At 55.2% G+C, this 57,838-nt stretch overlaps 1 protein-coding gene across 4 annotated transcripts; it reads left to right on the forward strand.

Moving 5' to 3' along the window:
* The first annotated feature begins 6,448 nt into the window (after positions 1-6,448).
* LOC111149387 (carnitine palmitoyltransferase 1A) lies at positions 6,449-56,145 on the forward strand. Of its 4 annotated transcripts, none has more exons than XM_022506406.1 (19): positions 6,449-6,523; positions 21,623-21,776; positions 24,338-24,477; positions 27,766-27,937; positions 29,439-29,540; positions 32,014-32,151; positions 32,532-32,609; positions 33,293-33,400; positions 34,139-34,226; positions 36,875-37,070; positions 38,610-38,798; positions 39,482-39,587; positions 43,157-43,273; positions 44,686-44,850; positions 50,736-50,870; positions 51,386-51,538; positions 52,200-52,313; positions 52,564-52,656; positions 53,860-56,145. In XM_022506406.1, the coding sequence occupies exons 2-19, from the start codon at positions 21,636-21,638 to the stop codon at positions 53,944-53,946; spliced, it is 2,322 nt and encodes a 773-aa protein (XP_022362114.1). In that variant the 5' UTR covers positions 6,449-6,523; positions 21,623-21,635; the 3' UTR covers positions 53,947-56,145. The 4 variants fall into 4 exon arrangements, with proteins under 4 accessions (XP_022362114.1, XP_022362116.1, XP_022362117.1 ...); XM_022506408.1 differs by having other exon boundaries at positions 53,702-53,927; XM_022506409.1 differs by having other exon boundaries at positions 6,485-6,523; positions 27,769-27,937.
* The last annotated feature ends 1,693 nt before the right edge of the window (positions 56,146-57,838 follow it).

Here is a 57,838-nt window from a genome sequence, read left to right on the forward strand (position 1 = left end):
CAATGAAATCATAATTTGGGGGAATACTTTTTTTTTCCCTACCGACAGAAATTCTTTGCATTTCTGTTGGACAAAAGTCCACTGGTTAACATATAACTTCTTAGAGTCCAGGGCCCAGTCAAGATACGCTACCCCAGTTACATAATGAGCCCATGAAGGAACCGTCAAGTATCCTTTTGCTTTATTTCTGAGTTTCAGATGATTTTTTATCACCCGTCTGAGCCGGGCATTTATCAATGGGCTTGGGAAGGTCGAAGACTGAAATTATTTCCCACTGCTTGCGTGCGTGCATTTTTCTGGGGAAAGGTTTGCAGCTGTGAGCAGATGTTCATTAGGAACCCTCCCCACAGAGCATAAAAGCCATTGACGCAAGATGCTGGGGAAGGGAATTTGCTTCTTGACACCAAAGTCTTCAGCCAGTGCTCCCAATCGGATGCTCAGACAGCTGTTAACAGGTGCTGTGGGATGCTCACCGCTTTGGCACCCTTGAGATCCCGGTGTCCAGGCTGGCCCGGCTCCAGCTGGGGGCTCGAAGAGCCGCTGACTCCCAGGAGTGCCCTCTGAGCTGTCACCTGCTGTGTGCCCAGCATGCTTCTGGTCACACCTAGAAGCTCAGATCCCAGTCCCACCAGCGCATACTCTCCAGGCAGGCTGGGCTAGCGGGGACCTCGGAGATGACTGGAAGCTAAGTCACAGTGGTGGCCCTATTCTGACCTTTATAAAATGGCTTCAGGAGGTTCCATTTATTTGAAGAGGTTTCATTTATTTGAACCTTAAAGAGGTTTCATTTATTTGAAATGAAACTGTGTGGTTCAAAAGGCCCAATTTTTTTTTTTTTTTTTTTTCCCATGTTTGCTTTGGCAATGCGTCAGGTGTTGGCAATCTGGACTTTGCAATAAACATCTGTGGAAAGCATGGCCGGACCTCAGGTTGACGGCGAGCTCTGGCTGGCGATCGTATCTGCATTTCTGATTAATAAACCAGGAAATGAGTTATTTATTGGTCACATTTTACTGCTTATAAACAAAGGCTTTTAAAACAGAGGCTCCACGGAGGGAAACTAATATTCATGGCTAACTCGTTCATGGCACCTACCAAGTCCTGGGGACGCTAAAGCCCTTCTCCCATCAGTTACTCGTGTCATTTTCACTAAGACTCTCCAAGGAGAGTAATCAATACTCTCCCCATTTTACAGATGAGGACACAGAGAGCTTAAGATCACTCAGCCAGGCGAGCAGCGGAGTCAGTGTTTGAACCCAGGCCATGTCTGGTTCTGGACTTCACACCCCTAAGCCACTAGAATTACTGCTTCTCCAAGCAGTAGTGAGAGGGTGTGTGTTAGGGCCCGAGTGCCATGTCCTCGTGTGGGTGAGGGAACTGACACCCAGACCCAGGCTGGTGGCCAGACGTGCCCACTCCCGGACCCCCGCTCTTCTTTACTGTGATGACTCCCCAGGAAGGCAAACTTTGGCCGGCCTTCCTTGTGACCCCGACAGGCCCATCAGGGCACTGGCTCCTTCCAGGTGCAGAGGGAACAGGATACAGTCCTGGCCTTGGAGGGGAGGCATAGGCAGCCGGACCAGGAGGAAGAGTGGGGAAGGAGGCAAGGGACTGGGGTGTGCAGGCCTTCTTTGCCACTCCGGCCCACAGCTTTGCCACCTCCTAGGCTCTGGATGCTGTCTCTGGTGCTCTCCCCACTGCTCCCCTGCACCAGCAAAAGGCTGGCAGCCAGCCTCTCCTCCACTCCCCTCTAACGCTGCCATCTCCCTGGGTGATCCAACTTTGTCAGTCCTCTTCATTTCATGACCCCGGGATAGCTTCACCCTTGCCACCAAGGGTCAGTGCCCCATCAACCTTGAAAGCTTTTTAAATTTTTTATGTTTAAAAAAGATTTTATTTATTTATTTGAGAAAGAGAGAGTGAGAGGGAGAGAGAGAGCACGAGCAGGGGTGGGGAAGTCCAGAGGGAGAGAGAGAAGAGGCTCCGCACCGAGCAGGAAGCCCCATGTGGGACTCGATCTCAGGACCCCAGGATCATGACCTGAGCCAAAGGCAGATGCTTAACCAACTGAGCCACCCAGGCGCCCTGAGATTTTTTATTTTTTTTTTAAGATTTTATTTATTTATTTGACAGAGAGAGAGAGAGATCACAAGTAGGCAGAGAGGCAGGCAGAGAGAGAGGGGGAAGCAGGCTCCCTGCTGAGCAGAGAGCCCGATATGGGGCTCAATCCCAGGACCCTGAGACCATGACCTGAACTGAAGACAGAGGCTTAACCCACTGAGCCATCCAGGTGCCCTGAGATTTTTAATTTTTAAAATTGAGGCCTAACACACAGATAGCAGGGAGGATCACGTGCTTAGGCATATGGAGCCTTGGCATTTCCCATTACCCTGCTGAGGCCCCCTGTGAGCTCCTTCCTGGGTCTCTCAGTCAGGACCCATCACACGGCAGTTAGGAGGCCCCCCTTGTTATAGGAATCATCCAGCACGTAAATGTCGTGTGTGCGTTTGGCTTGTTTTCCAACAGCCTGGGATCTGTAGGATCGGTCCCCTAGGGCTGTGAGTGGCTTTCTCTTTTTTCTTGCCACTTATTATCCCGCTCTATGGAGAAACTGCAAAGGATTTATCCATTCAATGTGGATGGCCATTGGGGTTGTTTCTGGATTTTTGTCCCTTCGAGCGAATCTTCTGTAAACATTCCTGTATCGGGGTCTTCGCACAGACATAAGGCTCTCATTTCTTCCCAGGGGATACTCAGGGACAGGATTACTGGGTCATAGGGCAAGCCTATTGAATTAAGAGTACCCTTTGGCTGTTGCTAGGAGTTCCTATCGCTGGCACATGGTCGAGCTACCTTGGCCCAGTTTGCTTGCATCTGCGTGACCTCATTCTGTTCTCATCAAACCCCAGTGATGCTGGCTGAGCAAATATTGCCGCCACCGGACACGGGACCGCGGCTATTTGCCTCCGCACCTACAGCAGCTCAAGGTTCAAGTTCAGAGGGGTTCAAAGCTCTGGAGAGGAGCGAGAAGCACAGAACTCTGAGATTACAAAATTGTTTCCTATGGGAAGCAAGAGCTGAGTTCCAGAAGGTCTTACATGCTTTGAAATCAGAATCTGCTGGAAGCTGCCAGCAAGTGACAGAGGCTGGCAGGAGAGTGGGACTCAGCTGTGCCCTTGGCAGCCCAAGAGGGCCTTACAAGTTCTGTATTGGAATTGTTCTGCTATTTTAGTTTGGACAATAGCATTGAGGGTATATTTTGTGTGTGGGGGGGGTTATGTTTTTTTTAAAAGAAACCTTTAACTTTTAGACATCTTTACTCAAGAATGTGAGGACAGGGGCGCCTGGGTGGCTCAGTGGGTTAGGCCTCTGCCTTTGGCTCAGGTCATGATCTCTGGGTCCTGGGATCGCGTCGGGCTCTCTGCTCAGCAGGGAGCCTGCTTCCCCCTCTCTCTCTGCCTGCCTCTTGGCCTACTTGTGATCTCTCTCTCTCTTTCTGTCAAATAAATAAATAAATAATCTTTAAAAAAAAAAAAAGAAAGTTAAAAAAAATCGCAAGGACAGAACAGTAGGATTTCTGGATTTGCTTTAAAGAAATCCAGAGGCAGTGGCCGGGGTAGAATCAAACAAGTTTGATCCTCACTTGGTAATTGTTGAACCTGTTTTGTTCAAGTATCCAAGACTGCATGATACTGATCTCATTAATTTTTATATGCTTGCTTTTTTCCATAAAAGGACATTTATAGAGTTTTTTAAAAAGCAGGAGATTTCTTAATGATAATGAAGACAGTAGGTGCATTTATTTATTTTTTTTTTAGATTTTATTTATTTGTTTGAGAGAGAGTGAGTGAGAGAGAGCACACAAGGAGGGAGAGGCAGAGGGAGAGGGAGAAGTGGACTCCCTGCTGAGCAGGGAGCCCTGTGTAGGGCTCCATGCCCAATCGGGGGATCATGACCTGAGCTGAAGGCAGACATTGAACTGGCTGAGCCCCCCAGGCGCCCCGACAGTAGGTGCATTAAAAAAAAAAAAAAAAAAAAAAGGTTCCCTATCTCCAGGCTAGGCAGCTGCTACACTATGTTCCATTCAAACTGGGGAAGAATCGAAACAAACAAACAAACAAACAAACAGAAACGGAGCTTGAGAAAGATTACTCCAGTTTCTGAGGCCAACTCTGGGATATTTTTGGCCCAAAGGGAACACAGGATCCGACAGGCCTGGAGCTCCCCAGAGGCCTAGTTCCTGGGGTTTTTATTAATAGCCGCTGCTAAGCCGCCCTGGAGAGCTGCGGCCGGGGGAGCAGAGCCTGGGCAGGCGAATGAAGCTTCTAGGCTCCGGCTGGAAGTGCTTGCTGCTGGCGGGCGGGGGTGGGCTCTCCAGGTGATCCGGCGACCCGGTGGCCCCCAGGACCGCGGTCCCGCCCTTGTCCCTGCCTCACCCGGCCTGCAGGTGGCACGGAGGCGGCGCGCAGGGAGGGGTGCACAGTCAAGGCGGCAGAGCCCTGGGAAACTACAGCGCGCGGGACTAATCCCAGAGGGGAGCACGGCGAGACTCCAGTGAGGAAGAAAGTGACCTTGGGCCGGGACCTGCGGGCTGATGGCTGGGGTTCCGGGGAAAGGAGGGAAGGGCATCTGAGGTGAGGGTGAGAGTCCAAGGCACAAGCCAGGAAGGCCTCCGTGTTATGATCGCGGAGCGGATGACGCAGGTGCCGGCTGCCGTGCGCTCTGAGCAGGTGGGCCCTGGCCCAGTCCACCTGCTTTCTTGGGCGGTGAAACCTGGAGAGGAGGGGAGGCCTGGGACCGCTGGGGGTGGGGGGTGGGGAACAGACCCAAGCCCGCAGCGGCAGGAAATCTTCAATTTCTAACTTCAAAGAAATGCAAATTAAAATAAGGAGCGTTATCTCCCGCCCTCTCCTTGAAGATGGGCAGAGATGGAAAGAACTGATAGTGACGGTCAGCGCTGACGAACTCCCGGAGACGGCTGCATTCCCACGCCTGGGTGGGAGTAGATGTTAGTTAGTAAGCTTTTCTGAGGGTGGCTCAGCAAGGGACACCAGTATGTCACCCAAATGTCACCGGAGCCTGCTCTCTGACTTGGCTGGTTCGCCTCTAGGGACCTACAGAGAGAAAGCAGAGCTCAGAGGGGCATGGCGACAATCCGGTGCTGCTTTATTTATACCTGCAATGGTGAAAAGGGGGTTTAAGCGTCCAAGAGGAAACCATTTCTGTCTCCACAGGGAATTTTGTGCACGACATAAGCCAAGTGAAAACAAGAGTGTTACAAACAGCACCTATCCTGAGACTTCATTTAAAACAGCCCCAAGAGCATGCACCAATAGTTAACGGTGGCCGTGGCAGTGAGGGGGGCGGGAACAAGAAAGAACTTTCATTTTCTCTTCTAAACCTTTCAGTGGTAGCCACCAAATAATGCAGACCGAAAGATGAAGGCAAGCATGGGTTTTTAATAGCCAGAAGGAGTCACTGACCTTTAGGAGAGCCGGGTCTCTGTTCCTAAAACTGGTGCATTTATGGAGCACCTGCTGTATGCAGGACCACCAGCTAGAGCCTGGGAACATTTCAGACAAATAGAGGGAAGGGGGCGTGAGGTTAGAGGGGAAACACTGCCGGGTCTTCTCTGAGCCCATGTGGCGGGTGCCCCCGGCCTAGACTCCTGGGATCTGCCAGTGAGCAGTGTACACTCCTGGCCCCTCTCCTGAGTTCAGTGTCGTATACAAGGGTCTCTCGGTCATTCTGTCCCCACCTTCAAGCATGTCTTTCCCCAGCAGGTAGAATGCTCCAGGCGCCTGAATAATTAATCTACCAAATCTTATCAAAGCCCTGGAGGGAGGTATTTTTCTCCCAGTTAGATAAGGAGGAAGCCCGGAACCGTCCCTGGAATTCGCAGTGGCGTGTTGGCTCTGCCGGCCACGCGGCCTCGGGATCGCCTCAGCGGTCACTCCGGGGATCGGGTCCGATTTGGGGCGTGGGCTCTGGAGTCAGACCTGGCCCCAAAGTCGGATCCATTTTCTTAGCTTTGTGGTCGTGCGCTAGCGCGCGCTGGGATCAGCTATTTATAGGGGGTGCTTTGAGGATTACAGGTGGCAATGGCTATGAAGGGCTAGCCTGATCCAGACACCGTGCTGAGCGCTTTTATGGGCTTGGCCCACATGAGTTAGCCCATTTTTCAGATGAGAAAACGGAGTCTCCAGGGTGAGGAATCTCGCCCGGGGCCCCGTATTGGCTGGGGGCGGAGGTGGCTTGCTCCTCGGCAGCCTCAGTTTCCTCACCCGACAGGCTCCCCTAGGAGCCGCGGAGGCCCCGCCCGGGTCCCGCCCCCCGCCCGCCCAGCGCCCGGAGTCTCAGCCCCGCCCGCACCGCGGCCCCGCCCGCTCCAGCCAATCGGCGGCGACCGGCGTCGGGTGCACTCCGCCTCGCCCGCGGCCCTCCAGTCCCCGGCTCTCGCGCGCAGCGCTCTCAGTCCGCTGCAGCCTCCGCCGCCGGCGCCGCGCCTCCGCTCGCTGACTTGGTAAGGCTGGGCCCGGGCTGCGCGCGCGGGGAGGGCGGGCGAGCGGGCGCGGGCCTGCGGGCTGCGGCGGGCTCCCGGATGGGGCGGCCGGGGACTGCCAGGGCCCGGACCCAGGCGGGAGCGGGGGCAGCGGGCCGCGCGGCGCGGAGAGGGAACCCCTAGCATACCCACCCCCCCCGGACGGCTGGGTTCGTCAGGAGCCCGAAATGGGAGCGCGGCAGGAACTCCCCACCTTCCGCCGTGGATTGGGTCGGGGGGGTGGGGTGGGTCCTCCCGGGAGCCGATCTGCTCGCGGGCCTCCAGTGCGGGTCTGGTGCGGCAGCGGGACGGATGCTCAGCTCTCCGGACTTGGCAGGATGCGCCAAGTTCGGGACTCCCACTCCCCAGGAGTGGATTGGGTCTGGGGTACGTCCAAGGGTCGGTCGGCCCGCCCTCCGGTACAGTGCAGGAGCTGGAGGGATGCTTGGGTCTCTGGATTTGGCAGGATGCCTTCGGCCTGGGGCCACTAGGGACGCCGGCTCCCTTTTCCTCTCATCCCACCCCTCTCTTAGGAATGGATTGTGGCTGGGGGTCCGTCCGAGGGTCGCTGAGGCTGCAGGGGGGATGCTCGGCCTCCCAGACTTGGCGGGGCGCCACCAACCCCCTTTCGATCCCTCCGCATCCCTTCCCCCTTTGGGGGTGGATGGGGTCTGGGGGGCCGTGCTGGGGTCGCGGACTGGTCCCAAGCGGGAGCTAGAGGGGCTCTCGAGCCTCGGGACTCCGCGGTGCGCCGTCCATCCACTTCCCCGGGGCTGCCCCCGCATTGCAGCCGTCGGGACACGCCCTTGATGCGGGGCTCCCGGCGCGGTCCGAGAGCCCGCCGGGAACGAGGTAGGGGCGCCCGGCCGGGGTCCCCGCTTGCGAGCGCCCCCCCACCTCCGTCCCCTGGTGCGGCGCTGGGTGCGGGGCAGGGGGGGCGCGGACAGTCAGCCCAAGGTCGCGCCGGGCCCCCCGAGCCGCCGCGCGGGGCTGGGGGAGGGGCGTCACGTGACCAGGCCTGGGCTCCCTCTCTGCCCGCGAGCCCGGACGGCGCGGTCAGGGCGCCGGAGCGACCCGGGCTCCCCGGCTTCGACGGACGCAGCCCCTAGCCTCCGCTCCCTCCGCGAGCCTACGGCCGGGCCACTTCCTTTCGTTTTGCTGGGAAAGGCCGTGGGTCAGCGTCTTTGTGATGTAAATTGGTGGCTGGCGTTCGTTCCGCTGCGGGAACGCAGGTGGGGGCCGGCCTTCTTCCTTCCACGCGAGCCGACCCCGAGGAATCGGCCGGGTTCCGTACGGAACAGCCTCGGCACTCCGGACTCAGCACCAGGCTCTCGGTCCCTCTCGTGCTCCCTGTGTTGGAAAAATATTTTAAGGGCAGATTGTTGTGGGAAACTGGTAACTTTGTAAGTTACCGGACAAAATGAAAATCCGTTTAACCTTTTGAGACGTGTATTGTGTTACACCACTTTCGGGCACCGGCGTCCGGTTTCTGGTCATTCCAGATATTCAGGCGCGTTTCTTCTCTTCCGAACCTCCAACCAAGTGACTAAAACATGGCCGAGCTCCCCGGTCTTTTTGTGCCAGCAAGCATCACACCCCCTTCCCGGAGCACTGAAGGTGACTTCGGGGAACCGTGGCGTACGGAGGGGGACGGTAATGCAGATCGTGAGGCGAGGCAGTGCCCGGTTGTAAGCCTTGTGGGGCCATCATGTCTCATACGAGCTGGATGCAGCCCTCAGATCGCGGGTTTTGGGGGGTTGTGCCTCCGCGCGCCTCGGGGCTCCTCTTCGCCCAGAAACGACCGGTTTCCTTCCGGTGATGCACGGTTGGACCTGACCTTGCGCGCTGAACTCCACCTGTTGGAAACCCAGAAAAGGGCCATCTTTGGGCGTGTACACACTTTGGATCAGAGTGGCAGAACTGGCATCACGCACAGGCCGAAATAACCTTTCGAGTTTGTACTGAAAACAAGTGGCCCAACCCAGAGGTCAAGGGAATAAACCTGGCGTCCCTGCTGCTGCCGCCCTTGGCCCGACCCTGGACCCGTGGTAAACTGGCGGTCAAGCCTAGGCCTCCAGGGAGCCCCCGGGGAGGGCCCGCGCTTATGCAACCCCGGCCCCTCGTGCCCATTCATAGAAACACTGTTAATGTTGCCTTGGGCTTCCCTGCGAGTCCCTTCCGGACACGCTTGGGGCGCGCGGGGGCGCGGTGCCGCGGTGCCTCCGTGGGACGGCATCGGGCGCGCTCAGCCCTTCCCTGTCCCCAGGGTTGGCCACGCGGGGCTCGGCCTTCCCACGGAGAGGCGCTGCGTGTCGCCGGGGGAGGAGGCTGGCAGCGCCGGCGATGCGCGCCAGCTCGCTCCGGAAGGTCTCTCCGAGCCGGGCGGGTGGAACAGGATCTGAGCGCCGGGGACGCGCCAGGCCGGGGGCGGGGCTCGCGGTAACCTTTCCCCTACTTTTCGCAGCCGTCACGTGACGCCCGCGGTGGGGGCGGGGCGGGGCGCGCCCGCCGCAGCTGCCGGCGGAGTCCTGGAGGACGCGTTCCAGGCGAGCAGTTAAAGACGCAGCCCGAGCTCCGGGGGCGGTGGGGAGGTGGGAGGCGGAAACGCGCGCGCGCGGCGGCCGGGGGCTGCTTCTGCACTTTGATCCGGCCAGTGTTTCCTTTGTTGGAAAGCGTTCGTCGTTCTGCGTGGCTGGGGCTCCGGGCCGGAGTTGGGCTGCTGGTGGAAGCCTGACTTTGCTTCCGGAGGGACTCGTGCTTTCAGAGGTTCAAAGAAAATCGGCCTGGTCAGGCTGTGTTTCAGAGTCTCGGTCTTCTCCTTTAGCGAGGCCCCTCTTTTCCGAATGGCTCGAGCCTCTCCCGGGCTTCTGCTGCGGAGACTTTGCTGTTTTACAGAGAAGTAATACAAGCCCGGGTCCGAAGTGACGTCAAGGCGCAGAGCTGGCCTCCCCGCCCTGTCCCCCGCTCCCGAAACTACCCCACCGCCCTGACAGCCCTTTTGATGCCTGTAGAAGGACTCTAGGCTGTACAGGGCGGGTTGTTTGTTTGTTTTTTAAAGTCTGTTAATTAACGCAGGTGAGAGTATGTTCTGTTGATTTCTGACACTCTGTTGCCTCTTCTGAACTTTACCTTTTACCCCGTGCAAATACTGGGAGGACTTTGGGTTCCCAGCAGACCCTGGGCCGAAGCCAACTGACCTTTTCGTGTGAAAGTGATTCGGACCCTCAGTTCTCCGGAATGTCCACCTTTACTTTAATGTTGTCTGGGTTGTTTTTCTGTTGAGGAATGTTTTTGGAAGTTAATCATTGAAAGAAATGTTGCTGCTGCAATAGGCCCGGCTCTCCTGGTGTTTGCACGTGGGGGGCTGGGACGTAGGGTGGCCGCTGCTCTCCCTGGGAGAGACGATCCAGTGTTGTCCGACACCAGGTTACTTAGGTAAAAAAGAGGACTCCACACTCCCAGGGTGGGGGTCCACCCACCCGTCCCAGGAACCCGAGTGTCACCCTTGATTCTTTCTGACTGCCCCTAAGTCCCACCTGTTACCTTTGCTTCCCATGTGGCTCTTAAACTCACCTTTGTCCTCATTCCTGTGAGCCAAAGTGGGTATTCAGATTTTATCTAATGGAAGAAGGTGTGAGACCCTTTCTCGGAGGGATTGCTGCAGCGGTGGGGTTCTTTGGGCCGTGCAAGGGAAGCGAGGAACAGAGGAAGGAAGCCTTTGGGTTCTTCTACTCGGGACCCTTGCTCTACGGTGTTACCGTGGCTGGGGGCTTCTTGGCAGAGGCCTGAAAGCTCGCTACTTCCTACATCAAGGGACCAGTGACCCCCTCCCCCCACCAGTGTACTGGCTTCCTCTGGGGTTCAGGGTTCTTGATCTCCAGCACACACACCTCTGTTCTGTTAGGATGCCCTGGTGGGAAATCAGTCCCATGAGGACCGGGGATGTCCAGTTTCTGAGGAGTCAAGCTAGGGGTTAATTCCTTTAATATAGAAGTTCCTCCCACCTGCTCCCACTGACCCACTAAAAAGCAACACATGCTTATATTAAAAGCAAACACAGAATTGTCTTTAAGAAATTGTCTTAGGCTAGAACCCAAACTCTACTTTTTATGAAAGACTTCCTCATTTATGAGATAATGCATCCGTCTCTAATTTTTCTAAATGTCAGCTCCTCTACTGCCCTTAAAAAGATTTAACATGAAGAGTTTTGGTTTCTTTCTGCTTTTTCAAAAGTGCCCTGTTGCATCATGGGAGGTACAATAAGGTATCCTGGAGATGAACCAGGAGCACTGCTACAAGCCGAATGCCAAAGTTAGATGCTCCGGGACGTATCAGATCCGGAGGGCGTGGGGGGAACCAGGAGAGTGAGCGGGTGCGGGGGCGGGGTGTTTGGTGGAAAGGAGGAGGCAGATCCCCACGGAAACCCACGTTCCTGGAGCATGGGACCGCCTTTGGGAAGGTACAGTGTGTTCCTGCCTTAAAGGCCTCATGTGGTGTTGGGCCCATCACTTTGTGAGGGCAGACATTCTGCATGCTTTATGTGTCAGGAAACAGTCTTACAATAAGGTGAGGACATTTGCTCAAGGTCTCTCTCTCTCATACACACACAGGCCTGAGTAAGTGGCAGAGCTGGAATTCAAATCTAGATCTGCGTTCTCCCAAGCATGTGCTCCATCCCTCTAACAGGCTTCCTCCCCAGACCCCGGTGCAGGCCAAGCCCTCACCACCCCCCCACCCCACCCTGGCCCTCGAGCCGGCTGGATGTGACATTGAATCAGCCATGTGTGTTTCTCGGTTTTCAGTTCCTCATCTGTCCAGTGGTGCCTCTGAACCCTGTCATTCTGTCTCACAGGAGGGAAGATCCGGTAAGAGAGGCTTCAAGCGTGCAAAATGGGCGTGGGTTCTAGCAAATAATACCGTGGCCCCAGGCAGGTTTTATGGATCCGACTGAGCCGGGCAGTCCCTGGACTGGACCTGGGGCTTGACAAGTTCAGCTGCACTTCTGGGTGCAGAGGTGAAGGGCACACATGGGACATCCACCCTGCCCCTGGTTTTAGGAACATTTGTGGGAATGATGTCCTGGTGTGAGTTGCGGTTCAGGGGTCTCTCCTGGCCATGGGACGACGGCCACCGGTGTGGCTGGAGGCAGGTGTTTCTGGGTATGTACCTGGAGAAAAATATCTGAACATGTAGTGCAGGTAATGGGCCTGCCAAGACGTCCTGTGTGTTCTTTATAAAAATGTACCCTTGGCGGGGCTCCTGGGTGGCTCGGTCGGTTGAGCATCTACCTTTGTCTCAGGTCCTGATCTCAGGGTCCTAGGATCGAACCACATCGGGGCTCCACGGGGAGTCTGCTTTTCCTTTTCCTCTGCCCCCCCATCTGTGTTTTCTCTCTCTCTCTCTCAAATAAATAAAATGTTTTTAAAAAATGTGACCTCCAGTGACATTTCATGAATGCTATGTTCTGGCTCAGCTCCTGTTCCTCGGTATTTATCTGATCAGCCCTGATTTACTGAAGTGGGGCAATAGCATGTGAAAATTTGAACTTGCTGGGGGTGCCTGGGCGGCTCAGAGGGTTAAGCCTCTGCTTTTGGCTCAGGTCATGATCCCAGGGTCTTGGGATCGAGTCCCGCATCGGGCTCTCTGCTCTGCGGGGAGCCTGCTTCCTCCTCTCTCTCTGCCTGCCTCTCTGCCTACTTGTGATCTCTGCCTAACAAATTAAAAAAAAAAAAAAGAAAGAAAATTTGAACTTGCTGTATTTTTATAGTAGCTCAGTGGGCAGAAGCTGCGTTTTACCTGGAGCTGTAAAACGGAGTATAATGAATCAGAATTCCCTCTAGAACCTGCCTCGACTCAGCATATTTGCCCCATAAACGTGGATGGTGTGTTATGATAGAGTTCACTGTAATACATGAACTGTATGCCCAGTTAATTAATGCCAATATTGAATGCTCTGTCACAAATTTAAGAGACAGCATTTCACAGGCACCTGGTGGCTCAGTCATTAAGCGTTTGCCTTTACCTCAGGTCATGATCCCAGGGACCTGGGATCGAGCCCCTGTATCGGGCTCCCTGCTCAGCGGGAAGCCTGCTTCTCCCTCTCCCACTCCCCCTGCTTGTGTTCTCTCTCAAATAAATAAGCAAAATCTTAAAAATAGAGAGAGAGACAGCATTTCCTTAACGACCGTTCCTGTACCTTTCTTGTACATGCCTTCCCAGAGACGTCAAGTGAGTTTTGAGTCTCACATTCTTGGTTCTAAGATGCATCCGTCGGGTTAGGGAAATGACGTGTATCTGTATAGCACTTACTGAGAAAACACAAGAGCACAGTTACGGAGAATCCCGTGTGGACATGGCTCAGGGCATGTATGTGCCCGCATATAGGTGGAGAGGGCCTCTTTTTGTGTATCTTTCCGTTAGTGCTAATTTGTGCCTGTACCTAACTTCTCACCCTGTGAACACGGTAGCAGGAATGCTGAATACCGAAGGAGCAAGAAGGAACCTGAGCAAGGTCATGAGCCCTGCTCCACATGCAGGTCTGGGGAGACCCCTGGGCTCTGCGATAAGCTTCTAGAACCTTCCAGATATTTCCCTTGAAGTGCCGTGGGGAACGACACTGAGGTTGGCCTGGGTGCCACCTCGGTAGCCCTACTTGGCAGGAACGTTAACCATCCTGGAGGCAGAAGCAGCTTTGTACAGCTGAGCAGAACCCTCCCAGGCTCCGGTTGCTGGACTGCGGAAGACTAGGGCGCCGAGGACAACGGCTCTGTCCTCCAGGAAGGTCCAGGCTGCAGGCTCCGCCCGCGGTGTCTCCTCCCGAGAGTTTTTCCGGGGGCGGTGGCCTCAGTGTCCTCCCGCCCCAGCTTCCTCCCTGCTTGAGGATCCAGGCTCTGCTCCTGGAGACCCTGCCTGGTGTTGATGCTGTGCTAAGCCGTTGCTTCCTGTGGGGAACCTTTCCTCAGAGCAGTCCCAGCGCCAGCTGCCGACTGCTAAAGGAGATGGGCCGCTCTTCCCCGGATTCTGGTAGCAGGCAGGGCCTGCTCCCGTGTGCGAGTAAATTGTGCAATTCTCGTGGCGAGGCTGGTGCCTGTGAATAATTTTAGCATTGGCACCCGTCGTGTTTGTAGTTACTGTAGTTTTATTGCTGACTGCAATCACATCGTGTCGGTTACAAGAGAGTGACCTAATTTTGTGTTTGTGTAGCTTTCGGACTCTTGCGTGGAATTTTTATCGGAGTCCCTACCATTGAACTCGGCGGGTTGAGCACATGGGGTTTGGAGCTGGACGCGGGTCCGATCCCCAGCTCGGTGGCTTGCCGGCTGTGACCTTGGGCGGGTGTCTTGACACCCTCACGCTGGTCCGCTCCTTGGTAAACAAGTGCGCATTTCCTGGCTTCTAGTGGGAGTGACATGGGTCACTTGGGTGAGATGCCTGTCACCTTGTCCAGCCTGTGCCAAACAGTTTGGTAGGAGGAATATATTTTTACCTTCATTGTTGAAAGCACAGAACACCACCTGTGTGCCGTTATCTGTCCATCCGCCTACCTACCTTCCTCTCTGCTTATCTGTTAGTTTTAAGGCTGGGTTGAAAGACCTGGGACGGCCTGTAATTACATATTTCGGTTGTGTGTCACATGCGGGTTTTATTGTTTGTTTATTATGGGGGTGAGTTTCCCCAGGCCTGTTCTAGAAGCTGGCTAAGCATCATGCCGACCTTTCACCCCATTCCTTAGCCGGCTGCCTGTTGCAGGATCCGAGGGGTGGGGGTGGCGCTGGGCCAGTCTTCTCCTGGAGGGGCAGGGGACCCGGCTCAGGGATGGCTGGTGTTACGACTGGCGGGCCGCTGACCTTGTCCGCAAAGAGTTATGGTGAAAAGGAGTTGTTTGAGGAGGAGGATGGAAGGACAAAGCAGGCTTCTCTGGAAAACAGACCAATTTATTGGCCAAAGATTCAGTGAGTGGCATTGGTCAGAGTTCTCAAAATTCATCTTACTGAAATGGAACAAGGTGGTGTAATGTCGCCCCTTCCAGATCGTTCACACGGCATTTGGTGTTGGAGACTGACTGTCCGTGCTCCTCACTGGATTCAGGGTGGAAGAAGGCGTTGTGTCCTGGAAACGCCCCCCACTTCCGTTGGGAGATTAAATGAAAATGGATTGAAAGTCATCTGCCAGCCAGGGCCGGGAGAATCGCCCGATGAAGCTGGTGGAAATCTGCTCTCTGGGCACATGGGCTCCAACGGGAGGGGAGTTTGAAGCTAGGTGTGAAGCCGGGGGATGGGAATGGAAAAAGAGCAGAAGGCATCCCTGCCCTGGGTTGGAGTTAGCAGGCCCCTTGGTCATGGTCAGGGCGGGGGAGGGGGTGGGGTGTGGGGCTGGCCCAAAGAGGGGGAATGGGCTTGGGAAGCCGTAGGAACAGCCACGTAATAGACCAGCCGTGTGAATTCATGAAGCTTGCGATAAATAGGTCGTTGCTCTGAACCAGAGCGCCTTGTGCTGGATCTTGGTGTCTGTCCGAGAGAGGATTAGGGTAAGGTGCTTAAACCTTCTGGGGACCTTAGGGAACCTCTCCCCTGTAGTGGCCTTCGTGACTCCTAGAGTCGCAAGATCACAGGTCGCTGTGCTCAACCCGGGGGTGGGTCGCCCAGGGGTGTTGCCGGCAAGGAGGTCTGTGGAAGCTCCCTTCGGCTGGGACTCCAGGTGGGCATGCAGCACCTGACGCGGCCCGAGGGGATGTCTGAAAGGCCCCTGAAAATCAGCAGGTCCACAGCCTGCCAGACCATGCAGACGGGTTTTCTGTCTTCTTCCCCGCATCCTGGCTGCTGGCGGTTGCTGCCTCAACCGGCCACTTCCAGTTTACCCCTCAGCGTGACTGGCAGGTGCAGAGTAAGCGCGTGGCCTTCCATCCAGAACAGTCCCCCAGCGGCCTTCCCGCGTCCCAGCAGCCAGCCTGCGCTCCCGGAACGTGCTTCTGCCGGCAGTCTGTTCCCTCCCACTCAGATTTCTTGTCCGAAAGCCTCTGGTGCATCGATAGTTGCTCCTCGGTGATGATTCGAGGGAAGAAATGAGTGACCGAAAGGGGGGTTAAGCTCCCCTTGCAAATGTTTTCTTTGCCACCTCTGCCTCCCCCTTGTCTTCTCTGCTTCTCTTACCCACGTTCTCTTCAGCCGTCTGAGAACTCGGGGCGCAGGTGGCTCCCAGTGGGCATGCCGTGTAGACTTGGTCCCCGGAGAAGCCGCTTCTGTCCGCTCAGGTAGCTGGGGGCTCTGCAGGGGTGGGGTGGTGCGGGGACAACGTACCTTTCCGGATGACCGGGTTCTGCTGCTCACACCCAGCACGGGGGAGAGGCGTGGAGCGAGGACATTCCAGCCTGTGTGTGTCCGGGCCTGGCAGCTGGTGGTGGTGTCACAGCAGGGGAAGCCGCGTGGGTGTGAAGCACGATGGGATTCATCTGTGGTCCATTCGCTTTGGTGTCATTGGAGACGCGCGTGAAACGCAAAGCCGTGTGTGCCGGTGGAGGTCTGGCGGGGGGCTGACTCCTGGGTGCAGAGGGGCTGGAAGAGGAGCCGGTGACTCCTGCTCGGAATCCTGAGAATCCCGGCGTGGGGGGCGTGGCCGGAGCCGAGAAACTATGAGACTCTACGTGTCGGGTCACCTTATCCAGGAGGAAGAGGACAGGGAGGGAGGTCAGTGCCCGGAGACTAACAGTTCAGCTGTGCCCCGCAGGTGGGACATGGCCGAGCCCCCTGACAGCCCCAGGAGGCCGGGAGGGGGTGCTGCCTGCTCGCCAGGGTCCCCCCAGGGCGCTGCTGTGCCGTGGCCTTCGCTGTGTCCTGGAAGGTTGAAAGGTTACAGAGAAGAGGCCGTCCCGGGTAAGAGGCCTGCATCCAGACGCAGGCCCGGCCTGCCAGCTGGCCCAGGGCCCTTCCTCTCCCTCCTCAGGGCGCTGGGTTTCCCACCTGCGCTGGCAGAATGACAGGACAGCGAGGTCTGGCCCGGGACTCCACCCGGGAACGGAGAGCTGGAGACCAGGCAGCGTCCAGGCCACGTGGCCTGTCCACAGCTGCTGTTCTGTACTTAGCTGTGTGCGCAACCGTCTAAGGATTTAGAACTTGTAGGACAGAAAACAGCCCTGCTCTCTAGTACAGTAAGGTTCCCTGGGGCTCTTTTGAGGTCCTCCTCATTCCTGGTTGTCTGGCATGAATGAATGGCTTCCCTCCCTCCCCCCACGCAGGTGGCTTCTCTCCTCCCCCAGCCTTTGCGAGGTCAGCCTGTGGGCAGACGGTCACTGTGTCTTCATCAGTTCCTCTGGCTGGCCTTTTGGGGAGACTCAGAGGTGGGGGAGGTGGCCCAGGCGGCAGGCTTCACCCACACCCACCTGGGTGAAAGGGGAGGGCGTGCCCCGCATCCGGGGCTGAGGGCGCCCGTGCCGCCAGGGTGCGGTAGGTCAGGGGTGCTGTGATCTGACAGAGAGGCTCTGCGGTTGCTTCTCTGGGTGTCGTTGGGCGGGTCGGGTAGACGCTCCTGTGTTGCGGATGCTGGGGAATGCAAGGGCAGGCTAGTGCGTAGGCAGCGGCCCTGGAAACGGACCCTCCCCTGATTTCCCTTGGTCTCCGGGCGTGGAGCCTGGGGCCTCCCCTTGCTCTGTGGGGGCTGGCTTGTGGCTTGTGGGGCTCGCCGGGGGCAGATATGCCCAGAAAGGCAGCCACTGCCGAGCCCTGGAAGGGTCTGGAAGCTTTGGAAGTGAGTCTCCAAGTGTCGGACGGAGCACTGAGCTACAGCGGACAGCTGTTTTATTTTGTTCAACATATTTTAAGAAATGATTATGAGGGGGCACCTGGGTGGCTCAGTGGGTTAAGCCTCTGCCTTCGGCTCAGGTCATGATCTCAGGGTCCTGGGATCGAGCCCCGCATCGGGCTCTCTGCTCAGCAGGGAGCCTGCTTCCCCCGCCGTTCTCTGCCTGCCTCTCTGCCTGCTTGTGATCTCTCTGTCAAATGAATAAACAAAAATGTTAAAAAGAAATGATTATGAGAGGATCACAAACCTACAGAGAAAAAGAGACCAGCATAACACACAACCCCCCCCCCCCATATGGCCACTGCCCCACTTCACCAGTTCCCACGCGTGGCCAGTCCGTCCCTCCGTCCCTGCACACCCAGGGGTTTGGAAGCAGACCCTGCACGCGACGAAGGATGAAATTGTGTTGATACGTATTTCGGTGTGCATCGCTAAAAGATGGCGGCTCTTTTATTAAACATTTTATTTACTTATTTGAGAGAGACTGAGTGAGCAGACAGAGCGAGTGAGTGAGAGAGAGCACAAGCAGGGGGCGGGCAGAGAGAGAGGGAGAAGCAGACTCCCGCTGAGCAGGGAGCCCAACACGGGGCTCGATCCCAGGACCCTGGGGTCATGACCTGAGCTGAAGACAAGATGCCCAACCGACTGAGCCACCCAGCTGTCCCTTTATGTGCAGGTCTTTTAACAAATAGCCACCATATCCTACACCCCCTAAAAATATTTAACGTCTTCCTCGGATGTCGCGAGCTGACGGTGGCTGGGAGCAGTGAGTCCTCACTGGGTGGGACACCAGCGGCCCCGCCCACCTGCATTATATATTTGAGGAGAGAAGGTTTAGGTGAGTTACTGTTGAATAGACAATACTTCAGTTTCAGGAGGCGGCTTTCTTTTTTAGTAACAGCTCTTATGGTGATGCGACTTACGGGCCATCCGACGCCCGGCTGAAGTGCACGCGTGCATGGCCGTGAGTCTGTTCCCAGACGGGCACCCAGCACCGTGGTCGGGTTTCTTTCGAACATTTTCATCACCCCAGGAAGAAGCCATCCCTCCCCTCAGCCATCTGCCCCTCGCGGTGCCCGCCCCTTCGCCCCGTGGGTCCCAGCCCCCCTGTTCTGGACACTCCGCGTACATGGACGTGTGCAGCAGGTGGCCTGTCCGTACTAGAAGGTTCTCGAGGCTCTAGTCGCCTGTGACATGCTTCGTTCCTTAGTTACAGTCAAAGCACACTCTGTTGCTCTGTCCGGTGGATCGATAAGTTTTATCGGCTGCTCGTCAGGGGAAGGACGTTTGGGCTGTCTCTGTGTTTTGGCTACTGTGCGTCATGGCATCTCACGGACCTCCGAGTGCGGGATTTTGAGCGGACACGTGTTGGGCAGCCGGGAGTGGAAGCGCGGGGCTGTGTGCTAACAGAACCTTTTGAGAAACTGCCAGACTGGTCTCCAGCGCGGCCAGCCCATCGCACATCCCCACCCATGGTGCGTGGGGGTTCCGGGTTCTCCGCGGCCTCTCCAGCACCTGTTACCCTCGGTCTCGTGGGTTCTGGCCGTCCTGGTGGGCGGGTGGTGGCATTTGGCCTTGGTTTTGATTTGCATTTCTCCAACGGCTACAGGAGGGGGCATCATAAGCATAGATTGTTTCTTTCTTTCTTTTTTTTTTTTTTTTAAGTAGGCTCCATGCCCAGCACGGAGCCTGGCGTGGGGCGTGAAGGCGTGACCCTGAGATTAAGACCCCAGCTGAGATCAAGAGTCAGATGCTTAACCGGCTGAGCCATCCAGTTTCCCCTGTAACCGTTAAACGTGGGCTGTGGATGCTGGGAAAGGGGGTGGGATTTTCCCTCTGCTAGATTAGCAGGGGGAGTTTTTCAAACCTTTGTTGGCCAGTTCACGAATGACCGCCATGGCTCTAAGCGGGGGCTGGCGCAGGGCAGCGGCTTGCCTACCGCAGAACTAGAGGAAGATTTTCCATTCAGGACTCTTATCTTTGGTTTTTACTGTGAACCAATCCAAATGAGCAAATCCTTAGTAAAGTCAGGGTTCTGACAAGGCCACTGACTCCCGGAAGGAGCTACACATCCCCCTGCCTGCCCGCGGTCCCCAGCAGAGCGCAGATCCGCCAGCGAGCACCGGACCCATGCTTTCGGATCAAATCGCTACAGACGCTCTGTTTAAGTTCTCTCTACTGCCGTTAATAATCCCTTGTGTCCATATAAAGCCCTTGAAAGATCTTACAGATCACCGAAAGGGTGGCCAGTCTGTAACTTCGCTCTGCTTCCCGCTCGGCAGAATCATCCCTGTGATGCCCAGCTCCCGCGGCACGTGGAGAGGGGTCCAGGGTGGACCTTGAGGCTCTGGCAGGATCCTCGAGCCACTTGGGTAGCTTTTTGAGGAAAGGATTCAGAGCTGTTGGGGTGCCCCCTTCCACATCCTGAACTATCTGCAGGAGGCATTTGCTTGGAGGTCTTGCTGCTTTCAGGCTCCGGATCCGTTTCCGCGACGCTGGCTGGGCTACAGCGGCGGGCCCCGTGTCTGCTGAGTCACACCTGGGTCACCGGGGACACGCTGCGGGTCCCGTTCAGCTGAGGTTTTATTCCCAGCGGATTGCAGTTTGGCTGACTTGCTCCTTCCCCTCGTAATGACCAAAGTGGATTCACACTGCCCGGGGCTGCCCACCCCAGCCTCTCCTTCTGCCCCCAACGACGTCATATGTGGTGGGTCCACACGCCACTTCTCCCCTCCCACCCCCCACCTGTCCTCCCCACACAGGGACTCTTCTGTGTCGGGGAGGGGCGCCCCTGAGCGGACGGTTCAAGCCAGAAGCCCCAGGGTGACGCTGAAGCCTGTCTGGGGTGGCTTGTCCTCCCCGTCCCCACTCATGCCACTCTGGGTCACCGTCTCCTGGAGGACTGGCGGCCTCTGCTTCTTACTGTCTTGCTTCCCTGCCCTGCCACCAGCCATGCTGCCGCCAGAGAGCTCTTCTCTTCTTAAAGATTTATCTATTTGAGAGAGAGAGAGGGAATGAGCACGGGCAGGAGGGGCAGAGGGAAAGGGAGAGAGAGAATCCAAGCAGCCTCCCCACTGAGCACGGAGCCCGGTGTGGAGCCTGATCTCACAACCCCGCCATCAAGAGTGGGACGCTTCACCGACGGGGCCACCCAGGTGCCCCCAGAGTGGTCTTCATGAGTGCAGAAACAGTAACTTAAAGCCCTTGGACGTTTCTCCTTTACCTTTGCTGTAAAACCCAGCAGCCTCCCCTGGCTGCCTCTGAGCCTTCCTTCCAACACAGCTGCCTGCCCTTGACCTGCCCTTGACCTCTACTAGAGTCCTGTTCTACCTCTGGGCCGGACAGTTTAGGAAGAGACGGCTCGGTCCCACGGCTCCAAAAGGTGGCAGAGGGGCCGGCTTCGCGGGAGGGAGGCCATGAGGTGCTCGGGAGTTCCCAAGGAGGAAGACGGGAGCCAGGAGGAGGGGAGCGGGGATAGACCCGGCTCTGAAGCTGTTGAAAGGAAACGCGTTTCTAGTCATTGGGGCGGGACAGGTAGCCCAAGCGGGCCTGCTTGCAGGGGGTAAATGCCCCCTAGTTAAGGTTCCACCCCTTGGGTTGTTGACTCAAGTCAGTCACAGCCTCCGAGGAGGAAGAGGAGGAGGAAGGAGACTTGGCTCCGTCTGTAGGCGCCCATGAACACCTATTCCTGAAGATTCCGTGTGTCTCCTTTCCATGGGGTCTTGTGGCGCCTGAGATGGTTTCCAGAGAGCCCCACATGCACCCCAGAGTCCAGTGCTCCTGCCTGGAGATAAGGGGTTCAGGGCCATCGAGGACTCATCTGGGGACCCTCCAGGTTTCTTCTGTGCCAGCCTCCAGGCGGCTGGTGGGTGGGGATAAGATTGGCAGGCGGTGAAATGGCCACCGACTTCCAGCGTCAGCTTGGTGTGGCCGGGGCTGCTGGCCTGGAGGGATGGTTCGGTAGGATGGCTGGGGCTGGGGATAGGGGTTTGCGTGGACCTGGGGCCTGGAGCCCTGTGGTGGTGGTGGGGGTTCCACTCCTGGACTCTGCTGGCCACCCCCAGCCTCCCAGCAGAGGCGACAGTGGGCTGTGCAGTGCTGGATGGAAGGGGGAGGGGGCGGCGGGGCCTGTTGTACCGGAACTGGGTCTGTGAGTGGAACATTAAGTTTGGGAAACGGCTGGGAAAGACTTCATGCGGAATGAACCCCAGGTCCGGGTGAGGGGTTTTCTAATGTCTGGTGATATGCCGGCCCCGTCACACTCTCTCCCTCTCCTCCTCCTCCCAGGACGTTGCCGAAGATGGCAGAAGCCCACCAAGCCGTGGCCTTCCAGTTCACGGTCACCCCGGACGGGATTGACCTGCGGCTGAGCCATGAAGCCCTCAAGCAGATCTATCTGTCCGGACTGCATTCCTGGAAGAAGAAGTTCATCAGGTTCAAGGTGGGCCAGCCCTTGTCTCAGTCTGTGCGGGGCTCACGGGGGCAGGCGCTGGCGCGGCGGGCGTGTTTCTGAGAGCCGGTCCGCGGTCGATACTCCCACGGCACTTAGGACACACTTCCGCTTACATACCCGCGGCCCGAGTTCTGGAAGAAGTGCTGTAAGGCGGGCTGGGGACGCCAGCACGCTCTGGGGGTGAGTGGGGCTCAGAGAGGGCGAGTGACCTGCTCAGAGAAGCAGAGGAAGGACTAGAACCCACGTCTCTGAGTCCAGAACTCTTGAGGCCTTCCAGAAAGAGGACGGTCTCCCAGCCGGGCGCAGGCGGGGACCTTATCTAACAGGTGCCTTGCTGATAGCACTGCTGGATGGCGAAATCCCGGCGTCCATCCAAGCAGAGGCAACTTCCCCTGTTCTCAGTTCTGTTTCCCTGAAAGACTGGAAAGGTATTCACGGTTTTTAATCAGGCACGAGTCTCGTTTTTTCACTTGTTCATCCTTGAATTGACTTCGAAAATCGCAGAAGGAGGAAAAGGTGTGTTCGGAAGGAATTCAGGTGGAGAGAGAGTTCAGCGTTACCTGCCCGGGGAATGAGGAAAACTGCAAACTGCATTTGTTTGCAGTTTCCTCGTGGCTGTGAGGAGGAGCCAGAATAGGTGGGAACAGTGAGTCAGAGAAGGGGGACGGCCCGGGCAACCAGCCAGGCTGGACAGGCGCTGCCCGCACAGCAGGTGGCCCCCACGGCGGCCCCGGAGGTGGAGGAGTCGCCACCTACAGGAGGAAGCCCGCATTGCCACCTGACCTTGCCCAGAGCAAATCCTTTTTACCCTCCGATCCCGGAAAAGGGAGACTTGGGTGTAGAGCTGTGGCATCAGTCCCTGTAAGCCACTGGAAATGCTCGTTTAAAGATGTTGTTGTGGGGTGCCTGGGTGGCTCAGTGGGTTAAGCCTCTGTCTTGGGCTCAGGTCATGATCCCAGGGTCCTGGGATCGAGCCATGCATTGGGCTCTCTGCTCAGCAGGGAACCTGCTTCCCTTCCTCTCTCTGCCTGCCTCTCTGCCTACTTGTGATCTCTGTCTGTCGAATAAATAAATAAAATCTTTTAAAAAGATTTTTTTTTTTTTAAATCTACACTCTTAGCAACTTTCCTTTAAAAAGAAAAAAATCCGTTGGTGGGCTGAGGGGGCAAGACCAGTAGGCTGGAAGAGAGAAGATAAACGGTTCACAGCCACGCCTGACCGCGTGGTTACAGAGCACGGCTTGGCTCGTAGCTTAGAGCGGCTGCAGGGGGAGGCTGGGGTGAGCGGGAGACCTTTTATCTGGGCCCTTCCTGCCTCCACTTTAATGTAACGTCACATAGTAGGTGTATGTGTCTATCAGAGAACACCAGGACAACCCCTACTTTTTAGAAGATGTCTTTCTTACACTTCTAGACAATAGGAAATCCAGGGGAATGACATGTGAGGGTGCACGTAGCTCCTAAAAGAATTCAGATAAGCTTTGAGAGTTTTTAAGTCCATTGTCTTGATCAAATTGATCACTTGTTAAGATGGCTTTAGTAAGATATATTTTGGGGGGCGCCTGAGTGGCTCAGCCGATTAAGCGACTGCCTTTGGCTCAGATCATGGTCCTGGAGTCCTAGGATCGAGTCCCTCATTGGGTTCCCTGCTCAGCATCCTTGCTTCTGATCCTCTGACCCTCCCCCTTCTCATGCTCTCTCTCTCTCAAATAAATAAAAATATTTTTTAAGAAAGGAGTTTTTTTTAATTAGAAGTTTTAAAACACAGAAATAAAGAGAATAAGGAGCCACAAGGCTCACCTGGGTTCCAGAATTTTGTTTCCTATCCGCCTTCTGCTCTTGCCACTTTGTGGTTTTTAGGGTTGGGAAGTAGGGGGGTTTGGCTGAGGGATCGTACAGCAAATTCTTTTTTTTTTTTTTTTTTTTTTTTTTTTTAAGATTTTAAGGCAGAGAGAGAGGGGGAAGCAGGCTCCCCGCTGAGCAGAGAGCCCAATGAGATGCGGGGCTCAATCCCAGGACCCTGACATCATGACCTGAGCTGAAGGCAGAAGCTTAACCCACTGAGGCATCCAAGCACCCCCATACAGCAAATTCTTAATGTGGAGAGAGGTCTCCTGAAAATACTTGGGGGTTGAGAAGCCTCTTAATTCAGGAGTGGCAGGAGGGGTAGTTTTGGGGCTGGGGGTCTTGGGGCATCCCAAGTGTAGCAGACTGGGGAGAGGATTTCATGGTTGGCTTAGTGACATCCGTAACTCAAAGGTGTCATGAATTAGTCTGAGTGGAGCTCAGGAATCAATGTTAAACTCATGCCTCGGGTGATTCAAAGGTCCTGGGGTCACTCTCAGGGTATCTGCTTCAGGGAGGGATTTGGCTCAGAAGGAGAAGAAGAGAAGGGACTGGAGGCTATGGGGAAGACTTTCTACAGTGATCACTTAGCCACCATGAGCTACAAAGGCCTCCCACCCACTGCCATCATCCCACTGCCCCCCTCGCCAGGGCCCGAGGACTTAGTGGGTGGGACAGTACTCATGGTCCATGTTCTCTTTCTAGAATGGCATCATCACTGGTGTGTACCCAGCGAGCCCCTCCAGTTGGCTTATTGTGGTGGTGGGTGTGATGTCAACCATGTATGCCAAGATCGACCCCTCGCTGGGGATAATTGCAAAAATCAATCGGACCCTGGACACGACGTAAGTACTCTTTTCAAATCTTCAATTGTCTAGGAAGTTAGTGATTTTTGGTGCTGATATTTTTATGTCTTTTCAAATATAAGGACCGTTACTGTGCTGATTCCATTTAAAGCTTGCTTGGCTGTTCTCCTGTAGGCTTTCTTCTGTGTATAAGGCCCTCAGGGAGTTTGGGGTCCCTCTTGGCCCTTTCTCCGAAGATAGCCTTGGTCCTGGGTTGCTCCGGGACGTCGTGTCAGGGCCCAAGGTTGTGGTCAGTGCACTTTGCCTGGCTGGGGAGTCCTCAAAAGGAATTTCTGCTCTAGGAGCTGGTCCTGGACATGGCCAGCTCTTTGCACTGGTGTCTGTGACCCTGAGAACTGACTGCTCTGGGGGGACCTCAGCCCCTTAGCTCCCTGTCACGGTAGCTCAGAACCCCAGTGGGAACCCCCACGCTCCTGAGTATTTCCCGTCCAGCTGAGCTGCTTGTGGCCTCCACACTGCCTTGAGAGCACTGGCTTGTGCCTTTAGAAGTGTCCACAAGTCCTCGAATAAAAATTCCATCATTGCAGGGGAAGCGTGTCTGGGCTGGACCCCTGCCAGATTCCCTGCTCTGCCTGGAGGTCAGGGAGGCCGAGGCAGGGACCCCGACAATCCCTGACACTCCGGGGAAACTGCTCCTCCTGTCCTTGTGACCCTCGCAGATAGCTGGGCGGCCGTGCGTTGGGTCGTGGTGTTTCTGCGTGCTTTTCAGACTCTGGTGCGTCTAACACAGTTTTAATTTACTCTCCACTGTGGGCTCTTAGCCCTGGATTATGCTTAGAAGTATTGGCTATTTAAAGCCCTTTATAATCTGGGTCTTTATACGATTTGTTTCTTTGTCCCTCTAAACCAACTGCGGTGAACTGGGCCATGCCTGGCCCAAATTTAGAAAGACCAGGTTAGGGGTCAGCGTCTTCCCAGGCTCGAGGGTCATTCTGGAACCGTCTCTCCGGAGAGCACCTTCCGACTATCCCAGGTGGCTGTTTTCACAAATGCAGACGTACTTGGCTGGGTTTGCTCTGCGTCTGTCCAGGCTCTGCAGCCTCAGAAGGAACGTGTTCTTTAAAAGAAAGCTTTTTTTTTTTTTTTTTGCTAATGCTGTTCATTGACGTGCCTGTGTGTCTATTACAAAAAAAGTCACAACACGAGATTTGACAAGTAAGTTCTGGAGCAAAAGTATTTTACTTTGAAGACCATTTGTTTCAGTGTTACTTAACTATCGGAAGGTATTAACTTGGTGGTTTGTAAATATGGGAGGTATCTCTAGGTTATGTCTGTTGGTCATTTTCATAATTTGAAGCACACCAAAATAATTTTTAAAAATGAGCCATAATTGACATACCACGTTATATTAGTTTTAGGCGTATAACATAATGATCTGGTAGATACACGGAGCTCACACTGATTACCACAAATAATTAAGTGATGTCACCACATGTAGGTGCAGATTTGTTTTTCTTGCAATAAGAACTTTTAGGATCTCCTCTCCTAGCAGTTTTAAAAATACACTATGGTATTACTAACTATAGTTACCATGATCCCTAAACCTTTTTTTTTTTTTTTTTTGGTCTTTTAATGGGAAGTTTATACCCTTTTTATTCCTCAAGATTTTATGTTTTCAGTAATCTCCACACCCACCATGGGGCTCGAACTCACAGCCCTGAGATCAAGTGTCATGCACCCTCCAAACGGAGCCAGCTGGGCGGGCCTGGAAGTTTGTGCCTTTGGACCACCTGCTCCCCGTTTTGCCCATCCCCCGCCTTCTGGATCTAGGAATTTAGATTTTTGTTTCAGATTTAACATATAAGTGAGATCCTACGGGATCTGTCTGTCTCTGTCGGACTTACTTCACTTGGCGTAATGCCCTCGAGGTCCACGGTTGTCCCAAATTCAGGATTTCCTTCCTTTTTACGGCTGAATAACTTCCATCCCATGTACATGGCGCACTTTTGTCCATGCGCCCGTCAGTGAGCACGTAGGTGGTTTTCATGTCTCGGCTGTTGTGGACGTTGCCAGATGGACTTGGGGATGCGGGTGTGTTTTCAAGAGACTGATTTCCTGGGGCACCTGGGTGGCTCAGTGGGTTAAAGCCTCTGCCTTCGGCTGGGGTCATGATCTCAGGGTCCTGGGATGGAGCCCCGCATCGGGCTCTCTGCTCAGCGGGGAGCCTGCTTCCCCCGACTCCTGCCTGCCTCTCTGCCTACTTGTGATCTCTCTCTGTCAAATAAATAAACAAATAAATCTTTCAAAAAAAGAGAGAGAGGGAGAGACTGATTTCCGATAAATACTCGAAAGTAGAGTTGCTGGATCATAGGGCAGTTCTGTTTTTAGGTTTTTTGAGGAAGCTCTATCTTGTTCTCCACGGTGGCTGCCCCAATGGTGCCCGAAGGTTCCCTATTTTCTGTGTCCTTGCCAACGTTTGGTGTTTAACTCCCTTTTATTTTATAACTAGCTTGTGGTTTCCAAAACAACTGGAATGAAAAACAAGACCACAGAGCTTTTGTACGGTCCCATCTTTCCCATACAGTGTGTCTCTTTCCTTAGCAAGTGAGGAATTGTCTCTCTTGAAGTTTATTACTTACATGACCGTTTTATGGTTGGTGTCCGACTCTCGATTTCAGCTCAGGTTGTGATCTCGGGGTCCTGGGATCGAGCCCCAAATGGGGCTCTGCGTTGAGCTGGGGGGTCTGCTTGAGATTCTCTCTCTCCCTCTCCCCCAACCCCTGCTCATGCTCTCTCTCTCAATAAATCAATAAAATCTTTAAAAAAAATAAATGGTCATTTTGTAGCATCAGTTTCTTTCCTGCCTGGATCCAAACCAGGCTCTTTTGGGAAGTAGCCACACCAGTTTCCCCAAGTGACCTGAGTGTCTGTGAGTCCTGGCCATATCCGAAGTGATGCTGGAGGAAGGAGGGGGCAGGAAGGGAACGGCCCAGAAGTGCGGTGGGCGCCCAGCTAAGGCGGTTTGCCGGTGGACCCGGGCCGTGGGTTTCACTGTGGACAGCCCACCACCTCACACGTCCCCTGTCCCCGTCCCCAGACCCTGGAAGCAGTTGCGCGTTTCCCCCCCGAGGGCGCAGGAGGCTTGGTTTGTCCCGAGGACAGGAGAGCGGTGCCTGAGCCTTTGAGAGCCGGGTTGGCGCTCAGGGGATGTGGCATCCTGTCTCGGACTCGGGGTCCACGGTCCGCCTCGTGTGGAGGGAAGGCCGCTCCGGCTGGCGGCATGTGGTGTCCCCACTAATGTGTGCTCAGCTCGTGTCGTCTCCCCAGCAGCTGCATGTCCAGCCAGACGAAGAGCGTGGTCAGCGGCCTCCTCTTCGGCACGGGCCTGTGGGTGACCCTCATCGTCACCATGCGCTACTCCCTCAAGGTGCTGCTGTCCTACCACGGCTGGATGTTTGCCCAGCATGGCAAGATGAGCCGGGCTACCAAGATCTGGATGGTAAGGGGCCCCCGCTGCGCTCGTGGCACCCAGCCACTGTGGATGGTTTCTGAGCACTTTCTTGGGGTACGCCTGGTACGCGCCAGGCTGCCCAGCTGGTAGCGGCGTGCACAGCTGGTTGGGCCTGGAGGTCAGTACGCACATGTGGAACCACGGCCGTTATCGGCGCTGCACACTTAGCTCCCCCCGCTCCCCCCGAGCTCCCTCGTGTCCCACCCTGCCTTTCCTTTGCGGTGAGAGCTTGTAAGTCAGATGTGCCATCTCAGCGGAGGCTTAAGTGTGCCAAGGCAGCCCCGTGCCCCCAACAGCCGCCACCCCCTCACCACCGTATTCGCCCTTCTGGGTCTGGCGCGCCTCACTCAGCACCGGCTCTTATGCGGGTGGCTTTTACTTTGAAGGGAGGATCCTCGGGGACGTTTCTCCCCTCCCACACGGGGTTGGTTGACCTGAGAGCTGCAGGGGGTTGAGTCACCATGACTGCAGGCCAAGAAGTGTTTTCCTTCCACGGCGCTGGGGAGTTTTGAACGCGGCATGTGGGAGCCTGCTGGGTTTGCCGTCCAGGTTCTCCATCGAAGGAGGGTGGTGCCCGCCCGTGCCGCCGCTTTTCTGACTAGCTCCAAGGTGGGGCTTCCGTGGTGTCCCTCGCCGTTCTGCGGGCTCGCCTCCGCCACAGCCTCAGGGTCCCTTGGTTGCCGCGTGCGTGGAGGCTTGTCCCACTGTCCCCCGGTGACCACTCCTCCTCCGAGCTAACCACCACTCCTGGGGGCTGCTCATGAGAGGCACCCGCACGCCTGGGGCCCACATGCACCCGTGGGCTTCGCTCACCCCAGCAGACTCCCCGCGCTCGCCTGGGTGTCAGATGGCTGGTTTCCAGAGAAGCAGAATCAGCCCCCAGGGGAGTCTGGAGGGGCGCCCACCCTCTACGGAAGGTGCTAACACGTTCCCCCGGAGGGCGTATTCCTGGCTGAGTCCCCGCCGCCCCCTACGAGCCCGGGGAATTTCTCGGAGGTCTGGTCAGCAAGAGATGACCCGTGGTTAGCACCAAGTTCCCATCCTTCGGGATGAAAGCAAGGGCCGAGAGTAGGCACATGTGTGCTGTCCCCTAGACGGGACGGGCCACACGGCTGCTGCTCCTGGGGTTGGCTTGAGGTGCAGCCTCCCAGCTCGGCCCCTGCACTGCCCCCTGGCCAGGGCTTAGATCCGGTCCTCAAACCCGGAGCCTCGCAGAGGTGCGGGGGGATCTTGGCCCGCGTGCGGGAGCGCAGTCAGCCGGCAACCTCCGGGGGCCCACCCTGGCCGGGCATCTCGAAGCCTCCGCCAGCCTTGGGGTGGTTTTGGGTGGGGTCACCTGGTTGTTGGCAAAAGCCTGTGAGGTATGGGGTGGACAACGGACCGGAGAGGGAGATGCGAAGCACGGATAATCAGGAAAGGGTCAGCAGGTTGAGAACGGGCTCTACGTCTTCAACATGGTCTCTCATTTTCAAACGTGCTTTTTTTTAAGAGTATGGTCAAGATCTTTTCGGGCCGAAAACCCATGTTGTACAGCTTCCAGACGTCGCTGCCACGCCTGCCGGTCCCAACCGTCAAGGACACCGTGAGCAGGGTAGGTGTGGCTTCGAGCTCCCTGGGACGCCCCCTCCGAGCCACCGGGCATCCGGGGTTTTAGGGTTGCTGACCCGATGGCAGCCGGTTGTCGGTTGACCATGTTAGGTCTCAGCAGTGGACTCGTCTGGCTTTTGTCAGAGATCTCTTCCTTTCTGACGTATCAGCACACGTGAGCTGTTTTTTATTTTTAAAAAAGCATCACATTTGATAGTTTTGCACAATTTTTTTACACAGCTTCATTGTAATATAATTCACGTATCATACAGTTCCTGGAAGCATCCGATTCAATGGTCTTTGGTATGTTACGTGACTAGTTTTAAATTGCGGTGTGTATGTATGTAACACGAATATGACCGTTTTAACCCCTTTAAACGGTGCCATTGTGTGGCACTGAATTCAGTCTCATAGTGCCATCTCCACCACAGTCTAGTTGTAGAACTTTCCATCACCCGAACCCCACCCCCGTCAGCATCACGCCCCACTTCACCCCCCTCAGCCCCGGCACCCACAGCCTGCTCTCTGTCCCTGGGGTTTCGCCTCTCCTGGATGTTTCCAGTACATGGAATCCTGCGATATGTGGCTCTTAGACTGTTTTGAGGCTGTGTCTCTGCCGTAGCGTCTGTCCCTGTATCTTGCCTTTTAATGACTGAGTGATATCCGACTGGGCGGTTGGACCCCACCACATTCATGCAGTCACCTGTTGCTGGACATTGGAATTGTTTCCACTCTCTGGCTGTTGTGAATGCTTTTGTTCAAGACCTGCTTGCTGCTCTGCTGGGTGTGAGCCTGGAACTGTGGCCCTGGGGTCTGATGGGACCTGTGCTTCACGCGTGGGAGGACCCGCCTCCCACGCCTGGGAGGACCTGCCAGGCTGAGCCCCACAGCACACACATTCCCACCGTACCTGGCGAGGGTGGCCGTTTCTGCCTGTCCCGTGGCCTCATTTTAAAACCCAAGTGGGACATGTCTTGGCTTTTGAATCCCAGACTCCTTATTTCGTCCCTCTTGGCCTTTTCAAGTTCCCTCTCATGTCTGCTGTCCTGTGCCCTCACCTGTGGGCCCACAGCCATCCCGCGGGAGGGCGGCCAAGCCACCTGCTGCTCTGCCTGCCGGAGCCCAGCGCCCGGCTTGACGTGCTTCGGAATGTGATTTCCAGTCCCACGCCTGCGCGTCTCACTTTGAAAAAACTTGAAAACCTGAGTAGTTCCTCTGTTTCAGGAGTGGTGGCTACTTTTAAACCTTCAAAAAGGGGTCCTGGAGATCTCCCTGCCACCCCGAAGCTGTGTTCACGGCAGACAAAACTTGGCGGGTGGATGCATTTCCTGATAAGCCGGTGGCCTTACTTTCTAGATCGCTCGTGTGTGTGGTAGCAGCTCTTGACGATGGTCTCGGAAGCCCACCGCCCTGTCTGTGACCTGCCACCTGGGCTCTCTGACTTCAGGGCGGGGCTGGTCAAAGTCAGGGGCCCCGCCCCAGCCCTGTCCCTGGAGACCTGGCCTTGACCTGGGGCTTGGCCTTCCCCGTCTCTGGCTCCTCATTCCTGCCCTGGTGTCCCAGGCTCGCCCCACACACCTTCCCAGCACTGTCCTGAGTCACTGTTGAGTAGGTGGGAACAGGGCTTTCATTAAGGGCCAAATGATGGGTAAAGACGAGTGAGACGTCCTTGCTGGGCGAGCCGTGATCTTGTCACTCCGGAAGTCACTCCGGTGATCTTGGTGATGCTTGTCTGGAGAGCTGGAAGGACAGTAAGGGACGAAGGAGTGCGTTTGTGTCTGTGTTGCTGATGTAAAGCCGTCTGGTTAACTTAGTTTCAGGACCTGCAAAACCAGCTTGGTGGAGTTGTTCCTTTTTTTTTTTTTTTTTAAGACTTTATTTTTAAGGGGAGCCTGGGTGGCTTAGTCTGTTAAATGACTGACTGTCGGTTTTGGCTCAGGATCGTGAGATCAAACCCCATATCATGCTCCCCCCGAGCATGGAGCCTGCTTGGGATTCTCTCTCTCCCTCTATCCAACCCCCGAATTGCTCATCCTCTCTCTCTAAAATAAATAAATCAACCTTTAAAAAAATTATTTTTAGGGGCGCCTGGGTGGCTCAGTCCTTAAGTGGCTGCCTTTGGCTCAGATCAGGATTCCAGGTCCTGGGATAGAGCCCCGCCTCAGGCTCCCTGCTCAGCGGGGAGCCTCCTTCTCCCTCTCCCACTCCCCCTGCTTGTGTTCCCTTTCTTGCTGTCTCTCTCCGTGTCAAATAAATTTAAAAAGATTTTTTTAAATTATTTTTGATTAATCTCCTTTCCCAACGTGGGACTTGAACTCACGACCCTGAGATCGAGAGTTGTGCGTTCCTCGGACTGAGCCGGCCAGGCATCCCTACTTGGGGATTTTTATATCTTGTAAAGATGTTTACGTTCTTCCTAAAGCACAGATAAGGGGCCTGTGTTTGAACTTGGCGGGTGTGCTCTGTGTCAACCCTAGTATCTGGAGTCCGTGAAGCCCCTGATGAAGGAGTCGGACTTCAGACGGATGATGGTTCTAGCAGAAGAATTTGCGGTCACCCTTGGGCCCAAACTGCAGTGGTACCTGAAGTTAAAATCCTGGTGGGCCACTAACTACGTAAGTGCACGTGCTCGCAGTCCGACGATGCGTTCGCGTGCCAGTTCGTGCCACAAACCCGCCGGGCCTCCCCACATGGGGCGGGCGGGAGGAGCCGCTTGGCGGGCTGTACGAGGTGGGGTGCAGGAGGAGGTGTTCCTTGTGACTGGAGGGAGCCAGAAGCCGGGGCTGGAGGTGGGCTGGCGCGCATGCCGTTTAAATCAGGCACCGGCTGCAGGGATGTGCTGAGCTCGCACTTGGGCTTAGGCTCCCACACAGGCTGTGGCGTGTGTCCCACCTACACACTTGCACCCGAGAGCCGTCCTGCACCCCGGGGGCCCCGCCAGCCCTTGAGGCTCCCACTGAGCTCGCCGGTGCTCTGTCCCCTGGGCCTCCCGCAGGTGAGCGACTGGTGGGAGGAGTACATCTACCTGCGAGGACGGGGGCCACTGATGGTGAACAGCAACTACTATGCCATGGTGAGTGCTCTGGGCGGGCATAGCGGGCGTCCCCACGGGCCCGCGGGCCACCCCAGAAGCTCCTGCCCCTGCTCCCGCTGATCCAGGCTTTCTGCCGGGGCCCAGCCCCTGCCTGCCGTCCCTGAAAGCTGCGTGTGGCTGTCCCTTTGTGTTGGCCCCGAGCCACTGCCGAGAGATTAGAGCCACAGAAATACTCCGGAGGCCATCAGTGGTCCCTCTGCCTGTCATCACAGCTGGGTGCTGCGTTGTGATGCCGCGGTGATGTGTGGGCCTGTGTCTGCGCCACTCCACAGAGCGTGGTGACAGGTGGCCACGGCTCCCCCAGCCCTGGGATGCCAGGAGGTTCTTGTCTTCCGCAGCATGGATGGCCTGGGAGGGCTCTTCCCGTTGTCTTGTTGGAAGCCTCACAGCTGGGGCTCCGGTAACCGGCATTTAATAGCTTTAATAACCGGGCAGCCTCGTTCTTTGTCCTTTTTCTTCCTGTTGGTCACTTTTATTTGCTTGTAAAGTACAAACCTGTCCAAGTGTAGGAAATGCAGTTCCGATTTCTTTTCTGTCAGAGCGGGGGTGATCTCACACCGATGGAAACATTTTAGCAGTGCGGAAATGCTCTCCCGTGTATTTGGGTGAGCGTGGCTTTGCCCACGGACGTCCTCTGTGCCGACACGGGTTTACCTTCTCAGGACTTGCTGTACATCCTGCCGACCCAGATCCAGGCAGCGAGAGCGGGCAACGCCATCCACGCCATCCTGCTCTACAGACGACGGCTGGACCGGGAGGAGATCAAGCCGGTACGCAAACTCACTGCTCTAGAAACTTCTTTTGTGTTGGCTTTGTTGACCTCGTGCACAGGCTCGAGGCCTCCTTCGATAGGTCCTGTCGTATCTGTATAACGTACCCCTGACATCGTCTCCACGGTCCAGGGCGTAAACACATCCATCACCCCCAAAAGTTCGCTTGTGCCTTCTGTCTCTGGGTCACTTGTACTGTTCAGAGCTTTATGCAAATGAAATCGTGCAGCGCTCGCTCGCTCGCTCTCTCTCTGGTCTTGCTTCTTTTACTCTCCGTAATTACCGTGAGATTTAATGCTCCTGGTGTGTTCTAAGTTCCTACTGTATGTCACCCCGTGATCTCAGCTGGAAGAAGCTCTTGTTTACCTTTGGAAGAAAACAGTTGAGCGGGTGAACAAGACATTTCTTTCCTTAGACAGCCCTTTGGTAGAAGCGTCAGTTTGGAAAAGGTTGTGGTGTAAGTGTGAGGTGACAAGTGATCCATTAGAAGGCGTGACCTCTGGGCAGGAGGGGTGCCGGGGCCAGAGCCCCGCCTGCGCCCCAAGCCCCGGCCGCGCCCGGCGGGTCTTAGCGGTCAAGGTTGGCGGCCCAGCGAGGAGCTGCCCTCGCATTTCCGAAGAGACGAGTCAGGCACTGTGTGCACGGAAGACAGATCAGTGTTTCCTTTGCTCCTTCCCCCTTCCTCCCACGCCCCCAACCCAGGAATGTTTGTTAGTTTGAAATGCATTTTTGTTGTAGATTCTTTTGTTGGGATCCACGGTTCCGCTCTGCTCTGCTCAGTGGGAGCGAATGTTTAACACATCGCGGATCCCAGGCGAGGAGACGGGTGAGTGGGGCCCCTTGGGGAAGCCTGTTCGCTCCGTACTCACTGCATACGGGGTCACGGACAGGCAGCACACAGGTTCATGCTGACCCCTCCTGAGAGTGAAGTTTGAGGCTCAGGAATGTTCCTTCTGTTGAATTTCCTCGGTGTTCCTTAGGCCCGGGCATGTGACTTATCTTCAGAATCAGTTTATCTTTGGCCGAAGGCTGTCTCCTGGGGTGTTCCTCCCAGGTCTGGCCAGGAATATTCTTTTCTTCATCTGGCTCCCTCGGGAGTGTAGCTCTGGCCCACACTCATGGTTCTGGTATAACACACGGTGGCCTGTGCTCAGGAGGCCGGGCCTGGCCTGGGACAGCTGATCCCCACCCCCGGCCGTTGCACAACGCTAGGAGGCCATGTGTTCTGAGCCAGGACGCCCTCGAGAATGAGAGGGAGAGACATGTCACCACCTGGGACTGTTCCGGGCCAGCTAGGGCTCAGGCTGTGCCACCTGTGAGCCTCCGGGTGGCCCTGCAGGTAGCAAACACAGGTCACTTGCCAACAGACAAACCAGACGTCATCTGAGCCCTTTCGGTGGGCGTTAAAATGAACCCACAGCTGCTTTTTACTTTTTTATTCGTTTTAACCCACTGCCACTTTCGAAGCTGATTGTATAGAGTCCCGAGCTGATCTGGCTTTTGGGGGTGTCATTACAGCGGGTACCTCTGGACTATGAGCCCCAGGTGGGAACTTGTCCCATGGTGGTAGGCGTCGGGGTCCTCAGACACCGAAACCGGCCACTGGCTAAGCTTCCGGAAGTGGATTCAGCTTTCCTCGGATCCGGGACCCAGACGCTTTCTGAAAACTCACTCCAGCCTGTTTGTTTCTGGCTCGAAAACCTTTGTTTCTCTCAGTCTGGAGTCTAGTGATCTGTGGCCAGATTTTTGTGAAAAGCAGATGAGTTGGCCAAAAACAGCTTGGGGACAGTTGGGACCGTAATAGCATGCTTAAAATTTTTTTTTTTTTTAATTTTTAAAAGTACTTATTTCTTTTAGAGAGAGAGAGCGGGGGACGAGCAGAAGGGGTGAGAATCTCAAGCAGACTTTTTTTTTTTTTTTTTTAATTTAACTTTATTTGTTTGTCAGAGAGAGAGAGAAGGGAACCCAATGTGGGGCTCGATCCCAGGACCCTGGGATCATGACCTGAGCTGAAGGCAAACACTTAACCGACTGAGCCACCCAGGGGCCCCAGTAATAGCGTTTTAAAAAATGATTTTAATAAAGTGCCATATAGTTGTTCCTTTTATGCATGGTTTCATGTTCCGTGGTCTCAGTTACCCACGACCAGCCACGGCGTGAGAGCTGGTGATTCCCCGTGACCTCAACCTAAGCCTGTGTCATACCTGTGCGACTTGTCTCCCGTCATCACGAGAAGAAGGGCCAGGACAGGTGTTTTGAGAGAGAGACCACGTCCACATAAGCTCTGTTAGCACAGGATGTAATCGCTCTAGGTTTGCTGTTGTTAACGTTGTACTGCACCTTGTTTGTAAGTCAGACGTGATCACAGGTCCGTAGACTGGAGAAAACAGGCGTGCGGCTGGGGTTCGTTGTGCTCCCCGGCTTCCGGCATCTGTGGGGTCTTGGAACACCTCCCCTCGGATCCCGGGGTGCTTCTGTACTTTTCTCTGCCCAGGTCTTGTGCCTCATCTGTTAGTTACTCCTAACTCCCTTTCTGTTTTTGTTGTTTCAAGTGTATTTTTGAGTTGTTGGCTCCTGAATATATTAGTTTTGGGGGCCATTGTAACAAAACCTCGTAGCCTGCGGGGCTGAAAGACACTCGCTGTCCCCACATCCTGGAGGCTGAAGCCCGAGATGCAGGTGCAGACAGGGAGCCCCCCGGGGCCTCTCACCTCCCGTGTGGACGGCCGTCCTCTCCCTGTGTCCTCACGGGGTCATCCCTCCGTGCCTCTCTGTGTCCTGATCATTTCCTACAAGTACCCCAGTCATGTGGGATTAAGGTCCATCTTAATCACAATGTGTTAATAGAATTACCTCTTTAAAGGCCCTGCTTCCAAATACAGTCGCTTCCGAGGGGGGTTCCAAGCATGTGAGTGGGAGGGGCTCAGTTGGGCCCAGAACTCTAGGGTAGAGGAAGGCAAATGTGGACCCTGAGCAGCTACCCAGCTGTGTTCTCAGTAATTTCAACAGCCGGTTGGGTTTTCTGGGGTTCATCGCGGCTGCAAGAGGCCTGTGTTCCCATGCCTGTATCTTTCCCTGATCAGAGAATCCCCGATTTTCCTTTCTTAGTTTACCGTGCGCTGGCCAGGACCTGGTGTAGCGTCTGAGTGGAAGTGATCCTAGTGTGCAGCTTCTTTTATCTGACTTTGAATGAAGGCTTGAAGGGCGTGTTTGCCGTAGTTTTCTGTAAAACCCTTGAGCAGACCGCAGTCATTGGCCCGAGATCATACGGGCAGTGAGTGGCTGAGCAGAGCTGAGACGGAGTCAGATCTCTCAGCTTTGATCCGTACCGGACTGTCTACAGACTCTTGAATGGATGGTCGAGGCCCACCGAGGGACACGGGGGGCGGGGTTGGGGCCGCAGGACGGTCGGGGGGCCAGGGCCGTGCTCAGCTCTCCCTAACCCCCGCCTCTGGGTTCCGCGTCCCGCCGCAGACACCATCCAGCACGTCCGGGACAGCAAGCACATCGTGGTGTTCCACAAAGGGCGCTACTTCAAGGTCTGGCTGTACCACGACGGCAGGCTGCTGAAGCCGCGGGAGATCGAGCAGCAGATGCAGCGCATTTTGGACGACCCCTCCGAGCCTCAGCCGGGCGAGGCCAAGCTGGCGGCCCTCACGGCTGGAGAAAGGTGTGTGGCTCCTCCATGACATGGGTCTGGCCGGTGGACTCGGGTCAGCAGGAGGGGTGCATGGGGGCGGGGCAGCGGCGCTGGGGGGCGGGGCTGGAGCGTGGAGTCCGAGTCCCGCCCCTGCTGGCCGGCCGCCCATCCAGGTGCCCGGGGTGCCAGGGCTCAAGACAGACAGGAGTGAGGCTCTGCGGCAGGGCTGCGGGCCTGCTGAATTCAGGACACTGGCTCTGCCACAGGGGTGCAGACTGCATGTTCCATGCTGGGAATGGCAGAGAGGGTCCCGTGGACCCCCCTATACTGGGGCTTGACTCGGCCGTTTAAAAGGCCCACCCGAGGGCCCCGAGCGGGTGTATGAGAATCTTCTGGTCCAGGGGCTCCTCGAGCAGTGAAGGTTGGAACGGGCAGCGTGAGCTGGAGGGGAGGCCCCGTCCCAGCAGCCCGGGGGTGTTAGGCCATTGCTGTGCCCTCACCAGGGCTGGAAGGAATGGCGGAGGGCAGTGTGTCCGGGGCACGAGCTCCCTCCCCGTGTGCTCACGAGCATCAGTGGCGCAGGGGGCAGGTGGGCACAAATTGCGGCTGAGGAGTGGGCTTGCCTGGGACCCCCTGCGCCGAGGGGCTCCGTGGGCGGCCGGCCCTGAGGCTCCTCTTCGCGTAGACGCTGAGTGTATGTGCTGGCCCATCACCTTCTTGTCCCTTCACACAGCATTAGTGACCATCCTTGCTGTCACTGTGGCCCCTGGCAGACGGTGATGACTGTGGTCCCGGCCAGGGGGGTGTGGGGACCTGGTGTTTATTGGGGGTGTTGGTACCATAGGCTACCTCAGCGAGCATTCGGGGAGAGAAGAGGGCAGGAGACAGGCCAGATGACCCTGATCTGGAACGGTGGGTGGGTGAAAGACAGAGGAGGGCCTGTGTGAGGGTCCTAGCAGCCATTGAAGGAGCCGTGGCTGGGGTGACTCTCAGGAAGTGGGTGTCGTGTCAGCTCCTTGTATCCCATGAAAGGTGGGACGAAAAGAATCCCATTCTTTGGACTCCCAGGGGTGCTGCTTATCCCCAAGGTGTCCTGTGGCTGTTAGTAGCATGGACTTGGGTAGGACAGCTTGGGTTGGAAGCTCTTCCTGCCACAACGTAGCTGTGAGCATGTCTGTGTGCCTCAGTTTCCCCCTCTGAAAGATGGGAATGGTAGTGCTGGTCAGTGAGCTCGTACGTAGACAAGGGCTGGAGGGGAGCCGGGCAGGAGGGACGTGCTCACAGCCCCTGCCACAACGTCGTCAGGATGGTCGCTGGCACGGGTGCAGGGAGCCCTGTCTCGGTCGCTAAGTTCAGGGCTTGCATTCTCGTGGCCCATCCAGCGTTCAGTGAGCGGAGGTACGCGCCGGGCTGGAGGCCTGCCGACCGACGGTGCTGTCCGCTGCAGACAGAGTCATACATGTGCAGTTTCCCTTAAATTCCTACAAAACTGAAAAATGCCATTTTGAACACCGCACGTAAGGAGATGTCCCCACGTTCCTGTAGGTTTGACTCTAAGCCTTGTTTCAGAGTACCCTGGGCCAAGTGTCGCCAGGCCTATTTTGGACGTGGGAAAAACAAACAGTCCCTCGATGCCGTGGAAAAGGCAGCATTCTTCGTGACGCTCGACGAAAGTGAGCAGGGGTACAGGAAGGAAGACCCGGACGCGTCCATGGACAGCTACGCCAAGTCTCTCCTCCACGGCAAGTGCTCTGACAGGTAACGTGGCTGCCACCAGCCTCAGGTGTCTCTGCCCTGAAGGAATGAGGCTTGCACAAGAACACAGCTTTGGTTCTCTTTTCTGCACGCGCACACATGTGCACACACACAGTGGAAGAGTTTTTTCCCTCTCTGTTGCCGCCTACCTCTGACCGGAGGTGCTGGCAAGAGGGGTGTCTGCAGACGCCTGGAACTAGGCAGGAGAAGGTGGTTGATGGGGCTGAGCTGGGTATCGGCTCTGGCCTGCTCCCTGAGCTCATGACTCCTATAGCCTCCTTTTCCTTGTCTGCGGAGCCGTCCTGCCTGCCCTGCAGGTGGGGGTGAGGCTCGTCCCAGTGTGTGTGTGTGTGTGTGTGTATGTGTGTGCACGTGTGTGTGCAGGGGCATGGCCTCCCTGCTCCCTGCACTTGCCTCATGGGTCCCTTCACGTTAGAATAACGTAATCGCATTCTGCTGGTCTGCAGCTCAGAACGGCTTATCTTTGTCTCTGATAACAGAGAAGTGACTGATCTAAGTTCTCTGTGTGCTCCTCCAAGCACTCTGCAGAGATTTCAGAGCGTGGGCCAGCCTTTTGGGGGCTGGGGGCAGAGGAGCCCAACCCGAATAAAACAAGTACGTGACTTTCATTTGCTTTCGGTCTTTTTGAAACAGTTAAGTCCTGTGAATGTTTCTTTCCCACGTAGGTGGTTCGATAAGTCTTTCACGTTCATTGTCTTCAAGAACGGGAAGGTGGGCATGAACGCAGAGCACTCCTGGGCCGACGCGCCCATTGTCGCGCACCTGTGGGAGGTGAGTGAGCATAGCTGTTGCGCACCCATGGGGGGTGAGTGCAGCTGTGATGCAGCTGTAGGAGGTGAGTGAGTGCAGCTGTGACGCACCTGTGGGAGGCGAGTGCAGCTGTGATGCAGCTGTGGGAGGTGAGTGAGTGCAGCTGTGACGCACCTGTGGGAGGCGAGTGAATGCAGCTGTGACGTGAGCGTGGCACTTACTGTTGCCAGTCCTGACCCCAGACGACGTTTCATCGTGCGGTACCCATCTGATTACAGAAGGCTTTGTGACACACATTGGCACTTCGCGTAACATGAATTAGCTAAACAAAAGGCCTTCGTGTCTTCATTTCCTACACTAAGTTTCCTTAAATAGAAACACATTTAATGCCATCTCCGGGTGGAACCAAAGTGACGGAATGGTGGCTGGTTCTCGCTCAGGGACTCCAGGGCAGAGCTAAAGCAAAACCATCCCTTCTTTGCTGTGTTTTCTAGACTCTTCCCATATGCCAGGTATTAGGCCGACTAGAAGCAAGCACATTAAATCCTGGTTGATAAAAATGCAGCCTCGTCATTTAATTCTTAAAATTACCAAGTAATTTAAAAACTGCCAAACCCCTGCCACCTGGTCCCTCTGCCCAGCTTGTTAAAATGTGGTGTTGGATTGGCCCTGCCACTGCTTTAAACTTTAAAAAATTAATTTCTCCCTGAAGCGTTGGAACCTTCTTTGCGTTTGGCACGAACCATTGAGGAAGGTTTTGCTTTCTTAACTTACCCTCCCCGGTTCTTGTTTGGAGGAATTTCTGAACTCTGGGATTGTCAACAGTGGACCTGATCCAGAAATTTCTGTATTATCCTGGTTTGATGAAGCTCAAGGTAATTTTTTGTTAAAGCAACAAGGCCTTTTGAAGTCACCCTGAAAGCCCAGCTTGTGCTTTGCAGTCTGCTGCCCTGGCAGGTGGAGCTGGACGACGGGACAGCGGGCTGAGGAACCCACCGTCCTTCATGGGCCGTGGCGCTCACTCGAGGACTGGACATGATGAAATCATCATGAACTTGTGAAGATATCTTAATGCATGACTGCATTCTTTTCTTTTTTTTTTAATTCCTCTGAAGGCTTTGAATCTCAATCTTTATTTTTAAAATATTTTATCTGTCCATATTTTCCCTAGAGTTATAAATCCTAGGCCATGTCCTGCTGTCTCTTGCAAGACCTATGCACGCGCTCCCTCCTCTGCCCAGAACACTCTTTCCCTGGCCACTGGCCCCGTCAGGCCTCCGCTTCACCGCACTCCCCCCGGCCCCTCTGCCTTCTCCCGGTCCTGGGTTAGGAGCCCCGGATGCCCCCTCCAAGACTTCTCCCGACCGTCTTACCCCTGGCTGGGTCTGGGCAAACCCTAACCCACTCTTCCTTCAGCCAAGTGAGATTCTCTGTGTGGGAAAGAGCATACAGGGAAAACAGTGTCACTGAACAGCCTTTCAGATCACGGTCTGGTCCCAAGACTTGAAGACGATAAAAGCGGTCAAGTCTCAGAAGGGTCTTCGCCGCCACCCGTCTGCTGATGCCAACGGAAGCTTAGCCATCCTTTCAACTGAAACTGCACGACGACTCAGCCATCTCCGGCCCCTGGACAGAGCAGCCGGACTCCGCAGGGGTCCGTCGACACAGCAGACTCGTCCAGACCTGCGGCACCTGTTCCAAGGACTCCCTGAGTAGTGAGCGCATGACAGCTGGTCTCCGTGAAGGAGACCGCACTCGAGCCACGGGCAGTCTGGACGGCACAGGGTGACTTAGCCAGGTGGAGAAATCTGCGTGTTGACAAGGCCGTCTCCTATTTTAAGTGCTCTTGGAGGAGAGAAGGGTAAAGAGATTGCATGGACAGCCCAAGGCGGTCACTCGGGTTCCTGCCAGCAGACGGAATGGCCTGGGGCTCCAGGGACCGGACGTGGACCCCAGGAGCTCCCTGCAGGGATGGGAACCGACACACTCTCTTGTCCCGGAGGCCCGGGAGCCGGTCTGCCCGTGGCGAGGCGGTCAAGAGCAGATCTGGTCAGGGACGCCTGGGTGGCTCAGTTGGTTGGACGACTGCCTTCTGCTCAGGTCATGATCCCGGGGTCCCGGGCTCGAGTCCCACATCGGGCTCCCAGCTCCATGGGGAGTCTGCTTCTCCCTCTGACCTTCTCCTCGCTCATGCTCTCTCTCACTGTCTCTCTCTCAGATAAATAAATGGAATCTTAAAAAAAAAAAAAAACAGATCTGGTCAGAGCTGGATCCTGCTTGCCGCCCACATATTTCTAAAGCTTCCATGTGTTGGGCTCTCTGGGGTCTCTGATGTGGAGCGGCTCAGACACAAGTAGGCTGGCCCCTTCGCTTGCTCGGATCTGCGTGGACGCCGACCACACGCGCACACGTGGCCGCCTCCACGCACCGCCCCCGTGCTGGAGCCCCGACCCCTCTCACCCGGCAGTGCCCCCAGCCAGACTTGGGGTCGGGTTTTGGTGTGTGTGTGTGTGTGTGTGTGTGTGTGTGTTTGCCTCCCCCACTAGGATGTAAGCTCCCCGAGTGCAGGGATTCCTTTTTTTAGAAAATCTTTTTATTATTATTTATGGAGAAAAAATTGACATACCATAAACTTCATCTTCTTAAAGTACACAATTCGCTGGGTTTCGGGTATTTACCAGGTGGTCATACCACCAACACCGCCATCTACTTTTAGGATGTTTCCCCACAAAGGGGACTCCTGCTCCTCTCCCCGCCCCCACCAGGCAACCACAGATCTACTTTCTATCTCTCAGACTGTCTATTCTGGCTGTCGCATGGGTTGTTTCCACACTCCAACGACTGTAAGCACTGCCCCTGGGAAATGTTCGTGCACACGTCTTAGGCGAATGCGTGTTTTCATTTGTCGTGTGTGCACCCTGGAGGAGACTGGGGAGGTCAGATGGCCAGGTTTAACGTCTTGAGGAAAAGCAGAAATTCTGGTCTGTTTTGTTCCCCATTCTCTCACTGGTGCTCAGAGGGTTGCTGACTCATAGTAACTGCTCAGTAAATACAACTGAATTCATCAGTGTGGGTGTCCTCACCAGGGGCAAGAGAAGGCCCCAGCTGTGCCCGGAGCCTGGCTCATGGCGAGTGTGGACTGGGGCACACGGCTTCCTCCCTGGGTGGCTCGGCCTCCTCATTTTTACGCAGTTGGGAATAACGGGGCCTGCCTTCCGGGCTTTCTGTAAAGATTTGGGGGATGGGAGGGGTCGCCCCCAGCGGGCACCTGGGACCTGGAAGCGGGCTCTGCATGTGCTGGAGTCCTGGCTGAGCTGCTTGCCAGCCCACAAGCTGGGGAGCCTCCTCACGTCCATTTCTCTCCCCTCTGGAATGGAAATAACTTTTCCGTTGGGTGGCTGCGTGGAGGGGGTCAGGTGCAAATGGGCATCCTGCTGGCACACCCCGGGAGGCACTCCTGCTGTCTTCATTACATCTCTGTGAAGAACGAGGGTCTGTCTCCCCTGGGGGTCGTCTCCAAGATGCTCTAGGTAACAGGGTTCACCGTACTCCTCTTCCCTGACCGGCGCATGTGTCTTCATTTGCGACAGTATGTCCTGGCCACGGACTGCTTTCACCTGGGTTACGCGGAGGACGGGCACTGCAAGGGCGACACCAACCCGAACATTCCACACCCCACGCGGCTGCAGTGGGACATCCCGGAGGAAGTGAGTCCCAACGACCCAGGGTGGGGATGAACGGAAACGGTCACAGCCCAGGGCCCCCCCCCCGCCGCGTCCTTGCTGAGTGGGCACCGGCTCAGCTGGAGGCTGCAGACAGACTTGTGTCCACACACGGGCCGTAGGGCTGCTTGCCACAGCTCCTGCTGCCTCCGGCCCCAGGAAGTGGTTCTGTTTCACACTCTGGCAAAGATTGTCGGTGAGATTTCCAGCTCACATTTGGCTGGATAGCACAGTGAACAAGGAAGAAGCAAAGTCACTTCCTTTGGGGTAGAAATACTGTGAGATCACTAACTTACTATTTCTGTTTCTCTCAAAGATTTTCATACAGAGGCCACTCGATAAAAGGAAGCATTTTGGGGAAGGAAGTTTAGGGGCGGAAATACCACATTTCTGCCCATCCAATCCAAGCAGGCATTCCTGGGGCCCGAGAAGCACTTCTCGAAGTAGAAAATGCCTCACGTGAGGCTGCCGTCTCAGCCGGGCCTTCCGTCCTGCATCCCCAGGGGCCAGCGTGAGCTCCTCAGAGCAGTGTCCCCACTGCCGAGGTGCATGGGCTCGGGGTCCTTATACCTGACCAAGTCGGTCCCCGGGTATTTAAAATGTTTCTGTAGGTTTAGCTTTCTCGAGAAGTTTTAGTTTTCCCAGCACAATGGATCAGGAAGTCCAGAGAAATCCCTCCTGCCCACCTCCCCCGACCTAGCACACACACGCCCATCCCTGACATGGGGTCAGTGTCGGCCTAGTGCATTCTTGGCCTTTGTGCGGATGTATGAAGACCAGTGTCCGCGCACAGCCTCACGCTGAGCAGTTTCATGGCCCCAGATGTGGGCACTGCCGGTTCCTCCCTGTCCCCCGCCCCCATGCCCCTGGCACCCAGAGGTCTTGTCACAGTCGCCACAGTTGGCCTCGTCCACAGTGTCCCGTTCGTGGAATCCTGTCGAACTCGGCCTCTGCAGACCGGCTTCTTTGCCTTAGTCTCATGCATTTAGGGCTCCTCCCGCGTCCTTGTCCTTCCGTGGCTTGGGAGCTCATCTCCATGGCGTGGTCGTACCATGGCCCATTCGTTTTTTAAAATTGGGAGCTGGGTCGCCACAGTAGATTTCACAAAACTAAACTCTGGACTGTGCGGAATGCCCCATGGGGTTGTGTGCAGACCAGGAAGCCGGAGTCCCCCACGGGCATTCCTCCTGCTCGGGTCCCCCCGGCACTCCTGGGCGAGCGGTGGGGGGCCTGTCATTCCCGGACTGCGGCTCCGGGATGACGCCTCCAGGGAGGACCGGGAAGAAGATGCGACGTGTGTCCGCTCAAGCAACAACTCTGTTGGCTGCACGAACATCTCGTCTCTGCGAGGAATGTCAGCAGCCTGGGCTCACATCTCTTTCTCCTTTTTCCTCTAGTGTCAAGAGGTGATAGAGACTTCCCTGAACAGCGCCAGCATTCTGGCAAACGATGTGGATTTCCACTCGTTCCCGTTCCACACCTTTGGTAAAGGGCTGATCAAGAAATGCAAGACCAGCCCGGATGCCTTCGTCCAGCTTGCCCTCCAGCTGGCACATTATAAGGTACGAGCCGGGGCTCTGTGGCGAGCACTCGGTCTGAGCACCTGCCAGGAGCCGCGTGCCCCGGGGCTGGGGAAGGCCGGACGCCTGTCCCGGGGGCCGGCCGCAGGCGGGGTGGGATGCGGTGAGCAGAACCCCTCTCGGTGGGTGTGGGGCAGGTCTAGAAAAGACGCAGATGCAGGACAGCGGAAGAGGTAACATCAAAATCAGAGAAACCGGGAGAAGTTAGGCCGGAGACCGAGTTCCAGCTGACTCTATGGTAGTTGTTCACAAAGGTGATCAAGTCACGAAGCTTCCTTGCCCCGAGGAACACACTCACTTAAGTGTGTGCTCGCAGAGCCGTCGGGCAGAAAGGGCCGTCGTCGAAGGGGCGCTTTGTCTGAAGGAGCGAGGGACTTACAGACCCAGTAGCCAGATAGAGGAGCTGAATCTTGGAATTAGCAAGCTTGACCTTAAAGACTGCTGAGCACGGGGATGCACCACGTTTGGGCGATAAAAGAGGCGCTGCCTCAGACACAGAGTTTCATAAGGGGATGCCAGGCTCCATGGTAATACGTTTGCAGATCTCGAAACGATTTTCCACAGCGACAGAAGTTAGTGAAGCTGACCCGAGACAAGGTAAAAAGCCAGGAGGTGGTCAGTTCCCATGATGAAAGTCCGAAGTCGGAGGCCTGCCCGGTAGCGGGACCCTGCTCAGAAGTGGCTTCGTTGCTTGGAAGAGGGTACCCTGGGCATGATCCGGAGCTGGATAGAGCCGCCCAGCGGGTGTGGAGTGCCTCGCGGGGGCTCCTTAGTCCTCAGAGCTGCTGGGGAAGGCCTTGCTGATCTCTGCCTCTCGCACGAGCAGGAGAACTCCCTTGCCTGAGACCCGCCGCTCGCAGTGGCATGGCTGAACTTGGATCCAGGCAGGCTGGTTCTGGAGCTCGTGTCTTAATTGGAGGGATGGCGAGAAAGAGCTGTAGACCAGTTTTGCTCATGAACGAACGTGCAGAAAACCTAAATGAGATATTAGCAACAAGAATGCAGCAGTGCAGGAAACATGTAAAAGCAGCAGCTTATGGGGCCAGTGGCCAGGGGCATGGTTTGGTATTAATAAACCCAGAGACAGATTAAATTATTATTTGGATCAGAGAAGAAAAAGGACAGTCCTCTCGACAAATGCTAGAAAGACATTAAAAACTTGGCGTGTGTTCCTGATAACGGCTCTAAGTAAGGGGAGCTGTTTCCCTATCGTGATAAGTAGCATCACGGATCAGTAGCCAACGTGTGGCTTGAAGGGTGAATGGGTGAGTAGCCCCATTAAGGAAAGGATGAGGCTGCCTCCACTCTAGCATGTCCAGCATCCTCAAAGGCCTTTCCATAAGTACAGTGAGCACAGCTGATGGGATGACTGGGCAGGAGGGGGATCAGTACATCTTCTGATGGGAATGGAGGTGGCAGAGAAGCTTTTGTGATGAAGGAGTGTGCGCAGGAAGGAGCCTGGTGCAGAATTCTATGAAGACCAGTATCTTCCTTGTCCAGCACTTGGCCAAGTAGAAAGTACAACAGGCCGGGGGAATGGGAACCAGGGACAGGAGTCTGGGGTCAGGCACACGTTGGTAAAGCAGCTGGGACTTTTGGGGAGGAAGGCAGAGACAGTCTCCAAAAGGAAGACAAGGCTGTGGTTTTGGCTGGAAAATCTCGACCCCGCAGAGGCGAGTGTGCCCAGTTCACACGTCCAGTGTCGACACCGTCTGAGGTCTGGAGGTGATTTTCCAAAGGGAGCTCGAGCGATTGATTTTCAAGTTCATTTAGAAGAAGTGACGTCTGAGAATAACCAGTAACATTCTGAAAAATAAAAGTAACGAGGTGGACATTGTTTCTTCCAAAGCCTAAAATGTAGAAATTAGAAGAGTTTAGTAATGAGCAAGGTGCAGTCCTGGGCACGTCTCTGGGATAGAGGCAGGATTTAACATCGCTGGGAGGGCATGGGTTGGTGAGTGAATGGGCTTGGAAAAATGGGCCAAGGGGTTCCTTTTGGGAAGCAAATAAACAGCCCAGTAGGCAGACAGAGTCAGCAGGGGGTAGTGGTTCACGAGAGCAGAAAACTACAAATTGCTGGGGAATGTACGTGGGAAATTTAGTCTTGCTAGGAAGCCCGTAAATGCAGCGTAAGTAAGACTGCACGTTTGCTCTGCGATTTGCAAAGGCCTTTCAAGTCCGCGCTTGTACAGGGCAGTCTAGAGAGGGAAGAGCGCGTGCGGCCCGAGGCTCTTCCAGCAAGAAATGTGCGTGACCCTAACCTGGCAAATTCTTCCTCGAGAACTGTACTCTCTGAGGCCCGGTTCGCAGAGATGAGCTGCACCAGGCCCCTCGGTAAAAGTTTGAATCTGTCGAAAGGGTTATCAGTGTGAAATGTTAGATTATCGTGTTTTTGTACAACGGACAGTTGTGTGTCCGTTAAATGTGTCCGTGGTGTGTTCTGTGAACACACTTGACCATTGGCACCATGTGAAAGTTTTATTTCTTTACTATGGTGATCTGCAAACTCGGACCCACGGCCCACTTCCCGCCCTTCACCTGTTTTCACGTGGCCCTTGAGCTAAGAATGGTGTTGTATTGTTAATAATTGAAAAAAACAAAAAACAGAAGAATGCTGTCTTGTACGTCTGTATATCACATGTCACTTCAGCGTTCACAGAGGACGTTTGCTTAGCATTCAGTTGGACGAATGGTCCGTGGGTGTTTCGAGTGGACTGAGCAGGTGCCACGTACGACCCATGAAAAATATAAGGCAGATCTTTCCATGCAGAAGTTCTTATGTACAGGCCCCGTTGAGGACCAGCTGTGTTAGGGACATGACTCTGTGGAGCTGTGGTTCTGACCCTTCCTGGCTCAGCTCAGAGCTGCAGAACCTTCCCTTGGCTCTTTGTAAATGCAGATGTCCTGTGTGTCCTGGGGGGGTCTCCGTTCCAGGCTTCTGACCCTTCGCTGTGCCCTGGACCTTGCACGAAGTTTGGGAAAGCCTTGGGGATCCCATCTCAGCATAATGTGTATAAAGCATGAAAGGAACTACGTAGGGTTACGGAGATAATCAGTTAATAAAAATGCACATCAGAATATTAAATGTAAATTTATAGCACAGTGAGTGTAATTATGCACTAAATTTGGGGTGGCAGAGCTAATGACTACTGTAATTTTGAAGTCGTGATAAGCATAGATGGTATTTTGGGACATCTGCAGCAACCATAATTTGTTGTGCAAATAGCTATGATTTTCTCTCCAAAGTCACCGCACTGTTGATAATTACTGTGGTTTGTTGGCTGTGCTTCTACTTGCTGTATTTCATTTTGAGGTTAGTAGAAATTAAAATGTATCTATTTTCCCTTCCGAGTTAACATGTTTCAAAGGTTAGTGACCATTGGTCTGAACCCTGTCTGCCCTTCCAACCTCCTGTCATAACACACCTTGTCTCATTCACTCAGCTTTTGCCACACTGGCCTTTTCGCTGTGCTCAGATATGTCCAGCTCTTTGATACCTCAGGGCCTTTGCACTTGCTCTCCATCAGTGGTTGCTGTGTCCCAGATTGAGGTGTGGTCGGTTAGGTCTCTGCTCAAGTCCCCCATCTCCTGTTTAAAATGGCTTCTGCCCCCTCGCTCTTCTGTCACCCTGCCTTGTTCCTGTTTGATGCCCCGTCACTGTGTAATATCCTGTATCCCCACTTCTTCTGTTAGAACCTTTGCCCCTTGAGGGCAGAAACATGATCAGTCCCCAGTGCCAGGAATGCGCTAGCCACGGAGGAGTAGATAGACGTTGGTAAATAAGTCACGACCGATTGAGCGAAGACACTTGGCAGAGGTCTTAATTTTAGTCCACAGCCATTCGCTTCCTGCTTTTGGGTCATGTTTGTTTTTCATTTAGAAACTAGAGGTGAAAAATTCCCCCAGGTGCCACCAGCCTGAACCCTGAGCCCCGGGGCAGCCATCCCAGGGTGTGACAGGTTTGTGTTCTCACACCGTGCATGTCCGCATCCCCCCCGACCATGTCTTTTGACCCAGCTCGTTAGAAACTGGAGGTGCCCCCCGGATGGCGGCTGGTTGCAGCAGGTGGAGTGGGGCCGCTTGGCTCTCGGGGGGCCCGAGCACACTAACATGCAGTGCGTTTGCCGACAGGTTTCCAGACGGTCGTTTACAAAACCGTGGGTATCGCGCATGACCATGCTGACACAGTGAAAGTTTGGTGTTGGAGGGTGGACCTCGCAAAACCAGTGCATCCGAGATCCCAAGCTAACGTTTATGGAATGCCTAAATGCCAGATTCCTACTTTTTCCTATAGCTCCTCCTCTCCCCTCCCTCCGCCTTGTCACGTGCCCCTGTGAATCCTCCCAGGCATATCTGATGACCGACCTGGGCCCTTGCTTACCTGCTCTGTTCTTATTCTTACTCTGCTTAGAGTAGAATGAGGAGGTAGAGCCCCTCTAGGAGCCCACTCCAGGCAAAAGTAATGACTGGTGTGTGGAAGGAGTGCGGTGAGTCAGCAGCTCCTGCGCCGCGTGTCGGGGGCAGCGCGGAGGCTCCCTCGGGGGGCGCCGCAGGTGGACGGCAGTGAGCGGCGGCTGGTCGCAGACCTCCTGGCCTGTGTTCCTCACCCCGTGGCCTGCTCTCCTCGTCACTTTACAGGCAGGACTGGGGGAGGGACAGAGCCCCGAAGGCCACTCACAGGCATGGCCCGCTCGCCAGGAACTTCAGCCTTGACTCTGGCACTAGGTTTTGCTTCACGGTGTCCGTTGGTGGCAGGGTGTCCTCTGTGTCCTTGGGGTCAGTGGGGCCCGGATGCCGAGAAGCGTTGTCTGCAGGAACGACTTGGGTCCACAGACTGCCGTGGCCACTTTCCCGTCCAGATGGGAAACCTGGTGTCTCGGGGCGGGCCCGACGGCCAGGGGCGTCTGCAGGGGTTTCCCTCCCACAGGGCATGCATGGGACGCCCTGTGCTTCTCGGACCCTGTCTTGCTCCTCCTGCCGCTTCTCCCTGGAGCCCCCGCTGACCTGTCCTCCCGTCACCTGCAGGGTCTCAGCCTCAGGTGCTGCCTCTTCTGTCCTCCTGTCCCCCTTCTAGTCCCTAGACCCTACGGGGCCTCTGCCTATCTGGCTCCCCACCCCTCACTGGACATGGACTGCTCTGCCCCGCACCCAAGAGGCTGGTGTGGCTGGATTCAGACTGATTTCTCCACTTAAAAATACCGAGCTCCGGCTCTGCCAGCCCCCTGGGCAGCCCCCTCTGTGCCCCTCCGTGCCTGTTCCTCACGCCTTCTCTCCGACTCCCGGCCCCTCGCTGCTTCTCCAGCCTCAGCAGGCCGAGCTGCCTTCTTGGTTCAGCAGGAATACGAGAGCATTCCAAAGAGACCTCCTGACCGCTCCCCCCACGGCTACCCCTTCTGTTTCATTTCCCTTCCTGTCCATTGGGGCAGCTGGCCCCCTGCTCTCCTGCTGGGGGACACTGCTCCTGACCTGTCTCTTCTCTCCCAGGTCATCCTCATTGTCATCCAAACATGGTGGAACATTTCCTGCCAACACCTTGTGTCTTTTAATAATTTCCAACTGTTGCATGGCCATCTCCTTGTCACGTCTTCCTTCCATAAGTGTGTCTGCACTCGGATAGGTGTGTGAAGCTCAGGAAATTGTGCAGTGGCATCTGTTGCATCTGGAAATGGACCCTGGGCTACCCAGAAACTGACCCCCCCACCCCTGGGCCTTTCCAAAGCTAATGACGTCTCCATCTGCCTGCCGCACAACCCCGTGTGAAGACTGATAATGACTAAAAGCTAAAGCTGACCGTAACCCATCCCTTCTTGTGCGTTAGAGTCCATCAGCGGGCCCTGCCTTGTATTAAAGTACTTTTCCTCTCCCAGGACATGGGCAAATTCTGCCTCACGTACGAGGCCTCCATGACCCGGCTCTTCCGAGAGGGGAGGACGGAGACCGTGCGTTCCTGTACCATGGAGTCATGCGACTTTGTGCTCGCCATGGTGGACCCCACCCAGACGGTAAGGTGGCGCCAGGCCGCGGAGACCCCGCACACGCCTTCTCTCGGGGCGTCGTATTCAGCTTCTCTCCCCGCTGCCTTTCAGGGGAGCTGAACGTGGTCGGGACACGCGCAGAGAGGTTAGCATTAATCCACGTGGACTCCCTAGGAGTCTAGAACCTCACAGAGCATGGGGAGGCATGGGAGTTGGTGCAGTGGGACAATCCAAGGAGCTGGGGTGTGGGTGAGAAGCCTGGAACCATGCCATAGAACCTTCTACTTGGGGTCAGCGGAGCCCGCTGCCCATACCCAAGGTCCCCGCACAGGCTCGGGGCTCCGGCTTTCCCTCGGGTGGCCCCATTGGCAGCATGAATCTGGGGAGGAGGGCAGACCCTCAGGGGGGCTTCTGCTCTGGCACGTCCCTCCCGCCTGCTTTAATGGTGCCATCGGGCCCCTGCGGAGAAGGGCCCCTTAGGTGCGTCTCGGAGCCTGTGGGGTCCATCCCGCGCAGCGTGACTGCCCCGCCCCTTTACTCAGGTTGAGCAGAGGCTCAAATTGTTCAAGATCGCCTCCGAGAAGCACCAGCATATGTACCGCCTGGCGATGACTGGCTCCGGGATCGACCGCCACCTCTTCTGTCTTTACGTGGTGTCCAAATACCTGGCCGTGGAGTCCCCTTTCCTGAAGGAGGTCAGTTGCCATGGCCGGTGGCAGCTCTCCCAGCTCGCTGGCTAAGCCGGGACAAAGTCAGGGCTGCCTCGCCAGTGGGAAGTGGCCTCCCCCAAATGGGTCCTGGGGCTCTGCTGTCATCACAGTGTCCCGTCCAAGCTGTGACCTTAGTGCCGTGTCCCTTCAGCCCCTGGGGAATGCTGTGCGTCACACGTACCCTCCTGACCTCCTTGATGTAAGTGACCGCAAGCTCGTACCATAGTAAGGTGCACGCAGGTAACTAGGACGTGAGGAGCGAGTATTTATTAGTCTTGTTTTTAATACAGTTTATTTACTTTTAAAGGTGTGAAATTTAACTTGTAATAATGCTGTGTTGAACAAGCAGCTTGAAAAAATTCCTGAAAATTAGCTTCAGCCCAGCACGGCCCCCTTCCCAAGTCTTAGTTTGTGTGTCCGCCCCCTTTTTTGGGGGGGTGTCGGCCCCCCGGTCCAGACACCCTCTCTGCACATGGACTGGCCTGAGCCAGCAAGAGGCCTTCCGGGATGCAGACCTCCTGCGTCTGAGACCACCCGGGGTCCCAGCGAGCCTTTCCCTGTCTCCTGCTGGGGCTGCTGCGCAGGGACAGAGGAGGACGGCGCTGGGAAAGGTGTCATTAGAGAATGTCCTTGTTTGACGCTGCAGGTCTTATCTGAGCCGTGGAGGTTATCGACCAGCCAGACTCCGCAGCAGCAGGTGGAGCTGTTTGATTTGGAGAAGAACCCGGAGTACGTGTCCAGCGGAGGGGGCTTCGGGCCGGTAAGTGCCCAAGGGTAGGTGGGCACGGAGCTGCATGCCCGGGGACCGGCCGTGCCCGCCCGCCTCCGCTTGGGGTCTTCCTGAACCCTGAGCACTCCTTGGTACCTTGTGGGTCCCTCCCCGCCCCACCAGGAATTCGCAGATGATTAGTGCAGGGACTTATGCTGTCTTGTATGTGGAATGTGAGACAGTCCTGTTTCCTCATCGTCTCCTTCCCCGAGGTTAAACGTCAGCTTACCTGGTTCTGTAGGTTGCTGACGATGGTTATGGTGTGTCCTACATCCTCGTGGGAGAGAACCTCATCAGTTTCCACATATCTTCCAAGTTCTCCAGCCCCGAGACCGTAAGTACAAAACCAAGTTGCCTTTCCTAAAGGCATATTTTTGCCATTTTCTTTTTAACTTGACAGACATGTTCTTCCTTAATTTGACAGGAAGTAGCAGTTTAACGACATGCTTTTTTCCTCGGTTTGGACATTTTGAGATAAAAGAATTTTTAAACTCTTTCACCTAATTTTATTTTATCGTTATTATTTTTTAAGATTTTATTTGAGAGAGAGAGAGCGAGGCCGTGTGCATGCATGAGTGGAGGCAGTGGAGGGACAGCGGGAAAGGGGAGAAGCAGGCTCCCCACTGAGCGGAGAGCCAGACACGGGGCTGGATCCCAGGACCCTGAGATCATGACCTGAGCTGAAGGCTGACACTTACCCGCCGAGACACCCAGGCTCCCCTCTTTAAAGTAATTCTGAAGAAATGATCTTCTTTGGTGGCAAATATTTGTCTTTGCCTATAGGGCTGGCTTTAAACCCTAACGAGGGAGCGCCCGTGTGGCCCGCGCGACTCTCAGACCCTGATATCAGAGGGTAGATGGAGGTCAGGGTGCACGTGTGAAGGAGGACGAGTACAAGATGATGGGGGGGGGCGCCCGGGCGGCTCAGTTGGTAAAGCGGCTGCCTTCGGCTCAGGTCATGACCCTAGGGTCCCAGGATCGGGTCCCACACCGGGCTCCCTGCTCCGTGCGGAACCTGCTTCTCCCTCTGTCCATCCCCCTGCTTGGGCTCGCTCTCACTTGCTCTCTCTCTCTCTCTCTCAAATAAATAAATGAAATCTTTAAAAAATAATAATAATAAGATGATGCAGGGTCTGTGGTGTTCTGTGGGAGTGGAACGTGTGACCTCCTTCCAAGCGTGGCACACTGAATCCTGGTTTCTTTTCTGCCTTACCACATTGTGGATCACCTGAAAGCATGGCCAAGTTCGCCGTTAGCAGAGAGGATTGGAATTCATTTATTTATCGCGCTTTGTGTAATGCGTTGACATTAGGGGAAGCCTTACATCAAGACCACATCCGCGCGAACTTAGAAATGGTTACACCTCTTTGAACCCGCAGCATTTCTCCGGAACGTGTCACTTCATGATTCAGGCGCTCACCCAAAGCTCAGAGAACTGGCCAAAAGGAACGTTTGTCCTCTGAGTCAGGTTCAAGGCTCCAGCATAGGGATTTCGACGTTGTAACGTGCGTTTTTGTCTTTTGTCTTTGCGCGGAAGGACTCGCATCGCTTTGGGAAGCACCTGAGACGGGCGATGATGGACATCATCGGTTTGTTTGGGTTCGGTGCCAACTCCAAAAAGTAACTCCATTAGAGCCGCGGTGAAGCAGAAGGAGCTCATCCGCCAAAACCAAATGAAGAGTAGCTGTCCGATCCCGAGTGTAGGTCTGGATGCAGAATTGCCCCCACAAAACTCAGTTTTCCTTTCGTCAAGGGTTTGGTGTTTTCCTTCTTATAGAACAGCAGGTCTCCACCACGTGAAGTCTGACTCCACTACTTCCTGGCAGGTCCCAACTTCGGGGATCTTTTCATCAAGTGCCCCCCTACCCCCGCCCCTAAAAATGTTTGCATCTGCCTGTGGTGACTGAGGGACGAGACTGTGGTTGAGCTATTGAAAGGACTGGTGGGGTTGTGACTTCACGCATTGGGAGCGCAAGTGGCACGTTTCCTCGGGGGGAGGGGGGGCGACCGGACACCTGGTACTCACGGGCGTTTACTACTACCCGAGCTCGTTTTGTTCAGAGAGGAATGCGTTCAAGTTCTGGAGATGTTAACCGTTTGTAGCTGACGCGCGTGTAACGCACTAACAGAAACACTGTGCTTCTGGAAACAGTTCTTATCACTGTGGGTCATTCCGTCACTGTCCATCATCTGGTAGCTCGTATTTACCTCTCTGTGTTGGAAGCGTGCCGTCCACCTCATCTCTACTTTTACTGACTGTGCAAGTCTTCAAAACCCAGTGCCTTAAAAGTGGAAGGCCCAGAGCGAGAGGGAGACCGTGGGAAAGATTTCCTGGGTCGGGTCGGTCTTCAGGTGGAATTGTGTCTTACTCCATTCTCAACTGAAACCCTAAATCAGTGTTTCCTGTGGTTTCCCTGCCCCTAGAAAGACCAGTTCCCTCCTGAGGGCAGCTGGGCTGGATGTCCCCGCATCAGACGGCCTTCCTTGCATCATTAAGCTATGAAAGAAAGGGTGTGTGTGTGTGTGTGTGTGTGTGTGTGTGTGTGAGAGAGAGAGAGAGAGAGAGAGAGAAATGGGAAGCAAGAGATGTCACGGTCAAGTGTGATGTGTCTGGAGAAGAAAGCATGAGCTGGGCCTCCAGGTAGCTGCTCACCCAAGCTGACAACAAAGGCAGGGCGTGACATTTACCACTGACAAAGGAACAAAGCTTGAGAAACAGGAAGAATAACCTCAAAATGGTCAGGAGAGTGCAGGGCCAGTAGGACCCAGGAGTGCTTTCCTGTCCCAGCTGGCAAGAGATAGAACCACTGTCCTTTCCAGAGGAGATGGAGGGTGATAGAGACCATAGGCCGCATCATCTCAGTGATGGACGAAAGTGTCGCAGGTGCTAGGTCTGACACAGCCCGCCCTTCAGGTGGGTGTGCCTTCATCTGGAAGCATCAGATCGACCAAAAAGCAATTATGCACTGAATCGTCTCCAGGATTTAATGTAAAAAATAAAGGATCATGGAACGGGAAAGCCCCATGGCCTCCACGGCCATAACGACCAGCTTAGCTGTCCATTTTCAAAACTGTATTTTTCTGACCACTTTGTTCTGGTGGGGCTCGCCTCTGTAAGAGCCGTGCACTGCTGGGATACCATGACCAGGCCGGACCGTCGGAGGAGACGGGTGCTCGCTACAGGGCGTATGCGTGTTTTGTTTATGTACATGTGATAATGTCAAAATCCCACCTAAATGGGCCAAAGATTTTTTTTTTCCTCTTAAAAGCAAAAATGAAAACACACACAAAAAAGCTAAAATGAAAACCAACATCTACAGTAACAAGCCCTACCCCCCCTTCCTTCATGGTTCATAGTGAAGGAGGTGTGGGGGGGAATCGCCCACTCTGTCCCCTGGGGTAGGCAGGTGTGGCTTCCAGTCAAAGCTGGCATCAGTCGCCATCAGAGCCACCCCAACCCTGCAATACTGACCACTGACCTTAGCGTTCCCATGTGAATTCCAGTGTCGCCGTGTAGCACTCAAACACATTTGGGCTCGTCTCTCAGGTTTAAATATTTCAAATGTAATTAATTGTTGTTAACCAGTGCAGTTATCAATGCAATTGATAAAAGAAGGAAGAGTGGTTTTTATTGTACATGTTGAAAGGAGGAGGGAAGAGTATTATGTATTTAATTTAATTTGGAATAAACCATAGTCTTAAAGGAGCTGTGGTTTGAATTTGTTATCTTGGACTGTCCATTGCATGTAAATACAGATGCTCTTTTGGATGTAAATCTGAGAACTGCAGTATGAATGTTATCATTAATAAAACATTAATCCCAGCCTTTGTTCCTGGTTCTTTTGTAATATGAATAAGGAGGTTATAAGTCAGGGGTGGAAGTCCAGGAGCTGGAGACCTTTGGAGAGAGACCGCAGGCGGCTTACAGGAGGCCCAGTGTGGCCTCAACCAGACTCACTGACCTGGCTGAGAAGGGCAGCTGCCAGGATGGGCTGTGGGTTTCCACTCTGTGTTCATGCATTCTCTCCCTGCTCCCACGCCCGTAACAGTGTCCGATACGTAGTAGGTTCCCGAGTATCTGCTAAGTGGGTGCGTGAATTCAGTTTTCTCGGTAGTCTTTCTTGAGCACCTACTGTGTGCTAAGCTCTGCTAGGTACAGCGGGGACCCCACGAGGTTCTGGCTGTGGGTGGAGCTCAAATCCGGTGGGAGGACGACAGAACCAAGACAGCCATTCCAAGGATCTCCAGTGTCCCAAGGGAGATGAGAGGATCACGTGTGGGCAGAGGTAGCTGGCTGCGAGAGGCAGCTGATTTGAGGGGAGGCCTGAGTCACGACACAATTGGCTTCGGCTGATCCCGGCTGGAAGAGCATTTCAGAGTGTCCCAGAGGTCCTGAGCCTTCGAGTCTGGCTAGGTCGTGACTTGCCCAGGTGGCTGCGCATCCGATGGCATGGGAGCTGCCCCTTGAAAATGTGGGAATGGTAAGAGTCTTGCCGGTTGATGTTCTTGCTCCGGCTGCTCAAGCTGGTCAGATGTTTTTCATGAGGGCCCTTCAGTTTGTGTCCGCTGCCTGCTCCATCCCTACAGTTTGGGAAGCCCAAACTGCTCGCTCAGCCCTGCCCTGAACGCAAATGACTTCAACCGTGATGAGATTGTTTCAGCCATAAGCTTAAACGCCGTCTACGCATGCATCTGTAGGTGAGGCCCTGCGAGGGCTGGAAGGATACACAGCTGACTGCAGTGTCCCCTTGGCCGGCAGCACGACAGGGGATGGCCTGTTTCTTAAGGGAACTTTGGCTCTATCTGTAATGTTTAAATATTCCGGTATAGGGCCCCTGGGTGGCTCAGTGGGTTAAAGCCTCTGCCTTCGGCTCAGGTCATGATCCCAGGGTCCTGGGATCGAGCCCCGCATCGGGCTCTCTGCTCGGCAGGGAGGCTGCTTCCCCTCTCTCTGCCTACCTCTGTGTCGACTTGTGCTCTCTGTCAAATAAATAAATAAAATCTTAAAAAAAAAATATATATATCTATATATATTCCGGTATAGAGTTTATGAGCCAATGGAAGAAAAAAATTATTCTGGTTTTGATCTGAAGAAGTCAGGCTGGTCTGGGGGCCTCAGTTTCCCCATGTGAGGCTGGAGCTGAAGACCCTGCGAGCATCTTTCCTGGCCCTTCTCCCCGCAGCAGCCCGTCCCCACCCCCGCCGGGGTCACCAGGCTCTCCACGAGCCCCGCCTCCGCCACGCCCCAGCTCGGCCCCGCCCACCGCTGCCCCGCCCTTGCGGGCTCCGCCCCTAACCGCCAACGGCCGCAGGCACGTGAGGGGCTGCTCGCTCAGGCCCTGGTCCTCGTCGCTCCGGCAGCCGCAGAGGCCCCAGGTGTGTGCCCCTGAGGAGGCCTGACCCCGCGCCCGTCCGGCCGCCGTGGGGTCTGCCCGCGGTCTCCCGGCGCGGCCTAGGGATCTGCAGGCGGGGAGGGGGACAGTGGGTCCCCCGGTCGGACCCTCGGGAATGGAGGG

This window comes from Enhydra lutris, unplaced genomic scaffold (assembly GCF_002288905.1).
Source record: "Enhydra lutris kenyoni isolate GAN:26980312 unplaced genomic scaffold, ASM228890v2 scaffoldscaffold22, whole genome shotgun sequence".
Taxonomy (NCBI): Eukaryota; Metazoa; Chordata; class Mammalia; order Carnivora; family Mustelidae; genus Enhydra; species Enhydra lutris.

Coding starts and splice junctions, on each gene's coding strand:
- LOC111149387 (XM_022506406.1), top strand. CDS start 21,636: ATGGCAGAAGCCCACCAAGCCGTGGCCTTCCAGTTCACGGTCACCCCG. Junction 27,938..29,438: donor GGGCTACCAAGATCTGGATG/GTAAGGGGCCCC, acceptor CTTTTTTTTAAG/AGTATGGTCAAGATCTTTTC. Junction 37,071..38,609: donor GCCCTCACGGCTGGAGAAAG/GTGTGTGGCTCC, acceptor GCCTTGTTTCAG/AGTACCCTGGGCCAAGTGTC.